The sequence below is a fragment of the Juglans microcarpa x Juglans regia genome, chromosome 5D (assembly GCF_004785595.1).
Source record: "Juglans microcarpa x Juglans regia isolate MS1-56 chromosome 5D, Jm3101_v1.0, whole genome shotgun sequence".
NCBI lineage: Eukaryota > Viridiplantae > Streptophyta > Magnoliopsida > Fagales > Juglandaceae > Juglans > Juglans microcarpa x Juglans regia.
The window spans coordinates 9,347,751-9,419,839 of record NC_054602.1 but is presented as its reverse complement, the minus strand read 5'-3'; the positions used below and the strand labels follow the sequence as shown (position 1 = coordinate 9,419,839).

Here is a 72,089-nt window from a genome sequence, read left to right as displayed (position 1 = left end):
TGTGTTGTCTGGTAAATAAATAAATAAATATATTATATCTACTCTCTATTAAAAGCGCCAATGTAAGTTCCAAAAAAAAAAATGCCAATGCAAAAAGCAATAGTGTTTTTTCGTCTTCCTTTTTTTTCCTGTTTTACCCTTATGTTTGAGACCAAATTCAAACTGACACTTTGTTTGAATTTGTTCAACTTCAGCCAAAAATTCATACCCACATAGACGAAACCAAGGCAGATCCAAAGAAAATCCCTACAAATTTCTAGAAATTCACTAAATAAATCATACCCATATACACGAAAGCAAATCAAATCTAAAAACAAAATCTAATACGTGTATATCTAAAGAAGATAATAAAAATTCGTCAGGCCATTACAAAAATTAACACTCAGATTTCTACAAAAATAAACACAATCTGTTGAGATTTTTAAGGATTCACAAATAAAACCATACCCATATACACAATTTGACGGCAATGAACAGAGGGTGGGTATGAGTAAAAATATCCAAACACTAGGGGTGTAACCGGTCCAGTCAGGTCCGGTTTTGGACAAAATTTAGGACCAAACCGGTATGTACCGGTTTTGCATTTTCCAAAACAGATTACGCACCGGTTACCCTCCTAAACCGGAACTTCCGATTTTACTAGTTTCCAGTCCGGTCCGGTTTTCCGGTTTATATATGTAGTAACAAAAATAAACATCTTAACTAAAGCAACTATAACTATATAATTATTAATAACTAAACTAAAGGTGGGGAGCTTAATGCAGGCAACCTGTCCAACTACTATATTTTGCTTCATTCAGTGTCAAAGACCAAGTACAACCATTCTTTTAACTATAAACATCCATCTGCTATAGTGGGTTTATATATGCTAGAATATATATTTATATATATTATAGTGGGTTTATTTATTTTTGTTGAGCTTTCACAGTTTAAAACAGATGATATGCAATGGAGCAAAGCCACTTGAAAGCTTTCATTCAACTCAGAATCTCAGATGCTTAATCAAACAAAACAAACAGAGCTTTAGGCTAACGTGGTCCTTAGACAAAAAAAACTAGGCAGTCCGCAACCCAAACATATCATTGCAGATTAAACAAACAGAGCTTCAGTACGTCACTATTGAGCATTGACGTTAAACAAATAAAGATCTTCAAGAAAAATTACCGTCGAAGCAGAGAGACGTGAGAGAGGGGCTGCCGGCTGCGTGAGACGGTGAAAGAGTGAGGAAGAGGTGAGGCCGGGAACGGTGTGTGCGCGATGGGAACGGCTCGAGAGGTGAGGCCGTGACTCGTGAGGGCAGAGATGCTGTTAGGTAGGAGTGTAACCGGACCGGTCCGGTCCGGTTTTGGACAAAATTTAGGACCGAACCGGTATGTACCGGTTTTGCATTTTCAAAAACCGACTACACACCGGTTACCCCCCTAAACCGGTACATCCGGTTTTACTGGTTCCGGTCCGGTTTTAATTTAGTGAATGCATGAGATTTGTGAGAGAGAGAAGCATTGAAAATAGCTAGCAATCTGGAACTTGGAACAAATATGTGTGAGAGAGAGACCAATAGCTGAAGACAAATGCATGGAATCTGAAACTGCATCAAAAGGATACCTTGCTAGAATATTATTACAGATCAGATTCATCACTATAGTATAGCTATATATTAGTAACAGTACATGCATCTCCAGATTCATCACTATAGATCAGATTCATCAAGAAGATGATTTTAACTGTTTTTTTTTTTTTTTTTTTTTTTTTACTTTTAATATCTTGAATCCATCTATGTATGAGAGCAAATAAATCTTTCAAAAGGGCATCCAACTGGTAGGTAGATTTTTTTTACAATTCAGTAGATGTTTTATTTTTATTTTTGACTTAGTAGAAATGGGAGATTTCATCTTTGGAAGTCATACAAGAGATATGGGACTGAAGGCAATGGAGCAAAGTTACTTGAAAGCTTTCATTCAATTCAAATGCTTAATCAAACATAACAAACAGAGCTTTAGGCTAACGTGGTCCTTAAAAAAAAAAACCTAGGAAGTCCGCAACCCAACCATATCATTGCAGACGTAAGAGTCTCACTCAACTTGGAAGTATTAGACTCTTAGTTGTGTTTGAAATCGACAACCCAAAGTAAAATAGTTTCTCTGTTCTGCTTTCTTTTAACAACTGGGAGCATATGTCTAAACAATCCTGACCTCAAAGAAAGATGCACAAAATTGTATAGGAATTAAGTCCAAAGAGCAACACCTAGACGAAAATTCTCAAAGATGTCTAAAGTTCCCATTTAATCAATAAACCTTTGAAACAAAAAAGTTCCCATAACAATTAAACCAACGGAGATTAAAAATTATATACACATCCGAGATTGTTCCAAGAAAAATTACCGTCGAAGACAGGGAGACGTGAGAGAGGGGCTGCCGGCTGCGTGAGAGATGGGAGGGCTGCGTGAGACGGTGAGAGACAGAGAGGGCAGCGCAGCGTTGAGAGAGGGGCCGAGGGGCTGTGTGTGCGACGGGAACGGCTCGAGAGGTGAGGCCGTGAGGGGAGGTGCAGCTGCGAGAGAGCGGGTCAGTGTTTCTGAGGGGGCGACGGCAAGAGGGAGGGGACTCAGGCTGAGGGGGCGACGGCGAGATGTGCACAGTGCAACGGCGTGGGCCGTGGCCGCGTGAGAGGGCAGAGATGCAGAGAGGCTGCGAGGAAGAGAGGCAGAGTGAGAGAGTGAGGCCGAGAGGGGCGGGTCTTAGGGTTTGGGAGACTGGAGGTGCAACGGCGCCGTTTAGTAATAATATCAAAATTATTACTAATAGTCTGATTAGACTAAAACTCTTATACTATAAGTCTATAACTATATCAGTAATTTTGTATAAGTATAACTATAGTCTATATTAGACTATTAGTATTAGAATAAATATTAGTCTTAGTTATAGTGATATAATATATTAGACTATATATTATTATTAAACTATTAGTATAGCTATATATTAGTATTAATTATAGTGGTTTAGTATAACTATATTAGTATAAGTATTAGTATTAGAATAAATATTAGTATTAGTTATAGCTATATAATATATTAGACTATATAATAATATTAATATTAGATTATTAATATAATTATATATTAGTATTAGTTATAATGATTTAGTATAACTATATTAATATAACTATAACTATAGTCTATATTAGATTATTAGTATATATATTAGTATTAGTTATAGCTATATAATAGTATTAATATTAGGCTATTAGTATAGCTATATATTAGTATTAGTTATAGTGATTTAGTATAACTATATTAGTATAACTATAACTATAGTCTATATTACACTATTAGTATTAGTATATATATTAGTATTAGTTATATATTGGTATTAGTTATAGTGATTTAGTATAACTATATTAGTATAACTATAACTATAGTCTATATTAGACTATTAGTATTAGTTATATATTAGTATAGCTATATAATATATTTGACTATATAATTGTATTAATATTAGACTATTAGTAATTTAGTATAGCTATATATTAGTATTAGTTATAGTGATTTAGTATAACTATATTAGTATAAGTATAACTATAGTCTAATATACACTACTATACAATAAATAGTCATTGATTCTGTCAAAAACCCTCTAAACCCCCGTCCCTCTCGAACCCTCATTACAGACCTATCTCGAGGGGGTCGGAGCTTCGGCTCCTTTCCCCTCCCCCATCCTCCACCGTCCCCGTTGTATAATACTCCGGTTTTTTTGTGTTTGCATGCTAAATAAGGGAGAATCGCGGATCTTGGATGTCCGGCGACTATAGATCAGCACGCGCCTCTCCATGGCATTGCCCAGCCGCCGATCTTCAAGACTTCCAATGGCGGCCCCAATCGGAGCGGCAAGTTGCTCGCATGTGCGGCCAAAAGATCTCGGAGACGTTCGGTGAATGGCTCTCTCGCCACGCCAGGAGGCCCTCTGCCGTCGTCACGCGCAGCGCTACTAGGGTCTGTGAGTCCGGATCTTCCAAGATCGGTCGGCGGTTTTCTCCCAGGGTGGCGGGTGTACTGCACGCGCCACCGTAGCCGCGGCCCGCGTGGAGCATTGTTCTTTTCTGTTTGCTACAGTAGTTTTTCCATTATATTTTATTTTCGTGTCCTGTTTTTCTTTTTTTGAAAAATAAAAAATCCAAAAATGTTGTCCCTTCGGACCTTGGTCCGAACGGTGTGATGTCCCCTCTCCGCTTAGGCAGTGTATGGGGTTAGTGCACCCTACTCTGCGTAGTCGGGGTATGGGTTGTGTCGTTTGGTTACTTTTTCTCTATCGGGGACAGAGTTTGTACACGACAGATCCTTTAGACCTGGTCTTTAGAGATCTGTCGTCTGGACTAGACCATGTCAGCCACGGAAGTGTGCTGGGGAGCGATTAACGTTTGTAACTGACTTTTTTAAGTCAAAGTGGTATGTTCTTTATGAATGAAATATGATCTATTTTATAATAATAATAATAATAAAAAGTATAACTATAGTCTATATTAGACTATTAGTATTAGTTATATATTATTATAACTATATAATATATTAGACTATAATAATATATAACTATAGTCTATATTAAACTATTAGTATTAGTTAGATTATATAATAGTATTAATATTAGACTATTAGTATAGCTATATATTAGTATAGCTATATAATATAAGTATAATTATAGTCTATATTAGACTATAAGTATAACTATAGCTATAGTGAGTTTGTTAATTGTTATAGTAAGTTTAATTTATTATAACTATATTATTAATAGGATTATAGTGATAGTATTAGTATAGTAATTTACTATTAGTAATTAGTATTTATTACTATATCATTATTTTATGTGTGATTATTTAGTATAGTGATTATTTAGCTATATATAATATATGAGTATTAGTTATATATTATTATAGCTATAAATAAAATGTTATTAATAATTTAAATATATATTTTATGTTTAAAGCATATGATAAATTAAATTTTCATTTTTAGGATTAAAATTTTATTTTTTTAAATTATAATAACATTATCTTATATATAATTATATTAGTAACATATGATCAAAAAAATTACAAATATTCATATTTAAAATTAATATTTTATGTTATAATTTATAAATTATAATATGAAATTATTTCATATATAATTATATATTATATATAAAACTTATATATAATTTTTTTTTGTGTAATATTAATTTTATATAAAACTTATATATATAAAATATTAATTTTTATATTTTCTTTTTCCCAACCGGGCCGGTCCGGTCCCAGAACCATGAAACCGGGACTGGACCGAGTCCGACCGGTTTTACGGTTACAAGAATCGGTCCCGGACCAGATCGGTTCAAAACTGATCCAATCAGTCCGGACTGATTTTTCGGTTCAAATTTATACCCTTACTGTTAGGTGTCTCCGAGTTTGGGAATCTATGGAGGCAAAGACGGGAACTTTAGGGCTTCTGGGTACGAGGCTGGAAGCTGGAAGTATGCGAAGTGTAGAGGAGTTCGGGACTTTGGGGGAGTTTGGTCTTCAAGGGCCTCAAAACTGCACAGCATTGGCAAGTCTTTGATGGGCAAAAACGACGTCACCGGGCTAAGGAAGGGAAACGGCATAGTTTCGATTTGAAATATTCTGGGTATCAGCCGGTCTACCAACGCACACTCCCCACACCATACGTGTCAGACCGGTAACACTAAGTAGACCGGCATTCATGCAAACCGGTCCCTCTCGTTCCCTCTCACTCCATTCCCTCTTGTTCCCTAGCTCGACGAAGATCCCTCATCTGTGAAACAAAGTGCATCCCGAGTCGAAGCCCTTCAACTCCCATCTCCCTAGCGATTCCCTCCCGAAGCCCATGCCTTTTTACTGAAACTTAATCCATGAACTCCAAGAAAATCTCTGCTAATCGACCTCTTCCCTTCCCGAATCATTGGGTCTCCACCCTGCAAACAAAACCCATATATTTAAAAATCAGGTTTTGAGGGAGCTTTGTCTAATTATCCCTTAAACAAAGACGAACATGATGAAATTTTGAACAAAATAAAATGTACCCAAGTATTATTTACCTGAATAGTGTCAAGCTTGAGAAGCAAATCCATTGCTTTGTGAGAAAGAGCAACCCAATCGAAGTGGGTCTCAATGGAAAGCGAGGATTTGAGCGAGTTGAAAGTGGACTTGATGACAGCGAGGTCTTTGAGATGTCTTAAAGTTCTTGATCTGCGAACAAGGAATGTATGGAAAGGGGTTTGTATAACACGAGCGGATAAGCAAAGAGGAAAGCATTGAGCTGGTCCCATGGGTTTCTTGGAAGCGTTGGTTTTGGGATCGTCATTGATGATTTTGGTAAGGGTTTTGAACTTTTGAGGATGGAGATTGTGGGTGTTAAGTTTCGTAGATTGAGAATAGGGATCGTGATGATGGTGTTGCTCATGGTTGAGAGGTGAAGAATGTGAGCAGCAAGGGCATGGAGAAGTGGTGGGGAAACTTACGGGACATGGCCATTAGCAAAAGTCCTCGAGAATAAGATATTTATAGCTTGCATGATTCACTCCATTACTAACTTGCTGGTTTGAACATGCTGGTTTTATAACTTGTCTCCCTGGTTTTATAACTGTATACTCCGAAATAGAAATTCTGTAGAACCATTGAGGTTGACTACATCACATGACAGAGTCCCTGGCAAGAACTTGGTTGGCCCAAAAGGAATAGTTTACATTTTTTTGGAGTGACTTCTAATGAGATTATATGTTCTATAAAAACTGTACTTAGGCATTTCAAAACCAAAATGTGATTTAGATAATTGATTCATACTTTCATCTTTTAGAGTTAGAGTTCATAAAAAATAGGCGACATTTATTTTCTTATCAAGTATTGGAACATGATGTGCTGGAGATGGATATTATATGCCTTGGAAAAAAAAGTTTGTTAAACTTTGTACAGTCCATGCAAACATCTGAGTGTAAAAACATAATGGTATTCTGTTGTGTACAGGGTTGCGGGACTTGCAAGAATTTTTTGTTCAGTTGTTTTGGTGAAAGGCTCCATCTGAAATGATTGCTATTTTTTGGGTATGGAGCTATTTTGTGGGACTTGTAGGAATTTTTTGTTATTTGATCTCTAAAGAGCTGGTAAAGTGATTGCTTGCACATAATGGCCTTGAGGTGCAGATTGCAATGTTCAGAAGAATTGATTTATATTTAGGAGAAATTGGTCAACGTGAAATGTAAATGGATATCATGAAAGGCAGTGGTACTGGATTATCTTCGTTGAATGTTTTTGGCTGTAATCCAATATTATAAGATATATTCAGTTTAAGATAAGAATGAATGATATATTAGTAAACAAATTGTTTCAAAGCAGAATATGTGCTCTAGAAGTATGGAAATGGAAAAGCATTTTATATAATTCTAATAGTGCTATGATTGTTTTCTGTGATTACCCTCTTATCTCTTGTGATTTTTATAGCCAGATCTCGATGTATGGCCCTTGTTTAGTTTCAAATACCAAATTCATATTCTGCTCCTATGTTCTAAAATTTGAAATTTTGAAGAGTTGAATGACTGAAAGCTTAAAGAAAAGCTATGGCAGGTCTGTGTCCATAATTTGTCCTTGCAGTGGGAAACGTTTTCTTAGTAAGTCCAAATTTAGGACTTCCCGTGATGGTATTTTTCTTGGTTGATATCGTGTTGCCTCACTTGCGAAGATGTGCTGCTCCGAGTTCATATAACGTGGAAGTTTGCTCGTTTGTGTTCATAATTTATAATTGAATATATTTATAATTTTGTCACAACTCATGACATAGTCACTACATTCAAATACCAGATTTTGTCATGTCATTCATGCTAGCCCATAATTCCAGCAAACAAAGAAGCAAATTCATGTATCTGTGATGTACTAACATCACATGCAAACCCTAATTCCAAAGCTTGAAGCACTCAGTAAAGTAGTAGTACTAAATAATCTACACATACAAATTTTGGGAGTTTAAGATTACAAGTTAGCATTAAACTACAAATGCACTACAAACTACAACCAGTTCAAGTACTACAAATGCACTCGGTAAAGAAGTACTAAATACTACAAATGCAAATTGAAATCTTATCAAATTGGCACTAAACTACCAATATTTCTAGTGTTCTACTTGAACTGTTTTACAAATTGGTCAACCTCCAAAGTGAGTTTAAGATTACAAGTTAGTACCAACTTTGGGCAGAATTTGAGAACTTAATATATGTACATCAACTACGGAGTCCAATACAACAACCAACTACAAATGCAAAAGCCCAATACATCTGGAGTAGTGTGCGTGAACGCAACATTTCAGTTTCACGTACGACAAGCACCAACTCCTTCTTCCGAACCTCCTCGATTATATTGGATAGCAGCATCTCTCTCTTCTCGATCTCATCCGATCTTTTACGGAGCTCAATCTCCCTCTTTTTGACATCGTCGAGTCTCTTTTCGAGTTCTCTCTCCTTCCTTAACAGTTCATTTGTTCTTTCTCGAAGTTGGAGCTTATTCTCTTGTTTACAATCTGCCCACTTCAAGAACTTGCAGTATGGTAATTCTTAATCATTCATACATATATAAAAAAAGTTAGATGTACAACATATTAATCATTATATATAAAAAAATGTTTTATGTACAAATGATGGACAACCGATATTTGTGTTGTAGGTTGGTCACCCTAAAAAGGGTCGTCCTAGATTTGTTGTAGTATTTGAAAATTTTAGTGTGGCTTCGACCTCACAGAAGCAGAATGATTGACCCAGAGTGCCTTTAGCAAAGGATAAAGAAAACTTTATTGATAATGATGATGACATTCTAAGATGAACCAAAATAACAATCAGCTCAAATACCAATCATATCATTAGAAACTAGTTTTTTTTTTTATTTTATTTTTAATGTCTGCTCCTTAGTGTCTAGATATTATTCAGGTACCTTTTCCATGCCTTAGTAACTTCCATGTAGTGCCAACTCCTAAGCATATATAATCAAGGACATCAAGGGCCTCCTCTTTACTTGCAAATCTAGATCTCTTATAATTAAGAATATCATTTGCCTCTCAAATTCGCCTCAAAATAGAAAGACTGCTAATATTTTTTTATATTATTTTTTAAAATAGCACTGCATATAGTAATTCAAAAAGTTTAAATTTTAACTTGGCAGTAGACTCCTTAAGCAAATATTGTTAGAATAACAAATTAAACCAAACAAACTGAATCCTAGCACACAATATATATATATATATATATATATAGATAAATTGTGTAAAAATACTTTCTGCTGGTTTCATGGTAGGGGTCCCCCCCCCCCCCCACGCGCGCATCTAAGGCCCCTAGTAGGGGTGGGTGGCGGGGAGGGCCCAACCCTGCCCCACATTTCTCCCGCCCCCGCTTACATTATATATATATATATATAAATATAAATATATATTTATATTTTACAAATTGTGTATATATAAATATATATTATAATTTGTTAGACTTGTTCACAAAATATGCATTGGTAAATTTAAAAACTACATAATTTAAAAACTTATACACTACAATTTACACAAAATATGTATTAGCAAATTTAAAAATTACATAGTTTTTAAATTATAGTCATATTTACAAAATTTAAATTTATAATTTAGATATAAAAATATGTTTTTAATTATTTTTACACTTAGAAATAATTTTTAAATCAAATAAATGTAGTATTGTTTTTAAGTGAAAAAAAGTAGGATGGATTGGGAATCTGCCCCGTACCCCGCTCCCGCATCCTGGGGGCGGGGGACGGGGGTGAAAACCTCACCCCCTCCCCATGCGGGGCGAGGGGCAGGGAAGGAGTGCCCCCACCCGTAAAGGGCGGGTAGCACCCCTATTTCATGGTAAAGAACAAGGGCGAAAAGTTCACACTTTAATACACAAATCTACAATATAATACTGCATATAGAAAAAATTAGAAAATGGAACCTTAACTGGGATTCCTGTCTGTCAGTTTTAGCTCCTTTGTTCACTCCCACCACTGTGTCGTTGTTGTCAGTGAGGGTATGGAGTGTGTTTGAAGATTTGAACTTAGAAAGGGTTAGGGTAAGGGTTTCGGGTTAGGGTTAGGATAAGGGTTTCGAGATAGGGTTAGGGTTTCAGGGCTTTTGTGGGAAGGGGAAATCAAATCTAGGTGGAGAAGAAGAAAGAATGGGCTTCGTGGAGAAGACGAAGGGAAACCGGTGGCTTACCAAGGATTTGTGGGTATGGCTCTATGGCTTCGTGGATAGGACGAAGAGAAGAGACCCCCACCATCCTGGGTTCGGCTGTGTTGTGGAGAAGACAAAGAGAGGCTTTCTCGAAGACGAAATGTAATCGTGGGGATGTGAGGATGAAGACGAGGAGAAAATGTGGGAGGCGAAATGAAGACGAAGAGACCAGAACCCCTTCTCTGTCTTCAAAATGATGTGAGATGCGAAATGGAGATGGAGACCAAAGCGAAAATGTGGGGGGCGAAATGAAGATGAAGAGATCAGAACCTTTCTCTGTCTTCAAAACGATGTGAGGATGCGAAATGGAGATGCAAAATGGGGATGGAGACCAGAACCGCTTCTGTTTTCAAGCTGGTAGCGAAACGACGTTATTTTCGATTTTTACCACGTTGGATGCAATGCCGCGACGAGGACGCATGTCAGTTGTCCATATAATTATTGAAAAAAAGGTGTGCAACGCATCAGCCGTGAACAATGGTTGATTTATAGCCATTTTCGTTGGATTTACGTAAGGGGCTAGGACTCTTTAATGTAAATGCACCCTTTTAAGGGTTAAAAAAAGGTGTAGTTTTTGTTTATCTTTAGAAGTTAGTTAATTAAGTATATATCACGTGAGGATGATATTCCATTCATTCTGGAGCTTATTTCTCATCCGTTAGAGTGTTTTTCTATTGAGGAATTGGGGACCAAGAATTCCCCAATGCGTATGATTAATTGAGATTTTTCTATCATTGTGTGTGTCATCTTCTTCACTGTGATTGCATTATTTCATATACAATTACTGTTCATCACTGGGAATCCTAATAGATGCAGAGAGGTCGTGAGAGGGCAAAGATGGAGGCTGTGATTCGTGAAGCAGAGACTGAGGCAGAGTGAGAGAGTGAGGAAGAGAACCGCCGGGGGGGGGGGGGTAGTAGCGCCTTGGGGTTTACCGTTTGGGAGTTTGGGGGTGCAATGACACCGTTTAGTTATAAACTTATAATATCAAAATTATTAGTATATTACTAACAGTCTAATTAAACTAAACTCTTATACTATAAGTCTATAACTATATTAGTAATTTAGTATAAGTATAACTATAGTCTATATTAGACTATTACTATTAGAATAAATATTAGCATTAATTATAACTATATAATATATTAGACTATATAATAGTATTAATATTAGACTATTAGTATAACTATATATTAGTATTAGTTATAGTGATTTAGTATAATTATATTAGTATAAGTATAACTACAGTCTATATTAGACTATTAGTATAACTATATATTAGTATTAGTTATAGTGATTTAGTATAATTATATTAGTATAACTATAACTATAGTCTATATTAAACTATTAGTATAACTATAGCTATAGTGAGTTTGTTAATTGTTATAGTGAGTTTAATTTATTATAACTATATTATTGATCAACTATAGTGATAGTATTAGTATATATAATAATTTAGTATTAGTATTACTATATCATTATTTTATGTGTGATTATTTAGTATAATGATTTATATACTAATTTATATATAGACTTAAAGTATATTACTAATAATAATATAGTATTAAACTATTAGTATTAGGTAAAATGTAAACCATCGTCCAGGTCTACCCCAAGTAATTAAGGACGTTTTAGACTTGAGAAGTATGCTCGTATAACATGTGATTATGAGCAACTTACTGACTAATCATAAAAAAATAAAATATGCTTTACCAAGTAAATTGCAGAGAAAACTATTGGGAAAAAAAAATTTTAGTTAAGAGGAAAACCCCCCACTAAATTACTGTTCATTAGGAATTGAAAAGATTATGGCCCATTCAAAACCCACTTCAATTCATCTCAACTTACCTTATCTCATCATTACAACATTTTTAAATTTTCACACAAAATATAATAAACAATTTAACTTTTTCAAATCTCAAAACATCTTTACCAAATCTTTACACAAAATATAATAAATAATCAGAAATGCTACTCGCAACCGAGCTGCAGCATCCCCTCGTCATCGTGTCCAACGTGGCCAAGCAACGATGTCATTTGCACTCTGTCTTCGTTCCCATTTCGCCCCCATCCCCACGAATGCTACTCTTCACTTTATCTTCGTTTCTTCGTCTTCTACATCCACACGAAGCCCCATCGTCCTCCACGAAGTCGTCGCCCCAGGAAGTCGAAGCCCGCCGCAGCCCAATCTTCTTCTTCTCCATAGTCAGTCGTCGTGTTCTCCACGAACCCACGGAACCCACACGAACACCCGAAGTCACTGTCATCGTCTCCTCCACCATTTCCCTTGTTTCTGTGTCCCCAATCTTTTAGTAGAAGAAAGACAGCACTGCAACGAGTTTAGACTCGAGATTCAACCAAACCCTAAAAAATGTTCAAAGGTTCAGATCCTTAATTCCCAAAGTTCTCATTTCCCATTTCTTAATTATTTTTGCTTGGGAGAAAAGCTCCTGATCTCTCATGGAGATGCTTGCAAAGTTCCTCGGTGGAGCTATTACAATCTGGTTCTTTTTTTACTCTTGTATAAAAAAGACTCCACCCTAAATCCAGAAGTTCATCTTCCTGAGCTTCCTCTTCTTGCAAGTTGCTCTGCTTTGAGAATTGAAATTAACTGAGGTTTTGTAGTCTTGCGTGATATTGTGACTGGAAGAGATTTGAAGAAGTTTCTCATTGTCATTGCTGACTTTTGGATTCTTTCAATTGTGGGTTATTTTTATGTTTTTGGTATAAATCAAGAAGGGAATTTGTGTAATTTATATGATCTGTGCATTTGGGTTGGGTGGGTTCGTTATGCTTTGTTCCGTTTGGATTTTGGGAAAATTTGGGTAAGCATCTGGACTGAGATTTAGACCATGGGATTCAAAGTTAATCATGATTTGTAGGTGTTCGTGCGTTCGTGGAGAAGACAAAGGCTGACTGTGGAGAAGACAAAGGCTGGCCGTGGAGAAGACGATAGGGGCTTCGTGGGCTGCGGCTTTGTGAGGTGGTGACTTTAATGGAGAAGACGAAGACGAGGGGGGCTTCGATAGGGAGAAGACGAAGACGATGGGGATGGGGATGGGGCTTTCGATGGGGAGAAGACCATGGGATGGCTTCTGACGTCGTGGGGATGGGGGTTTCGATGGGGAGAAGACGAAGGGTTTCAATAGAACTTAGATGAAGGGCTTCGATGGAGCAGAGTCGCAGACAACTCTTCTCAAATTAGAACGATGTCGTTCCTCATACTACCACGTCGGACTGCGATGACGCGGCGGTGCCGCAGCTCGGTTGCAAGTAGCATTTCTGATAAATAATTTAACTTTTATTCTACTATTCACAAACCATCTCAACCCATATCTAAATCCAAACCACTCCTATATAGTCCCGCGGCACAATCAAAATGAAGATAAACTAGGTACCAAAGATAGAAACGAAACCTCGTTTGTTTGTGACCAAAACAACTACATCTCCAAGAATTGATCCCCGAAGAGAAGCATCGTGAATGGACCTGAAGTTCAACCCTCCACCAGAGACGAAAACCGCAAATTTTTTCCTTCTAACCCTATTTTCCAAATCTTTCTGTTATAGTATGCTAGTAACTTGAATAAGAAAAAAGAGAGAGAACACTTCTGATCATTCGAGGGATCAGAACCTCCAAGAATTGGATTTTGTGTAATACTTCAGATGATTTTCTCATAGCATTCCGTAGGTTTTTATACAAGAACTCATGTGAAAATGAGTTAGTTATTTCTGTTACAGCAAGGGTAATATTGTAACTTCTTATACGATGTCATATTTACTTCTGCTTCCTAACTCAATTATTCTCAACACTGTAATACATTTCTCTTCGTAACATGCCAACCTTCCGCTCTTAATCCCATGCACTGAACTATCCTAACACTTTCCCATGAGAAATAGATTCCCCTACGTTTTCTACGCGATTAGTAAAATTCAATCTCTCCTTAGACCACGCCCTTTGCGGAGAAGAGTGAGGGGTTGTGTGGGAGACCCATTTACGGCGCCAAGAAAAAGATACCGAAGAAGAAGGAGATGGCGCAAAAAAAGATACGTTTTGGCATTTCGAAACGATGAAAATATAGTTGGATCTGTGCAGGTTCCATTGGCACGCATCTGTGAAGAGGACGAGACACTAGAAGGGGAATTGTGGGAAACCGTAGTTGAACTCAAGCCTCGAAGTGAAGACTCTGGAACTTGAAGGAACTGAAGAACACTTCTCACTACCCAAATCCAAACTCAAAAAGCGTATAACATCAAACGGTGCTTGTGTGTGTGTGTCTAAGTGGAGGCCCAAGCCCATGCGAGAAGTCCAAGCTTATGCGAGAAGCCCGTGCGTGAAGCCTAGTAGCTGCTGAAGACCCATGTCGTTTTACTACTTTGTTAATGCTTTTTAACGTCATGTCGTTTACCAGTTACATAAGTGAAACTCTGCGAAACGCAGCGTTCTGATCATGACCTGTTGTCGTCTGCATCATTTCCTTTCCTGTTTCCGTAGAACCTGTCAGAGTATATAAGGCAGGAAGTTGAGCGTTAGGGTTTATTCTAGAATCTGAAATTCTTAAGACTATTGGGAGGTTTGGATTGCCTCGAACAATCCAGTATTTTCTATGAAAGTTTATGACATTTTCTTCCTTGATTGCATCTGAACACTGAAAACACTAGCTCTCAGTTACACATTTCCATTGTTACCATAGCTGCTGCGTGAGGGGGACCAAACATTTGATATACAGAGCCCAACGTCCTGATGATGGCTGAAGGAACTCGATCCAGGCTTCAGCAAGATACTCTTCAACGTCAAGTGGATGGCCATGAAGAAACCTTGCAGACAATAAATGAAAGGTTAGATCAGCTTACTGATATGATGCGAACATTTATGGCTCACCAAAACAACAGCATTAATAGAGATTTAGAAGTGGGTTTAGAGGGAGACCAGATGCATAATGGGGGGGGGGGGGGGGGGGGGGGGGGGTGGTTTCCGAGATCAATTCGTATTGATTTTCCCCATTTCGATGGGGATAACCCATCTGGTTGGATTTTTAAAGCCAACCAGTACTTTGAGATCCTCCAAACCAGTCCCAACCAGAAACTTTTACTAGCATCTTACCACATGGAGGGCGAGGCCCTCATTTGGTACCAAGACGCATGGGAATCGGGACAGCTGACAAGTTGGGAAGTTTTTGTTCGCGCATTGCTGTTGCGCTTTTGTCCTACGGCCTACGATGATCCGATGGAGGCCCTGACTAGGTTGAAACAGACCACTACTGTTGCAGCCTATATGTCTCAGTTTGAGTCATTGTCTTATCGCTTGAGAGGCTTATCCGACCACCACAAACTTAGCTGTTTTCTAAGTGGTTTGAAAGACGAGATTCGCTTACCAATCCGTATGTTTTATCCCATTAATTTGGGTGTGGCTTTCGGGTTAGCAAAGATTCAAGAAGAGTACCTAATGGCTACGAGGAGATCCTTGGTTAGAACCCCTTATGACAAGGGATTTTCTGTTTCAAACACTACCTCTAGCCCTGTTGGACAGCATAGTGACAGTGGCAACAAGGAGGGCAAGTACATTCTCCCAAGCAGAAAAATATTTTCCACCACAATGGATGAGAAACGTCGCAAGGGACTTTGCTACCACGGCAATGAGAAATGGAGCCCAGCTCACCATTGTAAGTCCCCAAAAGTTTATTTATTACAAGCCCAAGAAGATGGTACTGATTTGGGTGAGAGCGGAGATATGGAAGACTAAAAATTGCTGGAAAAAATAATTTTTATCGATGAGTTTTGCTGTTCGCTGAAATTGATCAAAAGCGAAGCTTTTATTTCGTTGAAAATGCAGCGAATTAAAAATCGAAGAAAATGATTAAATGTAGCGATTAATAGAGATATTTACGATGATTTTGAATGCTGAAAAATTCTTGATTTCTTATAGTGAGTTTTTTTTTTTTTTTTTTTTTTGAAGTGGTGGATTCCTTGTAGAAACCGTTCGAGATAAGAAAGCTTTAGGAAGTATAATATTTGATGGGATTTGTGAAAGTAGGAGTTCCTAATAAAAGTATGTTTGAAGAGAAGTACTTTTGAAATAAACTTTTTTTGAAATTATTGTTCTGTTTTTCAGTTTTTATGATTCTAGGTACACAAGTTTATTTGTTATATTTTAATTCTTTTATTGAAAAATAATGTTATGGTTAGTCAATTAAAGCGTGACACGTTAATGAATACAATTGAAGATGAAAATATCTAAACTGATGAACAATAGTGATCAAATATTTTTATTAACAGTTGAAGTTAGTTAAATGTGCTGTATTGATTGGAGATAACAAAATTTAAAATAAAAAGTAATCTTATTTTGTATTTTTTTTTTAATTTTTATGTAAATTGTATATTTTATATAATTAAAACTAACATAAAATGATGAGATGAATTTTCTTATAAAGCAAAAATGACCTGATGCTCAAAAGAAGTTTGAATCGAGAATCAAAGAAATCTTATACCTAATTCTCAATTTTTTTTTTGAAATTATTTATCACTACCCATCATTGTCTAATTTTATAAACCTTATTTTCAATGCACAGTATATCGATGATGTTGAAATTTTTCGCATCAATTACACTTGGTATTTTATTTTTTAAAAATAATGTTATTATGTCCCCTTATTTATATATACCACTCATTTTGCTCCATTAAAATAATATCGTATCGTCATGCCGCGTAGTTTATTAAATAAGTTTAAACTATATATTCAAAATAAATGTTGTATCTGAGAATACAAAAATAGAAATACTAAAACCTTAAATTCTATTTACATTTTTATGTCTGTGCTTTTAATTTTTTCAATAAGCCATATGGCATATATGTAAAGGGGCTAAAGTGAATGGTATAAATTAGGAGACATATTAGCATGACTCTTTTTAAAATTGAGAAATGCTATAAAAAAACCTTACATCATATACCTTCACCTAACCGATATGTAATTTATATTTTTGTTTTATTTAAATACACATATTTTAGCATTTAAATAGAAAGATAAAAATGATAAATCACATATTGATTAGATAGAAATATGTGATGTAAGATTTCTATATAAAATTTATTTTTAAAATTATAATGAGTCTACTATAATTGGTGTGTTAATACACTAGCTTATATATAGCAAAACTCTTTAATAAGAAAAATTTTATTCAACTATCCTACACTAAAACACTTTTTATTTTTTTCCTCTAAGTTGTATTTGGTTGTTAAACCAAACTCAACTCATTTTAAATAATTATTGATGAAATCTATTATTTTTTTAATTTTTTTATAAAAAAATTAAATTTATTTTAATATATTTCTTACATTTCAATCTAAAAAAAATTAAATTCAAGAAATCTATAAAATATATTTAACTTATCTAAATATCCAAACATATACTCGGCAGATATATAAAGATGAACAATTTTACGCATCAGCCAGTAACTCAGCACACCACACATTTTTTTTTTTTTTTTTTTAACCGCAGCAAATAAGATGTGTTGCGGCTATCGGTGATACGAATAATTTTCCTATAAAGATAGGGCTGCATCCTGATAGTTTCAAATTAGTCAAGCCGGATTTGGCTACCAAATCTCAGCCAAACTTAGAAATACATCCATCTCTGACAAGAGTAATAGAAAAAAAAAAAAAAAATAAAGGGAAAAGAGAGAGAAAAAGAGATTTATTTATTTTTGCGGTGTGTCGAGGGGATCGGACGCCCTGTTGGAACCGATTCAGATCAGCGAATCATGGAGGGGGTGGGGGCCCGACTGGGGCGCTCCTCGACTCGGTACGGACCGGCCACGGTGTTCAATGGGGCAGTGAGGAAGTGGAAGAAGAAGTGGGTCCACGTAGCGCCATCTACTAGTGCTGCCTCTAACAACACCACCACCACTACCAATCACTCTCACCAGATTCACAACCAAAACAACAAAAGCAACGGCTCGACCAACGGTAATAACGGTTCACATCTACTGCTTTACAAGTGGACCCCAATCACTCAGAGCAACAACGGCAATAACAGTAATGGTGACAGGAATTCTGGCAAGGATGACGCAGCGGCTGCTCCGGAGGAACCGCCTCGTCGTAAATTCAAATACATTCCAGTAATTTCCTTCAATTAGTTATTATTTTCTTGGGATCTTCATTTTTCTTTTAATTTGGGTTTCAGTATTTGAATTTGGTCATGTGGGTGTTTACTGGGATTTTTATTTTGACCAAAGCATTATGGGTTTGGGTTATTTGAGAAAATGGTCTGTAAACAAGTGACCTGCTTTTTGGGATATTTGCAGAATTGTGGGTTTTGGTCTGTGGAAGCTGATATGTGATCTGGGTTTTTGGGTAAGTGTCATTTTCAGGGTTTTGGTTTATGGGTTGGAAGAATTTTTTTGGATGACTTGGGGTCTTCTTAGATTGCTTTTGCTTTGGTGTTTAGTGGATGTACTGGAAAAGAAAGGGAAACAAAATATGGACCTGATTGGGGATTGGTTGGCATTTACTATGCTGGAATGTTTTGAATTTTCAGTTATGAGTCGTTGTAAGGACCATTAACATGTTACCTTGTGGACTTAAAAATTACATAAACGTTGAGACTTTTTATTTTTTATTTTTTATAAGAACATTAATGTTGAGACTTTAGCTTTGTTAGGACTCCATGTGGACTTGTGGATATGCCATGTGGATAAGTGTACTTGGGCATATCTAGTTGAAAGATTTTTGAGGAGTGCTTGTTGGATATGACTCCCATGTGTATGTACACTGTAATTTTGTAAGCACGTGTATATAGCCATTCCTTTTTTGGGTTGTGGGGCTGGGGGCGGGGAGGCTTATATCTTTGCCATTTTAGTGATGATTTTGGCTCAGCTATTTATAGGGCATACAAATATTCAAGTACAAACAACCATGTTGTCATTCTCTATACAGTATGTTTTCCACACAAATTTTAGCCATAGAAAGTTTGGCTTCTATAACACGAACATTGGTGAGAGTCCAATGCCCCGAAATCCCAAGTGTTCCAAAGACTTGAATACTTGGTAGCCCCAGTTAAAGTTTTACGCTTTAATACCATAGCACTGCTACTTTAAAAACGCTTGTTTGTAGATTGGTTCTCAACTTCTCATGATGTCTTTATGCAATGGACCCTTTTTGGATTGGCTGCATTGTCGGTTCATAAGATTGTGAAGACAAGCTATGATGGATTTTAATAATTTCATCTGTTTTTTTAAGAGAAATAGATGCTGATAGATTTATCTGGGTTGTAGAAGATTTCTTTCATGCTTACAAAGCATTTTATTTTTAACGGTCTGTTCTGCTAAAAGGACACAATTGATGATGTGATTATCTACAATGGTCTTGTGTGTAAAATTAAAAATAAAGGTTATGTATGGGTTGCTCTTGTGTGTGGCAACTTAAACCTTGCAACTTCTGAAGTCTTGTTCTCAGGGTTGGATGTGCACTGGTTGGACTTTCCATGTTGAAATAAACTGTTGGCTCGGTATTTTAACGTGTTGATTTTAGTGGTTTGATGTTTGTGAAACCATAGACTGAGCAGTTTAAATGTAATAGATTTGGAAATGCAAGGTGTTTTATGGAATAATTTTTTAGGCATGAGGTTAAGCTGTACTTCTCCAATGCTCATTGACATAGCTGTAAAAACAAGATGTGAGATTATTTTTTTTCCTCTTTTTTGCAGTTCTAACTTCTGACCTACATACATACTGGCGCATCTTTTGTGTGCCATATCTAGTCTTTTTCTTTATGACAGTTCTAAAGTTATCTTATTATTGAATGGCATCTGAGAAAAGAGATTGGCATCCTGCAGTAATGCATTCTGAATTGAACCAAGCATCATTAATGTCATTCCGGGGTTGCTTTTAAGTAGAAGAGGATACTCTGTTGAAAATAGTTCTGAAACGTGTCTGTCTCACTAAACATTACATGGAAATTGAGGCTTTGTGACATGATTTGTAACTATAGTTTATGATCGTTGCTTGTTGGTGGGAATTAGAGATTTTTAATCCCGGATAACCGGAGATTCAATCTTTGGTCTTTTTTCCCCCCTGCTATCATGTTTAGGTATCGCTCTTGTATATGTCCCATATATTTGTGCTATGCTTATTTATATCATCAATAAAATCCTTGTTCCACTTAAAAAAATTCATATGAAAAAATGGTCAAATGCTTGTTTAAGTACTTTGTACTGCTGTCTGAATACAGAAAAGGAAGGAAAGAAAAGGCTACGGGAATACCTTTCTCCAGTATGTGTTAGTAATGCTGGAAGTAAGCTTCTATGCTGGTGCCTGGGAAGAGTAGAATTGCAAACAAGCCCTTCTTCTGTGTTTGGTTGTAATTGTTTTGTGTTTTAATGAATGATTTGGTAGAAAACACATTCTATAGAAGGCTGAACCTAACAGTATGTCCTAAATGACCGACCACCCATCATGGAAGATTTATTTCTAGATTGGTTCCCTTCTAACAGTATGTCCTAAATGACCACCCATCATGGAAGATTTATTTCTAGATTGGTTCCCTTCGAATAGTTTGATTATCATTATGTTTTGTTTGTTGTTACGGGCTTTTTGGATTCATGGTCATTTTGGCCGTTGGGCTGTGCAGATTGCCGTTCTAGAGGAACAGAAGAATGAGGATGCCGAAAACGAAGCTGCTGAAAAGGTTGATGACGATTCTAAATCAATTGATACTGAGTCCACCCCCAGGGGAGACATTTTGGATGAAAAACCTGACATTAATGATTTGCCAGAGGAAAGTCAGGTGAAAATGCTTACACATCACATTCTTGTTTTCATCATTACATAGGTAGGTAAAACTCTTGGTGGGAATATGGTATCTAAGGTACAGAACTTGTGCTCACACTTCACACAAAGTGATCTGAACAGAAAGACTATGTGTACCGATGGATAAGGGCAATGCTCAAATTTAGTTAGTTAATCTTGGTCATTGCTTTAGCATAAAAAAGGAAAAGAAAGAAAAGCGTGAATGGTGATTCAGTGAAGGTCACTTACAGAATCCTGCCACTTACCTAGCTATCTGTTCTGCCTTAAAAATTAAGAAACACGGGGTTTTATTTTTAAACTCTGAATTATAGTTATAAAAGAGGAATGTTGAATAAGATAAGTAATCCATTGTCTCTGATTTCCAGCTGCATTCCCAAAGACTGGTACAGGAAAAATTTTTAGTTTCAAAGTCTGCTTTGCATTGCAGGATTGTGATTAATCCTAAATTACGTATACATGTCTCACTGAAAGGTTACATGTAATATTGAATCCAATTATTATTTTTGTCTCAGGAAAATAATCAAGTAGTATGCCAAGATCTGAACGAAAGCACTTTGGATTTGAGTTTAGGCTTGAAGGGGCATGATGGTGACCATGAGCCTGATTCAAAACTGATCAGATGAGAGATAGTTAGTAGGAAAGGGAAGGCAGGGCAGGTAGTGTTGGGACATGATTGATGGCAGCCCTTGGGTTTTAGGTTGCCGACTGAGGGCATGATGGTCAGCAATCTATTTGTTTGTGCCTGATTCAAAGAGACAAATTTGTTATTGACATATTGAGCCACTGGCCGTTGTAGGCAAGCGTATTCTAGTGGCATATGCATGTACTTTAGTCTTCAATTGATTGCAATTTGTATCGATCGGTTTTAGTCTTTAGGAGATGACAATGAAATGTTTTTCTCTTTAGCTTTGTCTGAGAACTTCTAAGCTTGGACATGCTGGACTTACAAAGTGAAACGGAAATTGAATGAATCAATCTTAGCACTCTTCTAACTACTTCAAGAAATCCCTATATTTTTAAGTCCTGATATTAGTCTGCAGCATGTGAATTGCACCGCTGATATTAATATATAATTTCTCATCAAGAAGGCAGCAGGTGAAATGTCTTATGAAGTAGGTCAAAATAGTGATGAATATCAGCTGAATATCATGCTTCATTCATATGCAGTGTCCTTATCATTTACCTTAGAGAATAATGAAAATATGATGATGAATAACATCGCTCATGAATTTAAGAGCCTTAGCAATACTAGTTTAACTAGCTGCACCAGGCTGGTTTTGAGAACCGATTCATCATAATAAGTCACATGAAACATGCCATGTCCTATTATAATAATGTTTTTGACACAAGGCACTGTGTGGAGGTGTAACATGCCATACCATGTCATTGTCCAAACTTGACACAAGAAGTTTCAAGCACAAACATATAAATCTTCACCGATGGCAAAGAATCCGATAAGATTTTTGACAATCACGATATTTCACAAAGATAAAAACTAGTGTTTTTTAGAAACCATCATTCAGTTTGGGAACCTTGAATGCTCAAGGGCTCAATTATTTATAGCTTGTTTACCAGTAGAGTGACAATCAACAAAGTTACAAATACACAAGGATAGAAGCATGGTAGTATAGGTACTTGAATAATATGCAAGGAAAGGAAGTTTATAACTTTTTGTCATCATTCTTGTGCAACAGGTACTTCTTCATTGGAGAAATAATCATGCCTGAAAAAGTTAAAAAGGGTGGGGTGGGAGTCATGAAGACATTCATGTAAAACATGGAGAAAACATTACAGCAAGAAAATCTACGACATTTCCCATTGGAGTTTTCAGCAAGTTTAATTGAAAATCCTACCACGTTCCAAATTAAACAACTAAGACCTTTCATCTTCCCTCTTTCAACACCCTTTTATTATGCAAATGATTTGATCAGTTAAAACTAACCATTCACAGATTTTTTTTTTTTTTTTTTTTGTTTCCCTATATGAAAGAACTCATATAGATCATAATAATTCGATCCAACTTACCTTATTTGGCGTGAAAGTTGGTAGAGTCCCGTCCCTGCCATTGCAAAACTTACACTAAAAAGGTTCCAATTCTTCTGCAAATTGAAATAAAATCTAATCGAGAATTAGAATTATGCACAAACTCCCACCCCATAAAAAATTCATTAAGCAATATCAAGAAGTGAGCAAAAAATGAATATTCCACATTATTATTTTTTATGAATAAGAATATTCTTCATTAACTACAGAGGAATTAGAACAGCATAAGGTGTTTTTGCCTCTCTTTTTATTACTGACTGTTTCATTTCCCCTTCAAAATGTGCTTCCCTACTCCTTACTTTTTATCTTTTTGGGGTGAGAATCATTGATTAAAAGATCAGATAATAGCATAAACATGGAGTTCATATATTTCTATGGCGCATTCAACTTCACTCTTTCTAGGGATGCACACGGTGAACCTAAAGCAAAAGGTGATTTTGGCAAAAGCTAGAGAGCAAGAGAGAGAGGATTAAGATGAAACTCCCCATTTTGCTTTTGGGAGACGAGAAACCTAGAAATAAGGCAGCAATAAGAGATAAAGCTCAGTAATTTGTGAAGAAATTGAAAAGACACTTGTGGAAAGCTATTCATTTCCTGATACAACCAATAGAGGGGGAGAAATTTAGATATATAATTCACGATATCACTATTACAATCAACCATATGAACCAGTCAAAACACGCACTCAAACCTTAAATATGATAATCTGATTGAAAGATTAACTCAAATATGTAGAAGCTACACAAATGCACACATACAAAGCAATAAGCATGAAGAAAATGAATGTCACCAAGTAGAAAGTGTTCTGCATATGCAGGTTGACAGTGTCTCTGTCATATTAAATTTGTGCAAAGAATCAATACAACACTGTTGGAGGTATTACATCATCATTATCTGTATCTCCTAAGGCAGGCAATTGTATCATTAGTAAAACCTACCGGGGTGATTACAGTGCTATAACGTGACCAGATAATTCCAGTGCATGCAACCGCTGCATAAGATAAAGTAAGAGTGAGAAATTGATAAGTTGGTGCAAATCGAAGCAGGAAAAAGAACACTTAAATTACTAATAAGTATCCACTTGTTGAATACAGACTCTGATTATATGTTTGAACTTATGTGCTGCATGTGTATGCTTGTGTTTGTGAGCGACTGATCATATGCACACCATGACAAACATGCATATGAATTCATGTATTATACCTATTTGCTGAGGATATGAAAGCTTTTCTGGTGGTTTGGAGAAGTCGGCAATGTTGGCTATGCTGATGCCCCATTTGAAAGTTGGTGCCCAAAAGTGAACTGCAACGCAGCTAATTTATGCATGCATACAGTAACTATTGACAAATGGTAACATCCATTCAAGCAAAGCAACTAATACATCGAAACACATGTAACGATTTTTTAAAAATAGTAAGAAGCACAGGGAACATTTTTGTTCTCTTTTAAATTTCACCTGTCAAACTAATTCGACAGAAGGCATCTATCTATGGATGATGATGTTTCTGGCCTCCAAGCCTTTCAGGTGGTTTGACCAGAAATGCCATGCTCACAGACAAAGACTAAGGTGAGATTTGGATGGTGGTTTGATATGAGATGAATTGAGATAAAAGTTAAAAGTTAAATAAAATATGATTAGAATATTATTTTTTGATATTATTATTTTTTTGAGATTTGAAAAAGTTGAATTGTTTATTATATTGTGTGAATATTTAAAAAAATTAAAATGATTAGATGAGATGAGATGAGTTGATATCAACTCTAAATTCAAACAAAGCCTAGTTTTTAAAATTAAGAGAGAGAGAGAGAGAGAGAGAGGGAGGGAGTTTAGAAATCCAAAGCTCATCAGGTCTTCCCTAGTGATTCCACAACAAGAATAACGAGAGCAATTTCGGTCACAATTAGCTTTACGTTCACAGAGCAGATTTTAAGATAGAGAAAAGATACCGTGCATACTTGACTGCTACAGTAGACTGCTGAGCAAATATATATATATATATATATATATTTTAATTTAGTAATTAAAAAAGTAATTTTAAGTATATTGATATTTTTTTATTTTTTTAAAATATTTAAATATATTAAAAAAAGTGAAAAAAAAAAGAAAAAAAAAGTAACTAGAGGATAGGGGTGGGCAGCGGGGCCCCGCCCCCGCTGCCCCGACCCGCTTCCGCCCCGCCTCCGTTAGGCGGGGCGGATCACCCCGCCCGTCAGATGCGGGCGGCGGGGCCACCCGCCCGCATCTGGGGCAACATCCGGGGGCGGGGGCGGGCTGGGGTGACCCCCGCCCCGGATATAACCCGCCCCGCCCCGCCGGATATTATTATATATATATAATTATAATTATATATAATTATATTATATATTATACGTTATTTACATATATATTAAAAAAAAAAAAAACCAGGCATGAAACGACGTCGTTTCATGCCTGGGTTTAAAATTAAAACTGAAACCCTTAGTCCTTACGGACCTTACCCACTACCCAGCCCCCCCCCCCTTCTTGCCTCTGCCGAGCCCCGAGTTGGCGAGTTCTCACTCTCGCAGTCGTAGCCTCGCAGCCGTGAGCCGCCGCTCGGTCCCTTGTTCAAGCATCACCATCCCCGTCGCACGACTCGGACTCGCACCCGGTTCCTCTCTCTGCATCTCCGAAGGTAATAAACCCAAATTCAACACTTCAATTTTTTTTTATTTACATATTTAATGGAGATTGGAGGAAGGATGGGATTTATCGGAGATGGAGGATGGGATTTTGTGAATTGTGTGCTGTGGAGTTTAGATTGTGCATGTGGTTTGATCTTTGAAATTTTGAATGGCACCCGTGAGTCCGTGACCCGTGAATTGTGTGCTGTGATTTTTTTTTTTTTTTTTGCATTATATAATGTGTGTAAATCACTGAATTTCAATATTATTGTGTATAGGGCTCCAATCCGAAACCCTAATTTAATTTAGGGGTTTTAATCTTTGAAACCCCTAAATTAATTTAGGGTTTCGAAATACCCTAAATTAATTTAGGGGTTTCAATCTTTGAAACCCCTAAATTAATTTAGGGTTTCGAAATACCCTAAAGAGCCCAATCCGAAACCCTAAATTAATTTAGGGGTTTCAATCTTTGAAACCCCTAAATTAATTTAGGGTTTCCAAATACCCTAAATTAATTTAGGGGTTTCAACCTAAATTAATTTAGGGTTTCGAAATACCCTAAAGAGCCCAATCCGAAACCCTAAATTAATTTAGGGGTTTCAATCTTTGAAACCCCTAAATTAATTTAGGGTTTCCAAATACCCTAAATTAATTTAGGGGTTTCAATCTTTGAAACCCCTAAATAAATTTAGGGGTTTAATCTTTAAAATTGCTATGCACTAGGGGTTTAAAAAATTAATTTAGGGGTTTAAAAACAGAATTTGATGTTCCCTACCAAATTGAACAAAAAAAAAAAAAAAAAAAAAAAAAGAATGCACTAGGGTATTTCGAAATTCAATATAATGAATTAAGATGAAATATATATATATATATATCTAATTATGAATGTCAAGTGGAACTTTTTTTTATTCTACTTTTTTTTTTTTTTTTTTTTTTTTTTATGTTCATTATAATTTATATAGTTGCTATGCTTATGCCTTATAGTCTTTCAAGTTATAAATATATATATATATATATATATATATATATATATATTATGAATGTCAAATTCATTTGAACACAAAAGAGAATTTGCATAAACATGTTGTTTTAGTAAAAAGAAAGCATTTAGGGTGACAAGACAAAGTCCTCAACAAATTTGGAACATTCATACTAACACAATAAAAATAACTAAAACCACTATAAGTCTTTTTATAACTTGAATAATTAATGTGTCTTTTTAATGCCTAAAATTTATGACTTTAAATTTTTTACAATTGTTTGATGAATTATATGGTCTAATTTTTTATTCTAATTTTTTTTTATGTTCATTATATATTTGCTATGTTTTCTATAATTTCAGATTTGTTGTTTGCTTGAGTTCATGGATATGCCAGCAGATTCTAGTGCGAGCTCTCCTTTCCAGGCCGAGGGCACCCCTACCCCTACCCCTACACCTACACCTACCCCTCCTGGTCAAACCCCTACCCCTAGCCCTACGGCACCTTGCCCCGCCCCCAAGCCCAACAAGAAACCTGCTTCAATAGTTTGGAGTCATTTCACCAAACTAGAGGGTGGTGACTCAAGTAACCCCCAAGCCAAGTGTAACTATTGTGGAAAAATTTATGGATGTCACTATAGGAAACATGGTACCTCACAATTAAAGGTGCACTTAGAAGAGCAATGCAAAAAAAGTCCAATATTAAGATCATTACAAGACAAAAGCCAATCTAGGCTAGAAATTGGACTTAAAAAAATGGCGGATGAGACTAGTGGGGGTGCAACTTTGAAGGGGTATACTAAGTATGATCCCGATGAGTGTAGAAGACACCTAGCTCGTATGGTCATAATGGACGAGCTACCTTTTCAAATTGTTGATAAGAAAGGGTTCCAAGCGTATTCTCGCTACTTGGAACCAAGGTTTAACATTCTTTCTCGCCACACGGTGGCAAAAGATGTAAAAAAACATTATTACATTGAAAAGGAGAAGTTGAGGGGTCAATTGGCGGATCAATTTGTTTGTCTCACCACTGACACTTGGACATCGATCCAAAATTTTAATTATATGTCTTTGACTGTGCATTTTATTGATTGTCATTGGACATTGCAAAAGAAAATTATAAAATTTTGTAAAATCACCGATCATAAGGGTGAGACAATTGGAAAGGCCTTGGAGGCCGCAATAAAGGAGTGGGGGTTGACCCGAGTGGTTACAGTCACAGTCGATAATGCCTCGTCTAACGATGTTGCATTAGGACATCTAAAGACCTATCTTAGAGAGACAAATAAGACACTCATGGGTGGTGAGTGTCTGCATGTGAGATGTGCGGCACATATTCTGAATCTGATTGTCACTGATGGTTTGAGAGATCTTCATGACTCGATTGCTCGGGTTAGGACTGCTGTGAGATGGGTGAGATCTTCTCCTTCGAGGTTGGACAAATTCAAGGTTGCTGCGAGATCTGCGGGCCTAACATCTAAGAGGGGCCTTTGTACTGATATGCCTACACGATAGAACTCAACATTTCTGATGTTGGAGGCGGCCCAAGAATATAAGCTGGCATTTACATTATTGGGTGACGAAGACATCCAATATGTTAAATATTTTGATGATCACGGGGGATTGGGGAAACCCGTAGAGGATGATTGGGAAATTGTAACTAATTTTGTAGAGTTTTTGAGGCTTTTTTACGATGTCACCATGAGGCTATTTGGAACTTTGTACCCTACATCCAATATTGTATGTCAGCAAATATGTAGGGTAAAAGAAGAATTAGATGACATGGTCGCGGGTGGTCACATTAGGATGCGGGAGATGTCATTGATTATGAGAACAAAGTACGACAAGTATTGGGGAGATTTAACGAAGGCTAATATTTTGTTATATGTAGCTGTCGTCTTTGACCCGAGGTATAAGTTGGATGGCATGATATTTGGATTGGGCCTTGCATACGGGCAAGTATGGGCAGAGCTTATTGCAGCAAGGGTTCGGGAAACCCTTACTAGATTATTTGATGAGTTTTCCACCCTGCAGGGTGGTAATATTGCGGCACCTACACCTACCCCCTCAGCCTCAAGCTCACAGTTTCCTGAAGTCGAGGTTGGGAAAAGACGTAGATTGGAGTGGGGTGAGAGGTATGAGCAGACCCCCTTCCTTCAGATTTCTATAGAGGCTCAGCCAGAGATAGACAGATACTTAGCAACAGAGATTCTACCATTTTCCCAGATTTTGATATATTAAGTTGGTGGAAGGTGAATGCCGTGAAGTATCCCATCCTTGGAGAGATAGCCCGCACACTTTTGGCCATCCCTGTTAGCACAGTAGCCTCAGAGTTGGCCTTTAGCACGGGAGGACGTGTATTAGATTCATTTCGGAGTTTATTAGCTCCTGCCACTGTGGAGGCTTTGATTTGCACGCAGAATTGGATCAAGGGAACTCCAATTCATGTTCCGGATGTTCTTGAGTATGAGAAGGCCGACGTCGAGGAGGATAGTGATGATCAGTTTGGATCTGATATTTATTTTAATTTCATTTTATAATTTCTTATTTTAATTTATTTATTTTCATTTAATTGGTATTCATTAATTTGATTTCAAATTTAATACTTATAGTGATACATGAGACGACGTCTACGGCTACCTCCGATGCAGTATGACTTTGTATTGGACCCACCATTGTCATGGTTTGCACAATTTCTTCCATAATTGTTTTTTGCATTTAAAATTTTGTTTCATCTTTATAACTTTTTAATTCTAATTTGTTTTATTTTTAACTTATTAATATTTCAGGTTTTATAACTTATTGACTTTTATGATCTTGATTTTCAGTCTCACAGCAATCGACATAACTCACCACTCAGTGAACTCACCGCTACGGCTCCACCCCAAAATCAAATTGATCAAATTGAAAAATTATGATTTTATTAATTTATAATTAATTGTAATGTTGCTACAATAGTTAATTGTATAATTTGTAATATTTATTTCTTTTAGAGGAGTTTGTAATAGTGTAATAGTTTATTAGTTCTCTTAATTTGTATAATTGTGAACAAAATATTTTAGCATAGTGCCTTACTGCCTTAGTGATGATTACTACTTAATTAGTTAATAACGTAATAGTTCAATGTATGATTCTATATATCCCTTATATATATTTTTTTTTCCTGTTTTTAAATCTATATACTTTTTAATCTAAATAATGGGCTCAAATGGCCCAAAAACGAATTATGGGCCCAAAGTGGCCCAAAAACCGATTCTGGGCCAATTAGGGCCCAGAAAAATGTACTGGGCCAAAGGCCCAGTATGGGGGCGGGGGGTGCGGACGGGTGGGGGTCCACCCCCGCACCCCGGCCCAACGGACGGGGGACCCCGCCCCCGCCATGCGGGGGCGGGGTCCGGGGAGAAATTCCCCACCTCCGCATATGCAGGGGCGGGGGGCGGGGGAGGGGTGGCCCCGCCCCGTAGGGGCGGGTATCACCCCTACTAGAGGAGAGGAGCACCGCTCAGATACTAATTAACCCTTCTGCGATCCCAAAGATCATTTTTTTCGTTAGTCAACGTGGAACCTAAACTTCGGGATGTTTGTGTAGTAGATATAAAATATTCTGAAAATAATACCAACAAAATAATAATAAAATAATAAATAATAATAAAAAATATATAAAAAATAATGATAAAATAATAATAATAGTGAAGTGTTTTCACTATAAATTGAATTAAATTTTTTATAAATAATAGTGAGTTGAAATGATTAAGTAAATTTTATAGAATCCACCTAATATGAGTTTAGATGTGGTTGTATATTAAAATGAATTTAGATATATTATGAGAAGTTGAAAAAAATTGTAGATTCTGCATGTAAAGAAGTGCTGAGTTAAAAAAAGATGTAAGTCTCATATGTAAAAAGTTTTTAAGTTAAAATTAATTTAATTATTTTAGAGTTGAGTGTTTAAATATTTGACACAGCTTAAAATTAAGAGTAATGCTAGAGAAAAGTCATTGTAGCAGTGCACACTTTGCACTCACTGTATGGCTACTTCTAGTTAATTGTTTCCAGCACTTACTTGGGAAGATGTGTGGTCTAGATAATGCCACATCATGTGTGCAAAATAGATGGTCCCAATAATGACTTCTATCTATATTTATTCTAAAATTAAACTTAACTAAATTACAAACTGGGTCTAAATCTATGCGAAAGCAATTCCTACGGAAACGAGGAGACACGAGGCAAGAATAGGATTATCGAAAGCAAGCATCCTAATCGTGCAGAAGGAAACGAACCAAAACTATATATTTTAATTCTCAAAATTATATCACCCCAAACATCAGTACATAAAAACGGTTTAGCAAAATAGAACGACATCCGAGTCAACTCACTGGTTTTAGGTCCGGCCGGGTGGTTCAAGAACGCTTGGAGCTTCGAAGCCGCCATGGATGGGATGCCTCTCTCTCTCTCTCTCTCTCTCTCTCACTCTCAGGGAGACGGAAGGGATTCAGTTCGTTGTGTTGGTACACGGTCCAAGACTCCAAAGTCCAAATACCAAGGGCTATTTGGTTTGGTAATACGGTCTCACGTCTGGTCTATGACGCCATGCCACGTATAAATTTATTTGGTCAATTGCCTTCGTCACCTTTTTTTTATTAATTTGTAAAAAATTATTTTTTTGTTTGAAAAATTCTTAAATTGAACAGAGACGCTGCTCCGATTCCGATCTGATACCGACTCTCATTATCCGACTCCGATTTTGTTATCTGACTCCGATTTTGATTCTGATTTTGACGCTGATTTTATTATCTGGTTCCGATTCTGACTCTTGGAAAAGAATAAAATATTTGGATAATCTGTATTCAGAAATTTAGTCAAACTCAGGTTTTTCCTGGAGTTTTGGCATGGAGTAGTCTGTGGCATGACTTTTGTTTCTGTGGTGCTTTTTGGGCTATTTGTGAGTCACTCTGAATTAAGAGTATCTTTATTGTCAAATTTATTTTTAAAATTTAATTAATATAATATTTTTTTATATTTATTTATTCTATTTAAATTCAATCTTATATTACATTATTTATTCACTCTCTATATAATAATAAAATATTATTAATTTAATTTATTTTTATCACATTTTATAACTCTATCAATTAAATGTTAATAATAATTATATTGTAATTAAATTAATATTAAAAAAATCATATTTTCAAAAGTCATATAATTCTAATAACAAAAAATATTTAATTAAACTTATTTAAAATTCTATTTAAATTTCTTAATTACAAACCAAATAGTATATTTGCTTGGAGTGAGAGACTAATATTTTAATGTTTGTTTGGAGTGAGAAATTAATATTTTAATATTTTGTGAATCAATTGTGGTTTTTTATATTTGGTCAACCACTATAGCAAAAGTCTAAATTATTTTAGATTTGCTCAATTCAATGTTAGATATTTTTGACATCAATTATACAAATTTTAGCCAACCTGCTCATTTGGCCAAGCTAATGAGAATGCTCTTACTTATTTGGTTTTTACTATATATATATATATAGATATATTTTTCTAACCATTGGTTATTATGCTAGGAAATACCAACTTTCCAAATTGTTTATGCAAAATTGATCCGGTGTGTCCAGTGCTACAATTTTGACTCATCGCTTGAAATTTGAGCCTAGTTTATACCATTTGAAATAGATTTCTCAACCATTGTATACATGTTCATGATTAAATATGGAAGTAATGACACATAACATCCAAGTCGCACTGCATGATAAAATCAGATGTCCATGTGAATGCCGTCCATTTGAGAATTGTGATTACAATTCAAGAATAGCTACTGAGATCTGTTGCAAGAAACTGGAATATTTCATTCTCAGTTGAATGGAATGAAACAATTTGTAGATGAAAATCATGGTGCAGTTTGAAGATGCGCATGATACAGGATTTGTAGGTAATATGTCATATGCTACCATACTCCTACTTTCAGATCACACTTTCCAGTGTATAGAGCTTCAAATCCTGCTACCCCCGCCCCCCCAAACATACACAGAATAAAGCATCTTGCATTGTTGATTTGCGTTAGTGCTGGTAATTTGCAAATCTTACCAATTCTTTTGCAGGTGCCTTGGCCTTGGAAAGTATCCTGCTGAGCTGATTGCAGTTTGTATCGATTCGGTTGTCTTCAGCTTTGTCTAAGAACTTCTAAGCTTGGACATGCAACTTCTAAGCTTGGACATGCTGGACTTACAAAGTGAAACGGAAATTGAATGAATCAATCTATAACTCTTTTAACTACTTAGTAATCATTATATTTTTAAGTCATGATATTAGTCTGCAGCATGTGAATTGCACCGCTGATATTAATATATAATTTCTCATCAAGAAGGCATAAGGTGAAATGTTTTATAAAGTAGGTAGTAGGTTGAAAGAATAACGCTAGATATAGTATTATGCAAATATTTTACACTCCTTTTGAAAAAGAGTAAGTCTTCTATTACAAAATTAATTTTTTCATGTTATCCTATATTTAACCATTTTTTTTCAAAAATAGTGTGCGACGTCTGCATATTCTATGACTACAAATATCATTTTTCATATCAAAATGGTGATGCTTCTTCAATAAATAGATTGAAATGAACTCTTGGTTTTGGTTAAATGACGCCTATGTGCCGTTGTGGTTAAAACATACGAACGGCAAGGTTTGTGCACATGACTTAATTATCAGCTGAATATCGTTTCACATTTGAGTATTATTCCTATCATGCTTCATTCATATATGGTGTCCTTCTTGGAGTTACAGCCGCAAAAGGAATTCCCGTCCATCAATGATAGGCTCTCTGATTTGATGCAGGAGCTTATTGTTAGAAAACCATTGGTAACTTTACAGATCGGTAAGAGATTAGTACTGGATTATGTATATGAATATGCATTTTTATATTTGCATAGATGACTTTAAATTGGGTTGCATTGGATTATGCATATCTAAAAATTTACATAATTATGAACAGTATTTTTACAAATTTAAAGATGTACTGTTCACCCTCCAAATTTTATTTTATTACTTTTTTCTCTCTCCTCTCTCCCGCCCTCTACCAACCGATAGAATTTAAAAAAAAATTCTATTAGATGCTAAATGATAGAATTTGCAATGGTGCTAATTGCAAATTAAAATAAAAAAATAGGACAATAAATAAATAATAATAATAAAATAATAATATTTTATTATTATTTAGCTCAAAGATACATAATCTAATGTGAGAGTTTTTCTTCATATGTAAAATCAATCTCTAAAAAATGTGATGTTACATATGCATATAAAGAAACCAATGCTAGTTATTAAGATATTCTGTTTAGAAAATGTTATTCATCATATTTTAATCATCACTTTCTGACGTCAAATTATTGGCAGATAAGGGGGAAAATAAATAATTATTCAATCATTTACCATAGAGAATACTGACAATATGATGATGACTAACATCGCTCTTGAATTTAAGAGCCTTAGCAATACTAGTTTAACTAGCTGCACCAGGCTGGTTTGGAGAACCGATTCATTATAATATGTCCCATGAAACATGCCATGTCCTATTGTAACATTGTTTTTGACACAAGTGAAGCTGTAACATGACATACCATGTCATTGTCCAAACTTGACAGAAGAAGTTTCAAGCACAACATATAAATCTTCACCGACGGCAAAGAATCCGATAAGATTTTATCAAAGACCTTAAAAACGTTTAGTTCCTCCACATTGGAGAAATAAACCAATATCTCGATTATCTACCCTTTCCAAGTCCTGTACACAGCGAGTCTTACAATTGAATGATAGGAATGTTGGATCTATTAGCAGCCAGTTAAGAATTCAAGCAATCTCTCCATGGGCCTCGAGATGACAAACTAGATGGAATTGTGGACTGCATTTGTTACAATCACGATATTTCACTAGGATAAAAACAAGTGCTTTTTAGAAACTATCACTCAGTTTGGGAACCTTGAATGCTCAAGGGCTCAATTACTTACAGCTTGTTTACCAGTAGAGTGACAATCAACAAAGTTACAAATACACAAGGATAGAAGCATGATAGTACAAGTACTTGAATAATATGCAAGGAAAGGAGGTAAAAGGAGGTTTATAACTTTTCGTCATCATTCTTGTGCAACAGCTACTTCTTCATCGGAGAAATAATCATGCCTGAAAAAGTTAAAAGGGGTGGGGTGGGAGTCATGATGACATTCATGTAAAACATGGAGAAAACATTACAGCAAGAAAATCTTTGACATTTCCCATTAGAGCTTTCAGCAAGTTTAAATGAAAATCGTACCACGTTCCAAATTAAACAATTAAGACCTTTCATCTTCCCTCTTCCCTCTTTCAACACCTTTTATTATGCAAATGATTTGATCAGTTAAAACTAACCATTCACAGATTGCTTTCCCTATATGAGGTGGCTCAAGTCCATTAACTTCAACAAGGATGAAAGAACTCAAATAGATCATAATAATTTGATCCAACTTACCTTATTTTGCGTGAAAGTTGGTAGAGTCCTGTCCCTGCCATTGCAATATTTACACTAAAGAGGTTCCAATTCTTCTGCAAATTGAAAATCAAATCTAATTGAGAATTAGAATTATGCACAAACTTCCACCCCATAAAAATCTCATTGAGCAATATCAAGAAGTGAACAAAAAATGAACATTCCACATTATTCTCATTATGAATAAGGATATTCTTCATTAACTACAGAGGATTGAAGAGACTTGCTTCTACCCCTTACGCCAAAAAAGATAGGGAGTTGAAGATGCTTGCTTTATTAATTATGACACTCAGGAAGGGAGTGCAAGTAGGGGTAGGAGCAAGGCTTAGGTGAACATTTGTCATCAATGAAACTGAGATTTTCTCCTGGAATGTAAGGGGGTTGAATGATCCTTGTAAGCACCTCCGTGTAAAAAATTTGTTAAGAAGTTGGAAGGTTGATATCATTTGTCTTCAACAGACCAAAATAAAGTATATTGATAGAAGTATAGTTACTAGTCTGTGGGGATGTCTTTATAGAGGTTGGGTGAACCTTGCCTCTAATGGGGCATCAGGAGGTATCCTTTTGTTGTGGGATATGAGAGTTCTCAATATGGTTGAGGAAAATGTTGGGGATTATTAGGTGGCTTGCTCATTTCAAAATGTGGAAGATGGTTACAAGTGGACTTTGCCAATATTTATGGTCCTAATCTAGACAACAGTAGAAGGTTCCTTTGGGAGGAGATCACTGGTTTATATAGTTGGTGGGATGGGCCAAGGCGTATGGGGGGGACTTTAATATCACCTGTTTCTCGAGTGAAAGGTCGGGGGATTCTAGTACTATCCCGGCTATGGCAGATTTTTCTGATCTTATTCTTTGATCTGGGCTTAGTTGATTTACCTTTGGTGTTGTTTGGGGGGGGGTGGTTTGGTGGGGGGGTGGATTCACATGGTCAAATGGAAGGGTCTGGTCAAGATTGGACAGATTGATGGTATCTTCATCTTAGGAGTCCCATTTTCCTGATTTATGTCAAAAAAGACTTCTGAGACTATGTTCGGACCATTTTCCAATCTTGCTAGATTGTGGGGGCCTTCATGAGGGACGTAGATATTTTAAATTTGAAAAAATGTGGTTAAAAGCTGATGGTTTTTTTGGAGAAGGTGAGATTGTGGTGGTCCTCTTATGTTTTTTCTGGCACGCCCAATTTTGTGTTGGCTGGAAAACTTAAAGTTTAACAAAAGAAACTTAAAGTTTAACAAAAGATCTGAAACTATGGAATGATGAAGTGTTTGGGAAGATTGACGATCAGAGAAAGACTCTTTTTGAGGAACTATCACACTTTGATGAGAAGGAGACTGTTGGGACTCTCACAGATGAGGAGAAGGTAAGGAAGATTATGGTAATGACTGATCTGGAAAAACTTACTCTTTTGGAAGAGATTTCTTGGCAACAAAAATCTAGGGCTCTTTGGCTAAAGGAAGGAGATAAGTGCACCAGAATTGTTCATAGAGTGGCCAACTCTCATAGAAGATTTAATGCTATTGAGGTGCTGCACCCAGAAGGTAATATCATTACGGACAGATCTGATATTGAGGAACACATTGTGCAGTTTTTTTATAATCTACTGATGGAGTAATACCCTTGGAGGCCTAAGGTTGATGGGTTGATATTTGACATGATTGATCAATCGTGTGCTGATTGGTTAGAAAGGATGTTTGAAAAGATAGAAGGTGTATGATGTGTTGAAAGGTATGGAAGGTGATAAAGTACTGGGACCTGATGGTTTTTCAATGGCTTTTTTTCAGGTTTGCTAGGACATTATAAAGGAGGATGTTATGAAGGTTTTTGTCGAATTTCACTTGCATATGAAATTTGAGAAAAGCCTTAATGCAACTTCCATAGCCCTTTGATCATGTTAACTGGGATTTTTTACTTTACATTCTTGGTAGATTTGGTTTTGGGGAGGAGTGGTGCAATTGGATGAAGCATCGTATCACTACTGCTAGATTTTCAGTGCTGGTCAATGGCACTCCCAAGGGTTTTTTCAACAGCTCTCATGGTTTGAGCAAGGAGATCCTCTATCTCCTTTTTTCTTTGTTTTAATTATGGATGTTTTGAGTAGAATGTTGAAGGCAGGGGTGAATGGATCTTTCTTGTCTGGTTTTTTAGTGGGCAGTTAATCATTTGGGAGCGTCAATGTATCTCACTTCTCTTCGTTGACAATACTTTAATTTTTTGTGAGCCGGATCCTAACCATATTCGATCATAGGGCTTTCTTGCTTTGTTTTGAAGCGGTTTCTGGCCTTAAGGTGCACTTATCTAAATCTGAATTGGTACCGGTTGGCTTGGTTAATTCTATTGGAGAAATGGCTGACATCTTGGGTTGTACGGTCTCTTCTTTGCCTTTGAAGTACCAGGGCCCCTTATAAATCCAACTCAATATGGGACGGTGTTATTGAAAAAATCGAGAATAGATTGGCTAGTTGGAAAATGATGTATCTCTCCAAAGGGGGTAGAATCACTCTTATTAAAAGTACGTAAACTTATAAAAAAAAACTACAGAGGAATTAGAACAGCATAAAGTTTTTTCCTCACTTTTTATTACTATTTCATTTCCCCTTCAAAATGTGCGATTTTCTGCGTAATCAAGTACATGTGCATGTTCTCATCCTTTTATTTTTTATTTTTTTTGGGGGTGGGGCATCAGGTTATTAAGGACCTTACACGCAACAAAAAGGAGGCTCATATACCAGTCCAAGACACAATAATAAAAAAGAACAGACTTCCTTACTTTTATCTTTTTGGGAGAGAAACATTGATTAAAAGATCAGATCATAGCATAAACCTGGAGTTTATATATCTCTACGGCGTTCAACTTCACTCTTTCTAGGGATGCACACGGTGAAACTAGAGCAAAAGGTGATTTTGGCAAAAGCTAGAGAGCAAGAGAGAGAGAGGATTAAGATGAAACTCTCCATTTTTCTTTTGGGAGACAAGAAAACTAGAAATAACACAGCAATAAGAGATAAAGCCCGGTAATTTGTGAAGAAATCAAAAAGACACGTGTGGAAAGCTATTCATTTACTGATACCTATTCCTCTTCCCTCCTTTCACTCAACCAATAGAGGGGGAGAAATTTAGATATATAATATATAATTCATGATATCACTATTACAATCAACCACATGAACCAGTCAAAACACGCACTCAAACCTTATATATGATAACCTGATTGAAAGATTAACTCAAATCTGTAGAAGCTATGTACATGCATGCATACAAAACAATAAGCATGAAAAAAATGAATGTCACCAAGTAGAGAGAAATGTTCTGCATATGCGTGTTGACAGTGTCTCTGTTATATTAAATTTGTGCAAAGAATCAATACAACACTTTTGGAGGTATTACATCATCATTATCTGTATCTCCTACGGCAGGCAAAATTATCAATAGTAAAACCTACCGGAGTGATTACGGTGCTATAACGTGACCAGATAATTCCAGTGCATGCAACCGCTGCATAACATATAGTAAGAGTGAGAAATTGATAAGCTGGTGCAAATCGAAGCAGGAAAAAGAACACTTAAATTACTAATAAATATCCACTTGTTGCCGAATACAGACTGAATATAACTTAGGTGCTGCATGTGTATCCTTGTCTTTGTGAGTGATTGATCATATGCCCACCATGATAAAACATGCATATAAATTCATGTATAATACCTATTTGCTGAGGATACGAAAGCTTTTCTGGTGGTTTGGAGAAGTCGGCAACGTTGGCTATGCTGATGCCCCATTTGAAAGTTGGTGCCCAAAAGTGAACTGCAACGCAGCTAATTTATGCATGCATACAGTAACTATTGACAAATGGTAACGTCCATTCAAGCAAAGCAACTAATACATCGAAACACAGATAACGATTTTTTAAAAATAGTAAGAAGCTCAGAGAACAGTTCTGTTTTCTTTTAAATATCACCTGTCAAACTAATCCGACAGAAGGCTTTCTATCTAGGGATAATGATGTTTCTGGCCTCCAAGCCTTTCAGGTGGTATGACTAGAAATGCTATGCTCACAAACAAAGAATGTACTCATCCAAAAAGGATCAAAATTTAAGAGAGAGAGAGAAAGAGTTTAGAAATCCAAAGGTCTTCCCTAGTGATTCCACAAGAATAACTAGAACAATTTCGGTCACAATTAGCTTTAGGTTCGCAGAGTAGATTTTAAGATAACAACATAAATCGATTCTGATGTCAATGACACGAACAGTAATTAACCCTTCTGCGATCCCAAAGATCACTTTTTTCATTAGTCAATGTGGAACCTAAACTTCGCGGATAAGTCTATGCGAAAGCAATTCCTACGAAACGAGGCGACACGAGCTAAGAATAAGATCATCGAAAGCAAAGCATCCTAATCGTGCGGAAGGAAACGAACCAAAACTATATATTTTAATTCTCACAATTATATCACCCCAAACATCAGTAAATAAAAACGGTTTAACAAAATAGAACGACATCCGAGTCAACTCACTGGTTTTAGGTCCGGCCGGGTGATTCAAGAACGCTTGGAGCTTCGAAGCCGCCATGGATGCGATGCCTCTCTCTCTCTCTCTCTCTCTATGGGAGACGGAAGGGATTCAGTCCGTTGCGTTGGGTACACTGTCCAAACAGTAATGCGGTCTCACGTCTGGTCAATGACGCCATGCCACGTGTACTTTCATTTGGTATTTTTACAATTATTTTCATCTCATTTAATCATTATAATTTTAAATTTTAATACAAAATAAAATAAATAATTTAATTTTTTTCAAATTTTAAATTAAAAATAATATTAAAATAATAGATTATAATGATATTTTATTCAACTTTTAATTTTTATCTCAATTCATCTCATCTCATCTGCGAATATAAATGAGAAGTTTTTACAATCATGCTTTTGATAAAAATACACCGCGCCATTTCATATTTTTTTGAAATTCCGTAATTTCTTCAAGATTCTTTCTCAAAAATTTAGTTCTTCTTTTCAAGATTAAAGAAAAAATGAATCTTTCTGTTCACTCAAATCCTTATGATAATTCCTATGGTTCTTATTTTTTTCATAATGGAGAAAATCCAAGATCAATGCTAGTTATGCAATTGCTTATGGGGGATAACTTTCATACATGGAAGAGGTCCATGTCAATGGTGATTAGTGCTTAAAATCAAGCAACCTTTGTGAATGGAAGCTTGCCCAGACCTGCTGAAGATGATCACTGTTTTGCTGCTTGGATACGTTGTAATGATATGGTAATTTATTGGCTTATAAATTCTCTTTCTACAGAAATAGCTTCTACAACTTTATTCATGACACTATTGCTAATATATGGAAAGAGTTACATATGCTTTTTGTAGTAATCGGCCTAGAATTTTTCAATTGAGGAAATATCTCTCGGCTTTAACACAAAGGAAATAATTCAGTCAGTACATGTTACTCTCAATTGAAGGGTTTGTGGGATAAACTATCCACTTTCAAACCATTAGGGGTATGTAATTGTAGACCAATGTGTGTTTGTAATGCCACAAAGTCTTCAGTCAAAAATCAACAAGAAGAATATGTTCTTCAATTTTTAATGGATCTAAATGATAGGTATTCCCAATTCAGAGGGAGAATTTTGCTAATGGAACCATTTCCTACCATTAGCAAAATTTTTTCTTTGATTTTGCAAGAAGAGAAATAGAGGGGTGTCTCCATAAATAACACACAACATCTTAGTTCTTTTACTCCACTTTCCACTAAAGTCAACACTAATGTTCTTTTTTTTTTCTTTTTATTTATAAAAGAGTCGAAGATCACCTGTCCACGAGTGACTTCGTCCAAATTTTATTAATATACCATCACTTATGACGGATGAAAATCGTGGTTACAGACTGATACCTCGGGTTACAAGATAAAACAAAAAAGTTCCAAAACCAGGTATCAAAAGAGCCTAGATTTTGCTGACCAAAAAAAACAAACCAAAGGAAAACGTACGAGCACAAAAACTACACATGCAAAAAAGACGTTAACAAAAACAAAACAAAAAAATAAAATCTTACCAAACCAACACAACGACCAAACTCCACATGAGGGATGACTCTAACAGCAACGCAAAGACGGTAAATCCTGTTTATCCAAGCGAATTAATCCTCGAAGGATCCTAGGCATATCCCCGATAATATTCCATTTCGTGTTAAGACCAGCCGCCCCGCTCCGAGCCAACCAGTCAGCAACTTTATTTCCTTCCTTATAAACGTGCCGAACTACGCAAACCATAGAATCCATAAGGGCAAGTAACACTAATGTTCTTGTGTCCAAGAATGCAAGTAGGCCGCTTTCTCAAAAAGATAAGGTGATTTGTAGTCATTGTGGCTATAATGGCCACATTGTGGATAAATGTTACAAGATTCATGGTTATCCACCTGGTTAGAAGTCTGACAAAGCCAAAAATTTATCTTCTAGGGTCGTGAATTAAGTTAGTAGTTCTGGCCTTGAAACTGGTCCAGTTTGTTCTTTACAACTTTTAGCTATACACGAGCAGTGTCAGCAATTGATTGCCTTATTTCAAAGTACCTCAGATTCTAAATCTATATTGAGTCAGTCAAATTTAATCTGCAGTTAATCATGCTAGTTTATTACGAACACCCATTTCAGATGTTCACTATAATGCTAATTTTCCAGGTAAAACTTTTGTCTTTGATCATTCTCATATGCCTATACATTCATCTTCCCAAGAATGGATCATCCATGGTGGGGCAACTGACCATGTGGTCTGCTCCACCTCTTCGCTTATCTTTGTTTCTTCACCTATCAATCATATAGTCAAACTGTCTAATGGGGCTATTGCACACGTAACTTATATAGGTACTGTGCATCCTTCATATTCTTTAGTATTAAAAATGTACTTTGTGTTCTAGCCTTTTCTTTAAACCTCATTTCAGTTCATAGACTATCTGCAGTTTCATCTTGGTGTCTCATATTTTTACCCAATATATATCTTATCCACGACCTATAATCTTGGAAGATGATTGGGATGGGTGAGCAAAAAGCTGGTCTATACTACTTGTTGAAGGATTCTAAAACTAGCTCGAATATTGTTGTGATTTCTTCTTGCTTGAAATCCAAAGTTGCCTATGTAAATTTCTCTTCTCTTAACTTATGACACTATAGGCTAGGCCATCTTTCCATTCCTAGGTTACTTCTTCTTAATAAAATTGTACTTAACAGAAAGTTGTCAAATGACAATAATTCTTGTACAATCTGTCGTTTAGCCAAATAGCATAGGCTTCAATTTCCTTCAAGTCAAAGTGTATCTCATTTTCCTTTTGAAATAATACAATATGATATATGGGGTCCCTTTTCCATATCTTCTATTGATGGTTGTAGGCATTTTCTCACTATTGTGGATGATTTCTGTAAGTATACATGAGAATATCTCATATATCATAAAAGTCAAACCATGCATCTCTTACAATCCTTCTTTGCTTTAACAGAGAATCAGTTCAATAGAAGAATTAAACACATTTGGTCTGATAATGGGCTTGATAATGGGCTTTTACTGTATATTATGCCATGCCAAATTGATGATGTATTTATATAGATATTATTATGCTACGAAATACCAACTTTCCAAATTGTTTATACAAAATTGATCCGGTGTGTCCAATGCTACAATTTTGGCTCATCGCTTGAAATTTGAGCTTAGTTTATATCCTTGAAACAGATTTCTCAATTATTGTAAACCTGTTCATGAATAAATATGAAAGTGATGGCACATGACATCCAAGTCACACTGCATGATAAAATCAGAAGTGCATGTGAATGTCGTCCATTTGAGAAGTGTGATTACAATTCAAGAGTAGCTACTGAGATCTGTTGCAAGAAACTGGAATATTTCATTCACAGTTGAATGGAATGAAACAAATTGTAAATGAAAATCATGGTGCAGTTTGAAGATGTACATGACATAGGATTTTTAGGCAATATATCACATGCTACCATACTCCTATTTTCACATCACACTTTCCAAAGTATAGTGCTTCTTCATGAGCATATTCAAATCTAACTTCTTATTTTAGATCAATTATAAGGAATTTATAGTTTTATTATATTCATTCTATAGGATGGCTACCCCCCCAACATGCACAGAGTAAAGCATCTTGCATTGTTGATTTGCGTTAAGTGCTAGTAATTTGCAAATCTTACCATTTTTTTCGCAGGTGCCTTGGCCTTGGAACGTATGCTATTGTTTTCGAAAAGTCTAGGAGGATTGTTATCTTCAGCAGATGGCTTCCTCTTAATTCGTCTATAAAACTATAATAAAATGAATTTTACCAAATAAAGAGGGCACTTTTCTTCTACGGTGTGCAATTCTTGCTCACAAACTTAAGTTTTACATTACATTTTATTGGTCCATATCTGTTTTTTTTTTTACTTAATTTTTTTCCTACTGTCTCATCTTGGCTTGCCATTTCTATGCATATGGACAAAGATCTTAGTGAATGTCTGTTGTCCTAACTTCATCCTCCATCTTGACATGTGTCTCAAACTAGTTATGGGTTTCGTTGTACTTTTTTGTCCATCCCTTAGTGTAGGTTTGGTGACTCATACCGTGTCAGACGAGTTTGTTGCATGTCTAGAAGAATGACATAAACGTGAATTTGATGATGTGTTCCAGTTGAGTGGGGATTGATGGGGAAAAATTTGTCACTAAAACAAGTTGTATGCATTTTTTTCTCATAATTGGTAATATAGTTCCTCTTTGGACTAGTAATGCCTATATTTAGAGTCCATCAACACCCAATAGAAAATTGACACGTTAGTAAATCCCATAAGAAGATGGTGCACCTCATCACACAAGATCTAAAACAAAAAATTCTCCCTCCCTCCCGTGAATATCTATTCGCTCGATGAAGAAAGAAGCGCCTCCAGACCAACACGATTTTGCCTCCGACGCCACCAATTTTTGCAACTATCTAACCACCGCACGCCGTACACACTAGCAGAGAAGCACAATGATTGATTTTAAGGTATATTTTTCTTTTCTGGGTATCCATCTTTCAATTTTTTTCCCTAAAAATGTAGAATTTAATTTTTTTTTTACAGTGTTTGTTTATAGATGTTCTTACTTTCATTGGGTTTGTTTCAAAGAGAGATTTAGATTTTGGGTGGTTGCATTTATGACGTGTGGTTGGAAGGAATGCTGAATTTTTTCCGTGCTTGAATTGTCTCTTAGCTTATGCGTGAAAGGGAAGTTGATAGGTGTCTCTGTTTTTGTTTTTGTTTTTTATGTTTGTTTTTTTTTTTTTTTGTAAATAGCAATATACAAGTTTCTCTTGTGGTCTTGTCCCCAAGATCTGGAATTTTCAAAGTTTAGAAAATATTTAATAGATAATATTATTCTGAAAAGTTACTTGCTGTGATTGATTGTAAATCTGTAATCATATTTTATGTTTATTAAATTATTTTTCAGTTTTCTATTCAGGCGAAGCTGATCTTTTAGAGAATTTTTTTAATAGATAATGTTATTTTCAAATTTGTTCTGCAAATTATCACTCTTTGGGTTTTCCCTTTCTCAGTTTTGTAAATTATCACTCTGTAGATTAAATGATCTTATTAATTGCATTGTTTTATCATGCTTGAATTTTCTCGCAGCTTATGCATGAAAGGGAAGTGGATAGGTGTCTGTGTTTTTATTTTTTGTTTTGTAAATAGCAATTTACAAGTTTCTATTGTGGTTTCGTTCCCCAAGATCTAGAATTTTCAAATTTGTTCTACAAATTATCACTTTTTGGTTTTTCCCTTTCTCAGTGTTGCAAATTATCATTCTGCAGATTAAATGATCTTATTAATTGCATTGTTTTATGCTGGGATGAAGGATCTTATGTTGAGTTCGAATAGTGATGAAGTTGAGATACTAATGAGTAGAAACTATCCTCAAGTTGAAAATGAAAGTATTGAGGTTGAAATCATAGAAGAGTAATATGATTTGAATGTGGGAGATGAAATGAATATGAAAGATCGTGTGGATCAAGTGAATTTGGAAGATGAAGTGAATGTGGAAGATAGATATGGGGTCAATGTGATTTCCACTTCCAGCAGTGGACTTTTTGAACCGTTTGGTGGGAAGGAATTTGATGAGGTAGAAGACGCCCAAGCATTTTACAAGGCATGTGTAAGATGAAGGGGTTTTGTAATGAGGATAAACTATACTCGATTATCAAAAGAGGACGGAAAACTAATTCTAGTAGACTATGTTTGCACAAGGGAAGGATTTAGGCGTGAAACTCTCAAACAAAAAGAACGAAAAATTTCTGAACCTGCTGAAACCAAGATTGGATGTAAAGCAACGATGCACATAAAAAATGATGGTGAAAAGTGGATAATATGTAAGTTCGTGCCTGAACACAACCATGAACTATTCACACCAAGAAGTACTAGCTTGTTTCGTGGACATAGATGAGTGACACGTATCCAAAAAAAACTATTCTCACTTTGAATGAGTCCAGTGTACCGACAAGGAATATAATGTCGGTGTTGAGTAAAGAATCAGGTAGTGATTTTAACATTAGTTGTATTGGTAAGGACGTCAAAAATTATTTGAAAAATAAAGAAGAAAATTGTTTGAAGAAGGAGATGCACAAAAGTTATATGCTGACAGTGTAAAGAATCTGAGTTTGTGTACTCCATGCAGGTTGATGAGAATGGGTGCATAGGGATTTGTTTTTGGGCGGATGTAAGATCAATGTCTGCATATCAATATTTTGGAAATGTTGTCACATTTGATGTGACATATCTCACAAATATTTATAAGATGTCATTTGTGCCGTTTTCAGGAGTTATTCATTATCACCAAACCATAATGTTTGTTTGTGCATTGTTAGTTAACGAAACAACTGAATCCTATATATGGTTATTGAGAACATGGCAGGAAGTAATGTTTGGGTATGCCCCTTTAACCATAATTACTGATGATGACAAAACCATGGTCAAGACCATTGCAGAGGTACTTCCAAATACAACTCACCGATTGTGCTTGTGACATATTTTACAAAAATTTCTAGAACATTTGGCACATGTCTATAACAAGTTTTCAGACTTTCAGAAAGAGTTTTGTCGTTGTATCCATGAGACAATAACAACTAATGAAGTATGGTCAAGTAGGTAATGATTGGCTGCAAAATCTTTACAGCCGACAGGGTAAGTGGGTTTCGGTTTACTTGCAAACCGCATTTTGTGCCGGTATGTCAACCACGCAAAGGAGCGAGAGCATGAATAAATTTTTCAAGAATTATGTTCATTCGAGCACGATGGTGAGTGACTTTGTGCATCAATACGAGAAAGCCTCAGATGCACGTTATTTCAAGGAAAAATAGAAGGATTTGAGAATGAAATTGACTAAAGTGATTTTGAAAACCTGTCACAAAATTGAAGAAAAGGTGGCCAAGTATATACAAGGAAGTCTTTCATCATCTTTCAAGACGAGTTATTCAATTGCCAACGGAACAAAACAACCAAAGTTCAGAAAGATGGTGAAAATAAGATGTATGGAGTGACACCAGGTGGCAAAGAAAAACCTATTTATTATGTGACTTTAGAGAGTGGAGAAACGAAGGTAATATGCACATGTCATATATTTGAGTTTCTAGATATTCTTTGTAGGCATATCCTATGTGTCCTTGCCAAGAAAGAGAAGTTAGACATATTGCCACATCATTATATTCTAGAGAGATAGACAATCAATGCTAAAGTATACTTGAAATACCAAATTCTCAAGGGCATGTAATGACACAAGAAGATCTGATCACGCAAAAAAGCAAGTTGATGATGTAATTTTACGATATTACAAAACTTGACTCACAATCAAGTCAGAGGATGAACCACCTCTCTCTTGCCTTAGACAAGGTCTACAAGGAGTTGCTTTTGATGGAGGTATTGTCGAGAAAAATATAGAAGGCCGAGACATGTTAACGAATGATTCTTATATGTTAAGATCATAAGTTGTATCAAATTTCACACAAACTTGATAGGATCCTCAACGGATGCCAACGAAAGGACGATCAAAAAGTTTGAGAGCAAAGAACCCAAAAGAGACTCAAATAGTGAAGAAAATGTATTGTAATATTTGTAAGATTGAGGGTCATGCGAAGAACAACTGCCATTCAGTGAGGTATAGTACTTATTAGCATTTTTACTTGTGTTTTAATCAAATAACTTCATTTTTGATGATTTATTATTTTTATGTAGAGATTTTAGAAATATAACTGACAACATATCACAAACCATGGATCTTTAAAATGAAACATGTGGTTGGTGTTTAAAATATTTTGTTGTATGGAACGTGATGGTGCTGTTGTTTGCAAACTTATTTGATTCTTTTTTTATGTTACAGCTAATGAGAGTGGAGATAAAGGCTTGTTAGAGTGCATTCGAAGGCTTATTTGGAGCTGTTGAAGATTTGGACTTGTTTAAGGCTATTTTAGGAATTTACAGTATTTAGAAAATTTGGGCATTTGAAGTGAAATTTAATGTATTTGGACCTATGTTTTTGGAGTCATTGTATTTTGAATATATTTTCAGAGTGGCTGCATCTTTTTATGTTTGAATTTGTAGCAACGATCATTATATATTATGTATTTGAATACTTGTTGGGTTGACTACAGAAAATTATTTGACTACTTGTTGGGTTGACTGCATAAATATTACTGCAATATTCTTGTGTGATATACCATTTTAAAAATCTTATTTTTCCAAAAAATGATGGGTGCACGAACAAAGTGTACGTATCATCTATACATATTTAAGTTTTTTTTTTATTTTTTAGAATTTGTGTTTGTTTATTTTTTAGTATTGTGTTTGTTTATTTTTTAGTATTGTGTTTGTTTATCTTTTTTATTATTTTAAATACATAAAAAATGCTTTAAAAAAACATTTTGATCTCCCGTTCTACTATTTCATTGGTGCAAATATGGGTCCTAATACTTTATAAAATATACAATATACTCAAGAGAATCCAAATAAACTGGAAAACCTTTTGATTCATACTCATGATTTTATTCACGCATACATAAAATGGCCAAAAACAAGATTTGCTACATATTACTGAATTTATTAGCATCTAAAACGTCTTGTAGGATCATGGAAGTCTGCACAATACCAAAAAGAAAAAAATACGTTAGTTCAAGGAATACACAAAGATCTACATTCTTTCACTAAAAAAGAGAGAATCCAAGAGAGATTAATACGTGTTGCAGTCCACATTAGGGTCAATTGGTATAGGGTCATTGATATGGCAAAGTTGAGGAATCTGTTTAGCTCTGTCGAGATTAATATGAAATCCCAGTGTAGCATTCTTCAAACATTGACAAATAGCCCTACGTGTTTCAGTGGTGGAAGCCTCTTGGGTAAGTTTTTGAACACCTAGACAACAGAGAAAGCCGGGCGAGTCAGGGAGAGCACCCTCCAAGAACGGCTTGCATGGCAGCAAAATCACTAGGGCCTCGGGGCATGTCATGGCCTCTGAATGGCATGCACTCAAGATCAAAATCACGAACCCAAAAGCCAATGCAGACAAACCCCTCATTTTCTTCTCCATTTTCTTGCCACTATAGATGGACTTTCTTCCTGATGATCAGCTACACAAATGAACGAACTTGCTTTAGAGTGTAGAAGGCAACCTCAATTTATAAGGGTGTGCCACAAATGCACTTATGGCAACCATTGAACTGAGTTAAAACACTTCTTTTTTAAGAGAAAAATGTGTAATTGTAACCCTCCATTTTTCAGATTTTTAATTATGAAAGTATGTGTGTAGTTTTGGATTCTGATACATGAAGTTAATTAAACAATATCCTATTAATTGCTCCCTAATTAATACTACATAAAACATCAAGTTATTAAATACATTATCAAGTTATATACATAAAAAGATTGGTTTTGGATTTTCATAATCCCCAAGATTTCACTTGTACGTGGTACTCTTTCGCTCTAGGTGTGGGCAATTAATATAGTTTAGGGGTACCATCAGTCTTCCTAAACAAGTGAATAAGTCTATCGTGGTTACATCTGGACACTTATGAGTTACATATAATCATAAAGTCCAAACCAAGGCATCGAAATGAACACAAAATTATAATTAATTATTAAATGATACAATTCGTATAAAGCTCAGCTCAACTTGCATAAGTTTGAATAATTTTATATTTATTATATTTTATAGTAGAATCTTTAGAAGGAGGATAAATAAGTATTTAAAAAAAAAGAACAAAATATTCTTAATATTATGTATATATGTTGTATAAATCCTTGTGTGAGTGTCATGTGTGTGTGTGTGTATATATATTAATATATATATATATATATATATATAACTATTTACAAAATTTTATAAAAGTTCAAAGTTTTTACTTAAAATTTGTAGATGAAATCATGAGATGTAATATAAATAATTGATTTATTCAAAATTTAGTAGCTCGTAAACAAACTTGAAATTAATTGAATATATAATACAATAAGCTAGCTTCTGGTGAACATAATAACATATATAATACAATATATATGTAACTCGATGACAAACTTAAGCTTGACTTGTAATGAAATAAAAATGAAACCAATAAGATCTAACCAAACCCTACTCAACTTGTTTATACTCATATTAATCATGATAATAATAGGTATCACACGAATTCCCTTTGGCAGCGTTGAACTGGAGTTTTTTCTTTTCCTCTCTCTCTCTCTCTCTCTCTCTCTCTCTCTCTCTCTCTCTCTCTCTCTCTCTCTCTCTCTCTCTCTCTCTCTCTCTCTCTCTCTCTCTCTCTCTCTCTCTCTCTCTCTCTCTCTCTCTCTCTCTCTGGGAAAAGGAACACCTTCATTAAGATAAAAATATTTAGATACAGTAAACTATAAAAGTAAAAGTAAAAATAAACTAAAAAAATTACATTACACTACAAAAGAGGTGGATCTTTTTCACTATGAAAATCCAAAAGACAAGGTGGAACTTCAGTAAGGGGTTTGCTTCCAAATGCATTATTGGCAGCTACCCATTGCGCAACTTTGTACATACATCGATTTTGCGAACGATGTATTTTGATAGTCTCCCATTCTTCAAAGCTATTCAACATAATTCTTGTGTCACGATTTATACCTTCTGCAATCTAGTCTTGGCCTTTTGTTGAATCTTTCAAAGTTGTAATTGTTCTCTGGGAGTCCCCTTCTAGCCTGATTTTCTTTAGTTGCAATCTTTGGGCTTTTTTTCACTTTGATGTATGCAGCCATTGCTTTTCCTTGGTTCGGGTTGCAGCTGCTTGAATGCTCTGCTACAATGAAAGAAACCACATTGTTGTTCAATCTGCCTATTGCCATTGATGTGCTACTACTCGCTCTAACTGCTACATCGAAAGTTACAGAAATACACTCTAAGGAAGGGGGGATCCATACTATACTTTGTTGCTGAATTTTCCATACCCATGCCTTACTGTGATCTTTAAAAGACTGGTTGACTTGTCTCATGAACTGATGGATGGATTGCTTTTTGGGATTATGAATCACTTGTTTCCGATAAAACCAGAGGTTATCCATTGCTACCATAGCGAAGAGTTGGAAATTATGGCAATCAACAGTATCCGATTGAAGATTGGATTCAAGATACACATGTTCAAGTATTGATATCTCGATTGTCAATGGAGGAGATATTGAGTGACCAGGGGGACTGTCTCCATAATACTCTAGAGTAAGGGTAATCCAAGAAAAGGTGAGAGACTGATTCTTCAGCGGAATCACAAATGGGGCAATCCAAGAGATCATTCTGGAGGATAAGACGATTTTTCAGGAAAGCTATAGTAGGAAGAATGTTATTGAAGATTTTCTAGAGAAAGAGTTTTAGTCCGTCTTGAATTTTAAGCTTCCAAATTTTTTTCCAGACTTGAGGGGGGGGGGGGGGGTACTTGGTACTAGTTTGAGGTACTAGAGCAGCGCATGCTGATTTAACAGAGATTTCCCAGTCGAATGATGCTTCCAAATAGGTTTATTGCTGATAGTGTGGAAATGTAATTGGGCTAGAGGAATTTTCTCTATTTCCTTAACCGAATCTTGGGAAAAAAGAGCATTGAGGAGAAAAGAATTTCATCTCCTAGGTTCTTCAAGGGTTAGCTCAGCGACAATCATGTGTGGATCTTGAACAATGTTTGGTGATGAAGGGACGGGAAGTGATGACGACACGGAAGGGATCCATGGATCAGTTCAAGCTTTGGTATGAGTTCTATTGTTCATTTGGAAGCACAAACTAATAGGGGTGTAAAACAAAACTGGTGAACCGGTAAACCGGACTGAACCGGTAGGTTGGGTCCGATACCAAGTTTGGTTCGGTCCGGTACCCATTTTATTTTTCTTAAAACGGTGAAAATAGTACAGTTCTGGTTTTTCTTTTTCTAAAACCGGATCGGACCGAATCGAACCAATTCATATTTATGTATTATAATTTTATATATTGTATATAATTTTTATATATAATATATAATTATATATAAAATAATTTTGTATTATATGATAAATTACTGAGTAATATAATATTAAATTTTAAAATCTTATTTCTCTATATTCTATTGTATTAATAGTTATACTAATATTGTATCACTATATATTATAATATACTATAATATATAACTATAGTCTATAATACAATTATAATATATTTTATAATATACTACAATATATTATCACTATAGTATTATATACTATAATACTATTATATATATATTATATAATAAATATATTAAAACCTGAAAACTGGACCAAACCGGACAGGAACCAGTAAAACTGGAAGTACTAGTTTAGGAGAGTAACCGGTGCGGAATCGTTCTTGAAAATACAAAATCGTTGCATACCTGTTCAATCCCAAATTTTGTCCAAAACCGGCCTTAAACCGGACCGGTTACACCCCTACAAACTACAAGTTAGAAAATCTCTAAACTTGAGCAAGTTTTTCCAGAATGATGAATCCGAAGGTTTTCTTTGAATAGCCAGCCAAGATTTTTGTTTCAGGTACCTGTCATTGAGAATGGATTTCCAAAGAGAAGTGTCATTGTTCAAAAGATGCCAACCCAACTTGCATAGTAAAGCCTTGTTGAAATCAGAGGAAGGTCTCGTACCAAGACCTCCAATGGATTTAAACTTGCAAATTGCCTTTCAGGATTTTGGGGTGAAGTAGTTATGCATTTTTTTTTTTTTTTTTTTGGGATCAAACCGCCACCAAAATTTCATGAGCATTTAGTCAAGTTTTTTCGTAATGGATCTCGGAGTTAAGAGTGCATGCTTCTTGTTTAGGACAAAAATCTGGTTGTTACCTACCAGATTTTAATTACCAAAATACGTGCTAATGTTTTTATTGAACACCGCTTCAAAAGAATTAAGTTAAACCCAGTGGCTCTAATATACCATAATTAAGTATTTTGGCCTTGAAAATTGATGAATACACGGGGAACTCCTAATAATACAATATTGACCTAACGAAAGTTCACAAACTAAAAAGAAAATATATTTTAAGAAGCTAATTAAAGGTATCCTTTTTGCCCATTTACTCACATGCATATATGAGATGATCAAAATCAAGATCTGTTATTCATATTTTGGCATCATAAAATGTATCAATTTATTTATAATGTGTACATATACTCATTATAAATGTAGTTGTCAATCATGTTTATCGGGAAGCCAATGCTCCAGCAGATTTCTTAGCTAGAATGGGCTCGGAGGGATGCACTAACTGCTGGGAATTTTTTTTCTGATTTACCTCGTAAGTTTCATGGTCTTCTGAAGACGGATAAAGCTGGACTGCCATACCTTCGAGATGGATAAACTGCCCTGCTTTGTCTTAGGCGTTCTGAGTTTATGCTTGGTTGTGCTTGTTTTTTTATTTTTATTTTTTTTTGCTAGAGTTCTAGAAGCTTAGTTTCCTGTTTTGTCTTTGGTTTGTAATGTGTAACCAAAAAGCATTAGACCTCGCACTCTGCAAAAAGCAGTCATAAAGAGTGATATTGTGAATCCCGACATTTATAATATGAAATTAATGAATAACTGATCATGATGTTCCTTATTGTCTTGGTTTTGGCCTCGCGCTTATGCTAATAGTCGTTGATTTTATATGGAATGTGACTTAAGCTATGAGCGTATTGCTTCTTTTTTAGTTTAGAAAGTGTTAAATTCACAAAGATATCTCACCAAAAAAAAAAAAAAAAAAATCACTGAACTTAATTGTCGTCGTTCATCAACAAAAATGGTTTTGATCAATAATGATAAAAGCATGTTTAGATTTTTACGCATCTACAAGCATTACTATTGCAGTCTGCATGACTTTCATTAAAGTAGTGGGCTAGTGTTTTCATAAATATGCCCCGAGAGAGAAAGAAGAAAGCTAATTTATGTTACTCAATAATTAAGAACAAAACTACAAAATAAATAATTTCTACCTTCCATATTTAAATATATAACTTCCATCTTGAACCATGAGCAGTATAAGTTCAATACCAAAGCAGCAACGTTATCTAGAATATATGGTAATGTCAAATCAAAAACATGATTTAATTATTTTCAGTTGAATTTCATTATTATCAATTTTCATAATTATCAAATCAAGATATTTAATTCTCATAATTATCAAATCAAGAGATTTAATTTTCATAATGATCAATATATTTATCTTATCTCATCATCTCCATCTAATATAAGGTATATTTATAATATAAGGTAGCCAGATCGAGAGAGCGTTGTAAAGAAACTAGGAATCGTTATATTCGTTTAATTAATCTTTTCATGCATATTTATAATATAAGGTAGTCAAAAAGAGTCGACCTTCGATATATTAATGTTTACAACCCAATATTTGGCTATATATATTGCTCTATCTATGCATGTTCCCCAATCTTTATTTCATGTTATCTCCGCTCCTTATGGAATCTTCATAATCTGCAAATCACAAAAAAAAAGGATATTAGTTGAGAAGATTCATCAAGAAAAAAAAAGAAAGTTTCACATGAAAACATACCCAATATTAATTTATATGTAGTAGCTAGCTCATCATGATGAATCACTATTTTTTGGTCAAACCGTAAGCATGAAACAAGTAGCTAGAAATGCACATGCGTGCTCAAACACAGACGGCATGCATAAACTCAGAGATAGGGAGAGAAATAAATTACTTGTTGCAATCCACATCGGATCTAATCGGAACCGGAGTTTTGACCTTGCAGAGGTCGGGAAGTTGTTCAGCCCTATCAGGCAAAATACCACCCTGGCCTATAACATTTTTGAAACAGACACACAGAGCCTTGCGATCTGCGGAGGTCGTAGCCTTATTTAGCACATCTTGTGCGCCTTGGCAGCAGCCAGCATTGGGTGGCGGTGGGCTAAAACCCGTCAAGAACGCCATGCAAGGCATCAAAGCTTTCAATGCATCCTGGCATAGATCGGCTCTTGCAGTAGTTGCGCTTAGGATCAACATCATCATCATCAACCCAAAGGCCATTAGATTCGTCTTCTTCTCCATTAATCTCTTTTGGATTAAAGACTAATGCTCAGCTACAAATTTGAACCTGTTTTGATGCATTGTATAGGTGCAAGCTTACTGTTCTATTTATAGAGGAGTTGTAATGTGCTATTACTAACCTTAGTTAATGACTTTCATTAAAGTAGTGGGCCTGGATTTTCATAAATACGTCCTGAAAGAGAGAGAAGAAAGCTAATTTATGTTATTCAATAATTAAGAACAAAACTACAAAATAAGTAATTTATACCTTCCATATATATTTTAAATTTATCAGTTTAGTTGATTCGGTTCAGTTCTTTTCTTTTCGAAAAAGAAAATATATATGGAGTACCCCACATTTAAGGAAAAAAAAAAAGAAAAAGTAAGAAACAACCAAGTATGCATCTAGTTATAATTGTTCCCCAATATATTGTGAATCTTATTGTTAAGCCAAAAACAAAAGGGTGCTTTTGGAAATTTATGCGGAATAATGACGTTGTATTTGCTAATTTTATTCTTTTTCGAATGTCATTAATTCTTAAGAACTCTATTTGTTGAATCATAAATGTATCTCACTAATTAACTTACATTAGGAATGCCAAATTGAATAAATGCATGCACCTCAATTACTTGAAGGAAACGTTCTCTAGAATCTGTTATATGTTTTTTTTTTTTTTCTTTTTACATCTACTTATATATAAAATATGGATGTATAAATTTTAAAAAAGTAGTACTACATGTATTTACACTTTTACTTATAATTTTACTTATAAGATTCATTATATTATTTTCTTTTAAATTCAGATTTTGAATTTTAAATTTCATGATTTTAAGCATATTAATAACTGACATATAGAGAAATAAGTTTTTTGTAAGTTAAAAAAAAAATTTCTTAAGTACATCTAGCATTTTCCATTTCAAGAATGAGATATACCTAGTTTAAGAGAATAAAATGAAATAAAGATATATCCTTAATAACTATTATAAAATTATTCATACAAGAAATGCATGGTTTTCCCTTGACTATAATGGAATTGGTAATAACCATTTTGATTTTTTTTTTGTATGTTAGAGATAATATCAAATAAAAAATTTAAATTAATTATTTTCTAAACTTGATTTTTATAATTATCAAATCAAGAGATTTGATTTCCATAATTATCAAATCAAGAGATTTGGTTTCCATAATAATCAAATCAAGAGATTTTATTTTCATATTGATAATTAAGATAATTTACTTGATCTCATCTCCATTTAATTTTTCTATAAATAGTGACTAATACTTTGTATTCAATCACAATAGAGAATATAGTAATGATGTCGCATTCAAGGTCCTTTCATTCTTCTCATTCTCTTTTTTCAATATCAATTTCTACTATATTTTCTTATTGTCAATCATGGTATCATAGTTCTCAGCTAAAGTCATGCTCCATTCTGTAAACTATTTCTTTTAAAACTTTTTCACTAGATTTGCGTCTCACAAAATCTTCATACCCCTTCAACCATGTCTTGTCTCAAATTCATGTCATCCAAAAATCTTTGTTAGTTGTCAAGTTTTTTTTGTTAGGTTCTTTGTTAACCCCCACTATTCTTTTTGGTCTTTTCTGAGCATTGTTTGAACCCCAAACCCATTTTTGAACTTTTATTTTTGGTCTTATAGTTGACCAAGGTTATATTTACTCTATTGTTGGCTCAATCTTTCGGCCTATTGCTAGCCCTATGTTGGCGGCCTTGGCCAATTATTGGTCATAGTTTTAGATCTGATGTTTCGATTGCCGATCACTTTTATCACTTCATCACCACTACTGCTACTTTTATCATCTCATAGGCAATCAATCAACGAATATGAAAACTACACTTAAATCTCAAATTCAAAATTTCAAAATTATCTACCTTGAGTTTAGGAGATGTTAGAGATAATATTAAATCAAATAAAAAATTTGATATGAAAAAATTGAATTGTTTATTTTATTTTGTATGAGAATTTGGGAAGGTTGTAATGATTAGATAAAATGAGATGAGATAAGTTAGAAGTTTCCTGAAAAATAAACTAATAATATTTTATTCAACTTTTAACTTTAATCTCAACTCATCTCAACTCATCTCATCTATCTACAAAAACAAACGAGGCCGAGTTTGGATATTGACTTTACACTTTCTTTTTTAATTAAATATTTCATGTATTAGACAAAACTTAAAATTTTGAAACAAGTTGCGATTTCACAATATATAAGCATGGTGGTACTCTCAATGTATTAATATTGATTCCTTACTTATAGTAAGAGTTTAGTGAAAGTTTTATATTATTACAAAATAAAAAGTTTACGCGCTTGTACAGTCACAGTAGCCCTATTACTAGGAATATATGTATTAAATTCCATGATCCTGATACATAAAATACAATATGTAATGATCATGATCAAGGCCAATTACAAACAATTTTGTTTTAGTGGGAATTAATACAGACAAGAAAGAGAATGTTTCGGAGACTACGGCAAGAAGCCGAGTCCATCCAATCATGCAAGGGAGAATTTGCATATGTGAGTTTTAGAACTAAAAAAACAATATAATAGTATAGTGATGGCCGGTTTGAGATGGTTTTTATAGTGGGCTATGGAACATTGTAGTCATCGGCTTCTTTTGTATAAAAAAAGTCCAGATCATCCTCGGGATATCCTCGAGTCAACACAAGTGATCTTAATGGTCTCGAGAGAACAGTAATCCTTGTTCTTCATGTTCGTCAAAGCAGATTTTTGTCCAAAAAGTCAGAAACTGCAAGATTAACCAGACAGATTGTTAATGGCAGTGAGTCATCATGTACTTTGTATCGATCGATATTGGTCTTCTTATATGTGCATGTTAATCTTCTCATCATTAGCCATTGATATCTAGAGATCTAACTTGGATATATATATATATATATATATATATATAATTTGCTATACTTTCTAGCTAGTTTTGTTTCTGTTGACAGATTGTTCACAAGATGTGAAAATTCTTGTTTTCATGAACTTTTGTAAACCGATTTGATTCAATGTTCGAGTTGGATTTCATTTCCTTCTTATGATGTAGAACTATTAATTTTGTTAAAAACCATCATTATTGCTTAAAAAAAAAAAAAATGACTTTGGCTGCTGCAGCAATACTCACACCCACGCGTCCCAAAATTTGGCAATTGGGAAAGTGGCGATATACCATACACATCCTACTTCAAAAATGTAAGAAAAGAGAGAACTGGGGTACTGAGAATGAACCCAAATGATCCAGAGGAGAATCCAGAGGCAGTCGTGAATGCAGATTACAGTATAGTTCAGGCTCCTCTACATGTCAACTCCAGAAAGTCGATTATTTCTCCTGTAGAGAACAATCATCATGTTGTGGCCAGAAAAGTAAGGCATCGTGGGAACCATAAGAGCCAGCTTACATCAGAATCTGGCAGCCAAGTGTGCATCTAGTTATAATTGTTCCCCAATATATTGTGAATCTTATTGTTAAGCCAAAAACAAAAGGGTGCTTTTGGAAATTTATGCGGAATAATGACGTTGTATTTGCTAATTTTATTCTTTTTCGAATGTCATTAATTCTTAAGAACTCTATTTGTTGAATCATAAATGTATCTCACTAATTAACTTACATTAGGAATGCCAAGTTGAAATAAATGCATGCACCTCAATTACTTGAAGGCAACGTTCTCTAGAATCTGTTATATGTTTTTTTTTTTCTTTTTACATCTACTTATATATAAAATATGGATGTATAAATTTTAAAAAAGTAATACTACATGTACTTACACTTTTACTTATAATTTTACTTATAAGATTCATTATGTTATTTTTCTTTTAAATTCAGATTTTGAATTTCAAATTTCATGATTTTAAGCATATTAATAACTGACATATAGAGAAATAAGTTTTTTGTAAGTTTTTCTTAAATACATCTAGCATTTTCCATTTTAAGAATGAAATATACCTAGTTTAAGAGAATAACATGAAATAAAGATATAACCTTAATAACTATTATAAAATTATTCATACAAGAAATGCATGGCTTTCCCTTGACTATAATGGAATTGGAAATAACCATTTTGATTTTTTTTTTTGTATATTAGAGATAATATAAAAATAAAAAATTTAAATTAATTATTTTCCAAACTTGATTTTTATAATTGGAAAATGCTAAATGTACTTAAGAAAAACTTACAAAAAACTTACCTATCCACGTACCTGTTATTGATATGTTGAAAATCATAAAATTTGAATCTCAAAAGAAAACTAACAAAATAAGTTTTGTAAGTAAAAGTGTAAGTAAAACTATAAGTATATGTAGCACTGCTCTTTATAATTATCAAATCAAGAGATTTGATTTCCATAATTATTAAATCAAGTGATTTGGTTTCCATAATAATCAAATCAAGAGATTTTATTTTCATATTGATTAAGATAATTTACTTGATCTCATCTCCATTTAATTTTGCTATAAATAGGGACTAATACTTTGTATTCAATCACAATAGAGAATATAGTAATGATGTAGCATTCAAGGTCTTCCTCTCATTCTCTTTTTTCAATCTCAATTTCTACTATATTTTCTTATTTTCAATCATGGTATCATAGTTCTCAGCTAGCATCATGCTCCATTTTGTAAACTATTTCTTTTAAAACTCTTTTACTAGATTTGCGTCTCACAAAATCTTCATACCCCTTCAACCATGTCTTGTCTCAAATTCATGTCATCCAAGAATCTTTGTTAGTTGTAAAGCTTTTTTTGTTAGGTTCTTTGTTAACCCCAACTATTCTTTTTGGTCTTTTCTGAGCATTGTTTGAAACTCCAAACCCATTTTGTAACTTTTATTTTTGGTCTTATAGTTGACCAAGGTTATATTTTAGTTATATTTAGCCTATTGTTGACTCAATCTTTTGGCCTATTGGTAGCCCCATGTTGGCCTTGGCCCATTGTCGGTCATAGTTTCAGATATGATGTTTTGATTGCCGGTCACTTTTGAAACTTGATCACCACTACTGCTACTTTTATCATCTCATACGCAATCAATCAATCAATATGAAAACTACAATTAAATCTCAAATTCAAAATTTCAAAATTATCCACCTTGAATTTAGGAGATGTTAGAGATAATATTAAATCAAATAAAAAACTTGATTTGATTATTATTCTGATTTTATTTTCATAATTATGAAATTAAGTGATTTGACTTTTATAATAATCAAAATATTTACTTTATCTCATCTTCATGTAATTTATTTATAAATAGTGATCGATTTAACCCTCAAAGTATATTTTCCTTTTTATATTTCCTCGTCTCAATTTTTACTATATTTTACATTTTCTATCGGTATAAAATACTAAAAAGTGGAATTTATTTATTTTTAGCCAATAATTAGTGGGAAGAATTCAAGAAAGGATGTGCTGTGTGCGGGAATATCGAGTCAAGAGACGCCCCCATAATCCCATTAGGCTAGGTGATATACGTACTTTTTTAATTTGTTGATCCATGTGCGCAATTTTTGTTTTCATCCAAAAGTTGAAGCGCTTATATGCAGAAAATGATTTATCTGACAACGGTCGAGCGATCCAAACTGCACTTGCATAGTTGCATGAATGCAAGTAGCTGTACCATCTGAAATTTATCAACTGCTTAGAGCTTTTTAGCTATATGAAATCAAATCTGATACGGAGGGAGGCGAGTGTATTTTCTCAATATTGCAGGGGAATTGAAGAGAAATTAAAATATAAATATTAAAATCAAGAGAAATTATATTGCAATTATGGAGTGCACAAATGTTGTACAATCTATTTGAAAAAATTGAGTAAGTACGAGATCTACAAGAACAATAATTAATTTTTAATAGTGGACCTGACTCTTTTTAAAAATGATTATTCAGCGCAACTTGTGCAATCTACGACTATATATAGCATTACTAATCTAAAATCAAACCCTTTCTATCTACTTAACTTTTTGGGACAAGTGGTGATCTCTCATAATTAAAAATAGAAGTTCTGAGTTTAGATCTTGATTTTACACTTTATCTATTTAATTAAATATTTCGTGTGTTAGACACAACTTAAAATTTTGAAAAAAGTAGTGATTTCACAATATATTAGCATGGTGGTACTCTCAATGTATTAATATTGATTCCTTACTTATAGTAAGAGTTTTGTGAAAGTTATGTATTATTACAAAATAAAAAGTTTACGCGCTAATTGTACACAGCTCATAGTAGCCTATTACTTGGAATATACGTATTAAATTCACATGATCGTAGTGATACATAAAATACAATTTGTAATGATCATGAAGGCCAATTACAAATAATTTTGTTTAGTGGGAATACAAACAAGATCAAAGAGAATGTTTCAGAGAGGACGACAAGAATAGCCGAGTCCATCTGGTCAAGGGAGAAATTGCATATGTGAATTTTAGAACAAAAAAAAAACAATATAATAGCATAGTGATGGGTTTGAGATGGTTTTTATATTTGGCTATGGAACATTATAATAGTATAGTGATGTGTCAACGTACAAGTGATCTTAATGCATGGTCTCAAGAGAACTGTAATCCTCGTTGTTCTTCATGTCCGTCAAAGATTTTTGTCCCAAAAGTCAGAAATTGCAAGATTAACCCACCATATCGTTAATGGCAGTGAGTCATGTACTTCTTTGTATGGATCGATATTGGTCTTACATGTGCATGTTAATCTTCTCATCATTAGCCATTGAATCTAGAGATCTAACTTGGATATATATATATAATTTGCTATACACTTTCTGGCTAGTTTTGTTTCTGTTAATAAATTGTTCACAAGATGTGAAAATTCTTGTTTTCATAAACTTTTGTAAACCGATTTGATTCAATGTTCGAGTAGGATTTCCTTTCCTTCTTATGATGCAAACTATTAATCTTGTTAAAAACTATTGTTATTGCTTAAAAAAAAATGACTTCGGCTACTGCAGGAACACTCACACTCACGTGTCCCAAAATTTGGCAATTGGGAAAGTGGCGATGTACCATACACAACCTACTTTGAAAGTGTAAGAAAAGAGAGAACTGAAGTACTGAGAATTATCCCAAATGACCTAAAAGAGAATCCAAATGTATTCATAAATGCAGATTATACTAAAGCTCAAGCTCCTCTAGATGTCAAATATATATAACTTTAAAGAAACTAGAGATGTCCCTGGCTTCTAATATATTCATGCATGCAAAAGACGACCTGGTGCAACTTCAATCAAGAAGGTAAAGATCAAAGAAGAAGAAGAGAAGAAGAAAAGAAGCAGAATACTTCTAATTTTTATTCAATGTGTTACTGTACATCAGGTTACCATCTATTTATATACAATGAGTTAACTAACTCATAGTAAAAAGACTAAAAACAGAAAGTAACTAAACTATAATAGAAGGATTAAAATGGAATTTACGACTTAGACTAAAATGAATTTACATTTACAATAGTCCCTCTCAAAATGAATGATATATATTATGAACATTACTAAAATGATATATATTATGAACATTCATATTGGACAACAAAGAATGAAAAACATTGGAACTAAGAGACTTAGTTAACAAATCTGGTAGCTGATGAGAAGATGAAACATGCAGTGTTCTGAGTAGTCCAGCTTGAATTTTTTCTCTAATAAGGTGACAATCCAATTCAATATGCTTTGTTCTCTCATGAAAAAGGGGATTAGCTGCAATATGGAGTGCAGCTTGGTTGTCACAAAATAACAAAGATGGCTGAGAATGAGACTGATGAAAATCATTAAGCAAAGACTTTAACCATGTTAATTCACAAACTGCATAGGCCATGGATCGATACTCAACTTCTGCAAAGGATCTTGATACAGTAGTTTGCTTCTTGGATTTCTAAGAAATCAGTGATTCACCAAGTAACACACAGTAGCCAGAAATAGACATTCTTGTATTAGGACAACTTCCCAATTCGAATAAGCAAAGGCTTTCAAGTGAACTTTAGATGATGTTGGAAAAAAAAAATACATTGGCCTGGTGCCATCTTTACATATCTGAGTATTTTGAGAGCAGCTTGTATGTGAGGAACTCTAGGAGATTCTAAAAACTGACTCAAGTAATGAACTGAGTAAGTAATGTCTGGCCTAGTGTGAGTGAGGTATAACAACCTGCCTATAAGTCTTCTGTAGGCAGTTGTGTCTTCAAGTAATTTTCCATCAGACTTGGAAAGTTTGCAGTGGGAATCCATAGGGAAATTAATTGGCTTAGAAGCTAATAAACTAGCATCAGATATCAACTCCAGTGCATATTTCTTTTCGCAAATGGAAATGCCCTTTTGGGATCGAGCTATTTCCATCCCTAGGAAATATTTGACATGTCCTAAATCCTTTAGTTTAAAGTGTGCACTTAAAGACTCTTTGATAGTCTGAACAACATTAATGTTACTACTGACCAATAGTATGTCATCTATATACACCAAAAGAGCCACAAAACAATCATCTGTTTGCTTAGTAAACAATGAATAATCTGATTTGGATTACAAATCCCAAATCAACCAAAGCTGTAGTGAACTTTGAGTTTCACTGCCTAGAAGCCTATTTCAATCCATACAAGGATTTCTGCAGCTTGCAAACTCGAGTGTCCCCCTTTTTAAGATACCTAGGTGGTGGTTTCATATAGATTGTTTCATCTAAATCACCATAAAGAAATGCATTTTTTACATCCAAATGCACTAGATGCCAGTTATGAATTGCAGCCAGAGATAGAAAACACCTCATTGTCACCATTTTTGCAACTGGGGAAAAAGTTTCTTAGTAATCAAGCCCTTCTCTTTGAGTATAACCTTTGGCAACTAATCTTGCCTTATACCTCTCAATCGAGCCATCTGCATTAAACTTAGTTTTATAGACTCACTTACAACCGATGGAATTTTTATCTGGTGGAAGGTCAGTGAGAATCCAGGTATTATTTGATTCTAAGGCAGCTAACTCAATGGACATAGCATCTCTCCAATGAGGATGCTTAACAGCTTGATGATAAAAATCAGGTTCTTTTTTAGATGAGGTAGAGATGCTAAAAGCTTTATGAGAATGAGACAAATGCTTATATGATAAAAATTCAGAAATGTTGTATTTGTTACTTGAAGTTATATCAATTGAGCCAAGAGATGATGTGGTAGAGGTAAAAGCTGCTGAAGATGCTAAATTGCAGTGATAATTTTGCAAATAAGTAGGAGATTTGTGCTGTCTGGTGGATTTTCTAAGATGAGGAAATTGGGTCATATCTTGTAGTGAAGGAATGTGTGGAATTTGACTTGAACCACTTAAGGATTTTGGTATAGAAACAGAATCTGAACTAATATTAGAATCATTTGACAAGCAATTATTATTTGGAATGTTGGAAGAATGTGATATATGATCTGTAACTGGATGAGGCAATACAAACACAGATGGTAAGCAAGTCTGCTGTGAATAAATTTTAGTCTGAAAAGGAAATATATGCTCATGGAAAACTACATCTCAAAAAACAAAAAAACTGTGAGAGTCTAGATCATATAACTTGTATCCTTTTGTTCCAAAAGGATAACCAACAAATATACATTTTCTAGCTCTAAGAGAAAATTTGGATCTGTTATTGCTTGAAGTAGAAGCATTACATAGACAACCAAAAACTTTAAAATGATTGTAAGAATGAATATCACCATAAAGAATATGTTGTGGTGATTTTTTGTTAAGAATATGAGATGGAATGTGATTAATGATGTGAGTTGCTGTTAAAACACATTTTCCCCAAAAGTTTAATGGAACATTTGATTGAAATTTTAAAGATCTTGCAACATTCAAAAGATGTTGATATTTTCTCTCAACAATTAAGTTTTGTTGAGGAGTCTCAACACAAGAAGTTTGATGTATAATCCCTTGAATTGAAAAACTCTCTCATTAAAAATTCTAGACTATTATCTGTTCTTATATTTTATTTTTTGTTGAAACTGTGTATAAGCCAGATTGTAAAAAACTGTAAGAATGTGTTTAACCTCACATTTAGATTTCATTAAGTACACCCAAGTTGATCTAGAATGATCATCAACAATTGTTAGGAAATACTTGAAACCATCATGAGTAGGTATTGAAATGGACCCCATATATCACAGTGAATCAAATGAAATGATAAACTAGGTTTGTAAGAATGAACTAAAAATGACAATCGTTTATGTTTTGTCAAAGGGCAGACTGTACAATGATGCTCATGTACAAGTTTATTTGAAGGAAAATTTGGAATTGACCTTAAAATAACTAACAATCTTGAAGATGATGGATGACCTAGTCTACTATGCCACATATGGTAAGTAGAATCTGAAATGGAATTTACACTGTATGAAAGTATGGAATTAACAGTTGTATTGTCTAATGGTTGTTGCAAGAAGTAGAGACTAGCTGCTTTTTTACCCTTCCCAATTTTCTTCCATGGGGTAAGGCCCTGCATGTAGCAAATCTCAGGCATAAAAATAAAGTAACAATTTTGATCATATGTAAGTTTAGTTATTGAAAGAAGATTATATGCAAAATTAGGAACACATAAAACATCTTTCAAGACTAAGCCTTCTGATAAATGGACAGTACCAAGATGTGTTACTGTAACATTTTCTCCATTTGACAATTTAACAAATGTATTAAGAATTTGTGTGATTTTGGTAAAAGGGTTAATAGAATGGATAATGTGATCTGTAGCACTTGTATCTATGATCCAAGTGCTAGAAGCAGATGTTAAATTCTCATTTTTCATAAACGAGAAAGTTGAATGACAAACTGTATTTCTTGAAAAAGAAGGCAAAAGATTTGATGTGGATAGTACATTAGCTGCCTGATGACTGGTTTTGGATGGTTTAGTTGATTGTGGTCGAATTAATGCCAATAGTTGCTGATACTCTTCTTGAGAGAAAGACATACAATGCTGATCAAAGGGTGTACTCGAGGGTTGAGTCATAACTTGGTTTGCTGATGAAACTTTTCCCTTTTGTTTGAAACTTGGAGGATATCCATGTAACTTGTAACACTTATCTACTGTGTGATTGGTCATTCCACAGTGAGTACACAATACTTTTTCTTTTATGTACTATTGCTTTCCAGTGTTATTCTTTGGAGCTTCAACTCTTTTGTTCATGAAGGCCACATTAGGTTGAAAACCTACTCTTCCCATAGAACCAACCTCCCTTTGTTTCTCTTCTTGAATCACCAAAGAAAAAACTTTGGTAATTGATGGTAAGGGTTCGATCAACAAAATCTGACCCCTAACATGAGCAAATTATTCATTCAACCCCATAAGAAATATGACTACATGTTGGCGTTGATGATATTCAAGAAATATACGAGTAGCACCACAACTACAATTTTTATATGCCCCACATGTACAACTAGGTATTTGATTGCAATTCATAAGCTCATCCCACAAACACTTGAATTTTCGATAATAGACACTCACCGAAGTTTGATCTTGAGTTAAAGAAGCCAGCTCTTTTTGCAACTAGAAAATCCGTGCTCCATTACCTTGAGAGAATTGATGCTTCAACTCATCCCACATATCCTTGGCAATTTTCGCATAGACAATGGTTTCTCCAATATCTCTTGACACCGAATTGAGAATTCATGACAAAACCATGTTGTTACACCGATCCCATTTAGGATACGAAGAATCTGCTTCAACTGGTTGAGAAATCACACCATTGATGAAGCCTATCTTGTTCTTGGCCTTTAAAACCATTTCCATTGATCTACACCAACTATTGTAGTTGTCTCACATAAGGAGATTAGAGACCAAAATCAAGCCAGGAGAATCTCCATTTTAGAGATGAAATGGACAGGAAGACTCCTCTGAAACATAGGAAGAACTAGAGGAGCTAACCATTCTTGCAGCGGAAAAATGAATCTTGTACTGAATTCGAAGCAAAACCCTAAGATTATTGCTCTGATACCATGATGCAACTTCAATCAATAAGGTAAAGATCGAAGAAGAAGAAGAAAAAAAGAAGCAGAATACTTCTGATTTTTATTCAATGTTAATGTACATCAGGTTACTATCTATTTATATACAATGAGTTAACTAACTCATAGTAAAAAGACTAAAAACATAAAGTAACTGAACTATAACAGAAGAATTAAAATGGAATTTATGACTTAGACTAAAATGAAATTTACATTTACAATACGACCAAAATCAAGATATATTATTCATAATTTGGCATAAGTATATTTACTTATTGCTACTCTTATCGTATCACATGACATACATGCTTGTTTCTCTGACAATACTAGCTAGACAGGGACATTACTTTCTTTATTAGCACACTTATAAGTCAATTCAACAACAAGGCCAGAAAATCACATCTTATAGTTGCATATATATTGGGTGCCCCAGTTTATACAGGGAACTCTAGGTTATGGGATTTTCTTCTCTTCTTCCTCGCCCTTGCATCTTAAGGCATTTTCATATTTAGACTGATCTGGTTGCTTCGACACTTGATGGTCAGTTACAGGTTATTGTAATTTTATAGGAGATTCTTGTCTTGGAAATACAAAAAGTGCCAAACCATTTGGAGATCTTCTATTGAGGCAGAGTTTTGCTCTATTGCATCTATGTCCTCACGTATGATTACCTGGCTGCTTATTTTTTGCATGATTAACAAATGAACTTTTACCTTTTTTACAATGTAAGTTCGGCTTGGCTTGTGGGCTTAGTTCTTCACCTTAAATCTCAATAATATTTTGATGTTCTTAAAGTTGTTCTCTAATTTCTATGGACGTTTAGAGGTTTTTTTTTTTACTCTAATTCATAATTTTCCCTCTTTCAAATTTTTCTTGTGGAAATAATTATTATATCAAGTACAAGTTAATTTGATCTCCCAAACTATTTGGTGCAAATATTGGGGGGGGGGGGGTGTGCTAATACTTCAATTCACGCATACATATGCATAATTAATGTATGTTACCTTAATTTCTGTATTTTCCATGATTCACGCATACAAGTTACTTTGAAAAGTATATGATATCACAAAGCACCTCATCCAGATACTTTTCAATAGAAAAAGTAACTAACACTTATTTGTCCACCCTAACCTCTCCACAATCGTTCAACCACTGCAATTTGTATGGTCTAGAATGTTTTAAGGTTGGTAAATTCAATTTCTTAACCAAAGTAGTGCTAGCCACATTAATACAACTCCTCCCGTCAATGATCATACTACATACCTTATTGTTGACATGTCATCTAGTATGGAAAATGTTATCTCTCTGTTGCTCTATATCATCTACTTTAATGTGTGCATTAAGAGCACGCCTGGCAACAAGAGACTCACCGGTCATGGGGTATACCACTCCATCATCATCACTAGCATCAACCAACTCGGGCACCTCATCACTATCATCCTCACTGTCAATCATCACCTCCCCATTGTCACGCATAATTATCACCTTCCTATTTGGACATTGAGAAGCAATGTGCCCTGAACCTAAACACTTAAAACATTTAGTATCTCTATTCCGTGAAGGTTGGGATTCTACCTTGGGTTTGTTGCTAGTTCCCTCATCTTTTCGCTTAGGTGGCTCGGTCTTTCTTTTTGCTTCAGCTGTATCATTCCTATCCCACTTTGATTTCCAAGTAGTGCTAAAAACCAAAGTGTACCTTGCTGTCCCTTTTCTCTTTAATTGCCTCTCCACCTTCATTGCCATGTGTACCATGTCTTCTATCTCTACATAATGCTACAATTCAATTACATTAACTATGTCCCTATTCAAACCACTCAAAAATCTAGCCATGGTGGCCTCCCGGTCCTCCTCTACATTAGCCTGAATCATTGCTACCTCTATCTCCTTATGGTAATCATCCACACTCCTAGACCCCTGTGTAAGATTTTGTAATTTCTGGTAAAGGTCTCTATAGTAATGGCTAGGTACAAATCTTTGCCTCATGAGAGCTTTCAACTCTCCCTATGTCTCTACTAGCCTCTCATAATTCCTCCAACTATTGGTCACTAATTGATCCCACCAAATAATAGCATAATCAGTGAACTCAATTACCGCCAACTTCATTTTCTTCTCCTCAGAGTAATTATGGCAATCAAACACCAACTCTATTTTTTTCTCCCACTCTAGATAAACCTTAGGGTCAGTTCTACCTTGGAAATGTGGTATTTTCATTTTGATGCTCCCAAGGTCTCTATCTACACCATCCCTACCCCTGAGATTCCCCTCAAGTCGTCTTTCACGCCTAACTCTTCCATGTCTACCCGACCCAACTTCAGATGCTAAGTCTTCCTCATCCTCACCATCTCCCTCATTCTCATACTCATTTTCAACTCTATGCTCACGTCGCCTCCTATCTCTCCCACCTTACACATTTCTAATCGCTACTTCTTGATGATCAATTCTATCTCTCACTTCACCCAACACAAAGTTCAACCGCTCAAACTGTTGTTGCCTGGCTTGCAACACATAGGATGAGTTATCTGCTCTCCCCCTTGGTGATGCGCTACTCCGCTGAAACATTATAAGGTGCTGCACAAAAGAATGTTAGTGGCAAAAAAGTAAACCTCATACACTCCCTTACGTGTTTACACTCGAATAATGACACTCCACTCATGTTTCACTCTTAATTGGTTTTTTTCCGATAATAGTCTCACACTCTCTTGCCTTTTACCTCAAGAGTTTTCCCACTCAATTTCTTTAAGAACTAATTGAACTCAATCAAGAAAAAACAACTATGTTTTATCCCAACTAGTAATTAGGTCCAAGAAACAAGAACAAGAGTAAGACGGAAGGAATAAAAAAAAGATGACATGTGAATCCAAAAAATTATACGAATGAAACAGTAACTATAAGACAAGATACCAACTAGAATAATGTATGCAGCCCCTTTGATGATAAGGCTCAAGAGAAATTTCAGTTTTCTTCTTCTTTTTTTTTTTTTTTTTCTGGGCAATTTTTTTTTTCTTTTCTGTCTTTTTTTTTTTACCAACTGATTTGATCACAATCAAGAATAAGCAATTAAGAAAACCCTCACAATAACTCAAAAATCCAAACACAAGTGCTATATGGCAGCCCCTAGAACAAGAGATTTTAGCCAACACAAACCCAAGAACAATGAGATTCAGAAACCCTAACAATAGTGAAGAAATACAACAACCACTATTTTTTTTTTTTTTGTAATCAATCCTAGAGCAATGAAACCCTAGAATGAAATATGCAAAAAATAAAAGATAGAATCAGAACTGATTGGAAACCTTACTCTGAATACCAACTGATATGAACCCGGGGGAATGAAATCCCTTGAACCAACAATCAATTTGAAAACTCTCCAAGAAAGTCAAATTCAAGTCAATGGATGGAAAAACCTAGACCCGATGAGAACTCGTTTCAAGAACCTAGATTATATCAAAATCTAGACCCATTGACGAACCCGTCTCAAGAACCTAGATTACAAAGGAGGAATGCCACAAAGGTTATGATTTACCTTTGATAAGTTCAAGAGTTCAATCAAGAAAAAGAGGAGAAAACTCAACTCACAAATAACATTCAATATTGTCTAACCTTCAAATGAGGCTACAATGAGTATTTAAACTAAACCTAATTAAAACCCTAGCCAAAATAAAGCTCATTTTTACCCAAAATGGCCCTGATGAACAGTGTCACGCTACAATACCCGCGGCTACAGTACGGCTACAGTAACGCTACAGTACTTCTTAAAACCCTAATTCCTAAAAAGTAACTTTCCAAATAAGCCCTTAGCCAAAATACAAGGCCTTCTTGAAAATCCTAATTCATTGAAAATAAGATGTTTGGGCCAGGCATCTTCAAGTCCACTTATTCTAAACTAATAAAATAAATCATTTAACCAAATTGGAAGTCTCCAATAACAATAGTCCCTATCTCTAAGTCATGTCTTTCACAGCTTGAATCAAGTGTATCAAAGCTGATTCTGCTTCTTTCAAGCCCATCTTGAGTGTTGGGCTCTTGCTAGCTTCATCCCAAGTAGATTGCACCAATCCGTGCATTGCTTCCTTGATCTTCTTGGCCCTTGATCTTATAATTGGCCCATCTAGAATTTACAAATGATCTTTAAAAGTAGGCCCAACTTGGTTTCCATCAGTATATATACTTGATAAGTGAATGCAAAGAAATTGGAAAAACTTTTTATTCATATTCATAATTTAATTCACGCATACATAAAATGGCCGAAAACAAGATTTGCTACATATTTCTTAATTTATTAGCATCTAAAACCTCTGGCATGTAGGAATTAGGATCATGGGAGTCTACACAATACCAAGAAAAAAAACACGTTAGTTCAAGGAATGCACAAAGATCTACGTTCTTTCACTAAAAAGAGAGAATCAAAGAGAGATTAATACGTATTGCAGTCCACGTTGGGGTCAATTGGTATAGGGTCATTGATATGGCAAAGTTTGGGAATCTGTTTAGCTCTATCAAGAGTAGTACGATCAAGTCCTGAATTAAGCAGCATTCTTCAGACATTGACAAAGAGCCCTGCGTGTTTCGGTGGTGGAAGCCTCTTGGATAAGTTTTTGAACACCTAGACAACAGGAAAGGCCTGGCAAGTCTGGGCCAGCACCCACCAAGAATGATTGGCATGGCAGCAAAATCATTAGGGCCTCGGGGCATGTCATGGCCTCTGAACGGCATGCACTCAACATCAAAATCACCAGGCCAAAAGGTAATGTATACAAACCTCTCATTTTCTTCTCCATTATCTTGCCACTATATATGGACTTTCTTCCTGATCTGCTAAAAAAATGAATGATTTTGCTTTAGAGTGCAGAAGCAACCTCGATTTATAATAAGGGTGTGCCACGAGTGTGCTTGTGGCAACCATTGAACCAAGTTAAAACACTTCCTTTTTAGGAGAAAAAGTTGTAATTGAAACCCTCCATTTTTTAGATTTTCAATTATGAAAGTATGTGTGGATTAATTAATTAAACAATATCTTATTAATTGTTCCCTAATACTACATGATAAAACATCAAGTTAAATACATTATCTTTTATGCATTATTAAGTTATATACATGTGTAGATGTGGTAGTTTTAGTCTCCATTTTTTGATAAAAGATTGGTTTTTGGGATTTGTATAACCCCCAAACTTTCTTTTGTACTTGGTACTCTATAAAAAGTGAGGGCAATTAATAAAATTTAGGAGTACCGTCATTCTTCCTAAACAAATGAATAAGTCTATTGGACAAGATGTTCAAGATCGCTCAAACAAAATCGAGTTCAATTCAATTTGTTTATTAAATGAATTGCTCGTGGACATGAAATTATGATCGATTATTAAATGACACAATTCATACA

At 34.9% G+C, this 72,089-nt stretch overlaps 7 protein-coding genes and 1 long non-coding RNA gene across 10 annotated transcripts in view; 2 read left to right on the top strand and 6 right to left on the bottom strand.

The window, feature by feature from the left end:
• LOC121264871 (phosphoribosylglycinamide formyltransferase, chloroplastic) overlaps positions 1–2,761 on the bottom strand; it is a 6,407-nt gene extending 3,646 nt beyond the window's left edge. For 2 of the 3 annotated variants that reach the window (XM_041168201.1, XM_041168202.1), the window contains exons 1-2: positions 1,165–1,258; positions 1–8 (exon numbers count right to left, since the gene is read on the bottom strand). The exon at positions 1–8 is cut by the window's left edge. The gene's annotated coding sequence lies outside the window, so the exon portion shown is untranslated. Of the gene's footprint in view, positions 9–1,164; positions 1,259–2,381 lie in introns of those variants that run through there. The other variant, XM_041168200.1, reaches the window with a different exon arrangement.
• Positions 2,762–5,752: 2,991 nt separating this feature from the next.
• Positions 5,753–6,311, bottom strand: LOC121265648 (BAG family molecular chaperone regulator 8, chloroplastic-like). The gene is given in 3 exon segments (XM_041169338.1): positions 5,753–5,909; positions 5,911–5,957; positions 6,081–6,311. Coding segments are annotated over 3 exon segments (435 nt in total).
• An 11,513-nt stretch (positions 6,312–17,824) lies between these two features.
• LOC121265340 (uncharacterized protein DDB_G0285917-like) lies at positions 17,825–22,049 on the top strand. Its single transcript, XM_041168928.1, has 3 exons — positions 17,825–18,366; positions 20,876–21,031; positions 21,567–22,049. Exons 1-3 carry the CDS (start codon positions 18,010–18,012, stop codon positions 21,675–21,677), a joined length of 624 nt encoding a protein of 207 aa, XP_041024862.1. The 5' UTR covers positions 17,825–18,009; the 3' UTR covers positions 21,678–22,049.
• A 678-nt stretch (positions 22,050–22,727) lies between these two features.
• LOC121265338 (mitochondrial pyruvate carrier 4-like) lies at positions 22,728–31,241 on the bottom strand. The gene is made up of 5 exons (XM_041168927.1): positions 31,096–31,241; positions 24,301–24,399; positions 24,036–24,088; positions 23,080–23,153; positions 22,728–22,777 (listed from the first exon to the last, which is right to left on the bottom strand). Exons 1-5 carry the CDS (start codon positions 31,148–31,150, stop codon positions 22,732–22,734), a joined length of 327 nt encoding a protein of 108 aa, XP_041024861.1. The 5' UTR covers positions 31,151–31,241; the 3' UTR covers positions 22,728–22,731.
• Positions 31,242–31,248: 7 nt separating this feature from the next.
• Positions 31,249–33,024, top strand: LOC121265339. The gene is made up of 3 exons (XR_005940651.1): positions 31,249–31,661; positions 32,289–32,653; positions 32,823–33,024. It is a non-coding gene; the product is annotated as an uncharacterized LOC121265339 (long non-coding RNA).
• A 1,597-nt stretch (positions 33,025–34,621) lies between these two features.
• LOC121265337 (mitochondrial pyruvate carrier 4-like) lies at positions 34,622–39,895 on the bottom strand. The gene is made up of 5 exons (XM_041168925.1): positions 39,748–39,895; positions 38,940–39,038; positions 38,680–38,732; positions 35,220–35,293; positions 34,622–34,894 (listed from the first exon to the last, which is right to left on the bottom strand). Exons 1-5 carry the CDS (start codon positions 39,800–39,802, stop codon positions 34,849–34,851), a joined length of 327 nt encoding a protein of 108 aa, XP_041024859.1. The 5' UTR covers positions 39,803–39,895; the 3' UTR covers positions 34,622–34,848.
• Positions 39,896–48,251: 8,356 nt separating this feature from the next.
• On the bottom strand, positions 48,252–48,858 carry LOC121266211 (non-specific lipid-transfer protein 1-like). Its single transcript, XM_041169981.1, has 2 exons — positions 48,477–48,858; positions 48,252–48,377 (listed from the first exon to the last, which is right to left on the bottom strand). The coding sequence occupies exons 1-2, from the start codon at positions 48,824–48,826 to the stop codon at positions 48,368–48,370; spliced, it is 360 nt and encodes a 119-aa protein (XP_041025915.1). The 5' UTR covers positions 48,827–48,858; the 3' UTR covers positions 48,252–48,367.
• A 5,156-nt stretch (positions 48,859–54,014) lies between these two features.
• LOC121266165 (non-specific lipid-transfer protein 1-like) lies at positions 54,015–54,788 on the bottom strand. Its single transcript, XM_041169905.1, has 2 exons — positions 54,423–54,788; positions 54,015–54,189 (listed from the first exon to the last, which is right to left on the bottom strand). The coding sequence occupies exons 1-2, from the start codon at positions 54,767–54,769 to the stop codon at positions 54,183–54,185; spliced, it is 354 nt and encodes a 117-aa protein (XP_041025839.1). The 5' UTR covers positions 54,770–54,788; the 3' UTR covers positions 54,015–54,182.
• Between the last annotated feature and the right edge of the window lie 17,301 nt (positions 54,789–72,089).

Coding starts and splice junctions, on each gene's coding strand:
- LOC121265340 (XM_041168928.1), top strand. CDS start 18,010: ATGGAGGGGGTGGGGGCCCGACTGGGGCGCTCCTCGACTCGGTACGGA. Junction 18,367..20,875: donor GTAAATTCAAATACATTCCA/GTAATTTCCTTC, acceptor TGGGCTGTGCAG/ATTGCCGTTCTAGAGGAACA. Junction 21,032..21,566: donor ATTTGCCAGAGGAAAGTCAG/GTGAAAATGCTT, acceptor TTTTTGTCTCAG/GAAAATAATCAAGTAGTATG.
- LOC121265338 (XM_041168927.1), bottom strand. CDS start 31,150: ATGGCGGCTTCGAAGCTCCAAGCGTTCTTGAACCACCCGGCCGGACCT. Junction 24,400..31,095: donor CCCGGCCGGACCTAAAACCA/GTGAGTTGACTC, acceptor GCTGCGTTGCAG/TTCACTTTTGGGCACCAACT. Junction 24,089..24,300: donor TTCATATCCTCAGCAAATAG/GTATAATACATG, acceptor TATCTTATGCAG/CGGTTGCATGCACTGGAATT.
- LOC121265337 (XM_041168925.1), bottom strand. CDS start 39,802: ATGGCGGCTTCGAAGCTCCAAGCGTTCTTGAATCACCCGGCCGGACCT. Junction 35,294..38,679: donor ATAGCACCGTAATCACTCCG/GTAGGTTTTACT, acceptor TTCAATTTGCAG/AAGAATTGGAACCTCTTTAG. Junction 34,895..35,219: donor CAACTTTCACGCAAAATAAG/GTAAGTTGGATC, acceptor TAACTTTTTCAG/GCATGATTATTTCTCCGATG.
- LOC121266211 (XM_041169981.1), bottom strand. CDS start 48,826: ATGGAGAAGAAAATGAGGGGTTTGTCTGCATTGGCTTTTGGGTTCGTG.
- LOC121266165 (XM_041169905.1), bottom strand. CDS start 54,769: ATGGAGAAGAAGACGAATCTAATGGCCTTTGGGTTGATGATGATGATG.